Source organism: Malania oleifera, chromosome 6 (assembly GCF_029873635.1).
Source record: "Malania oleifera isolate guangnan ecotype guangnan chromosome 6, ASM2987363v1, whole genome shotgun sequence".
Taxonomy (NCBI): Eukaryota; Viridiplantae; Streptophyta; class Magnoliopsida; order Santalales; family Ximeniaceae; genus Malania; species Malania oleifera.
Genome location: NC_080422.1, coordinates 61,484,690 through 61,556,778, shown reverse-complemented (window position 1 = coordinate 61,556,778; position 72,089 = coordinate 61,484,690). Strand labels below are relative to the sequence as shown.

The 72,089-nt window shown below is 36.0% G+C and overlaps 1 protein-coding gene across 3 annotated transcripts; it reads right to left on the bottom strand.

Moving 5' to 3' along the window:
* Positions 1 to 23,352: 23,352 nt before the first annotated feature.
* LOC131157973 (uncharacterized) lies at positions 23,353 to 66,116 on the bottom strand. 3 transcript variants are annotated; one of them, XM_058112459.1, is made up of 5 exons: positions 65,877 to 66,107; positions 57,107 to 57,191; positions 24,338 to 24,451; positions 23,737 to 23,838; positions 23,353 to 23,648 (listed from the first exon to the last, which is right to left on the bottom strand). In XM_058112459.1, exons 1-5 carry the CDS (start codon positions 65,948 to 65,950, stop codon positions 23,607 to 23,609), a joined length of 417 nt encoding a protein of 138 aa, XP_057968442.1. In that variant the 5' UTR covers positions 65,951 to 66,107; the 3' UTR covers positions 23,353 to 23,606. The 3 variants fall into 3 exon arrangements, with proteins under 3 accessions (XP_057968442.1, XP_057968441.1, XP_057968439.1); XM_058112458.1 differs by having other exon boundaries at positions 23,353 to 23,838; positions 65,877 to 66,116; XM_058112456.1 differs by lacking the exons at positions 23,353 to 23,648; positions 23,737 to 23,838; positions 24,338 to 24,451; positions 57,107 to 57,191 and adding exons at positions 57,822 to 58,905; positions 59,220 to 59,403 and having other exon boundaries at positions 65,877 to 66,116.
* Between the last annotated feature and the right edge of the window lie 5,973 nt (positions 66,117 to 72,089).

The window sequence follows — 72,089 nt, the reverse complement described above, 5'->3', positions numbered from 1 at the left end:
TTGATTGGAATTACGTAAAATTTGAAGTTAAATTGCATTCCTTGAGGAGACAATCTGGCCTTTGGGTTAAGTATTACACAACTGAACTCCTACACTTGGGAAAGCTTCCGAGCTGCTCATTTTTCGAGTGAGTCACTATGCTCATTTTTTGGGCTATATCTTCATTAACATTTTGGTAATTTATGATGCCGGGATGGTTGTTCAATTCGATAGGTTCTTGCAGTTTTGATTTCATTGGAGTTAAAGATGTGAGTTCTGGTATTTTCAATATCAATTAAGATTCGAAATCGGTTCGGGATGGATTTGTTTCAAAGGGTTTGGATGTGTATGCACCAAGTGTTCGATCATTTGCGGCAAAGGGAACTGTAAGTGAGCGTGTAGTGTTATATATTTCGCAGACTATTTTCGTGTCGTCTATGTCATTTGTGGGGTCTATAAACTTAGATTATTCGATTGTATCACAGTTGATCTGTGAGTCCCATATTGAATTTTTTGGACATAGGGTTGTGAGTGCAGTGGCAGATTGAAGTTTGAGAATGAAATCTGCGAGATGTCTACCATTGACGACGGTGATTTTGTTATTGTTTGTTTTGATTATGGTGTGGATTGTTCAACTGATTGGGCTTCAGGTGCTTGACAAAATGTCACTAAGGAGCTCAGTTTTTCTATTTAGGGTTGAAATTTAGGATAGCAACTAAGGGGGGGGGGGGTGAATTGGTTTATTTAGATTAAACTTATTATTTTTCTTTTTATTCTTACTTCTTGTAGTTCAAGACTCTAAAAGTGAATTAATCATTTGCAATTTAAACCAAATCACACCACAAACTTAAAACAAAATACAATCCAATCATATATAAAACTCAACCAATCATTCAAGAATAATTTTTCCCTTTGATAGAAGTCCTGCAGTTGTTTTGCAAAGCTTGTTTTGAATGAATTTTTATTACTTTATCTCTTAACCAAGATTTCTGCAAATTAACCAACGTACTCCCTTTTGGGTTTTCGCAAATGGTTAATAAAAACATACTTTCTTAAATCAAGAGACTTCCTTGAATATGATGTATAAGCCTTGCAACATGCACTTGATATACACAGTATATAATGCGGAAAGTAAAGAGAGTAAGGAGAAGAAAAACACCGAGATTTACGAGGTTCGGCTTATTCCCATCTTACGTACTCGCCTTTGGTCAATTCTATCAAAGGATTCCACTAAGTATGCTCTTTACTGGGCAGAGCAAGCCTTTACAAAAATCCCTCTTTTATGTAGAGAAACCTCTCCAAGTGAACAATCCTCACTCCATACAATGATCCAAACAAGTCTTGAACCGTCAATAATACAAAGAGATTGCTATAATGATTTGTGTACAAAAAAAAAAAAAAAACTCTCGAAACAGAGTAGAGTTGTAAAAGTTAGAGCACAATCAATACTTCAATCAAATAAACAATAAAGAAACTATGAAGCTCAAGTGTTTAGAGATCACCAAGAGTTTGTTTTGAATAATCAAACTCAAAGTATGTATCTTGGCTTTGATATTTCAGTAGAGTTTCAGAACTTTTCTCCCAGATGGAGTGTGAGCAATAGAAAGCTTTGAGAGATTGAATGTTTTAATTTCAAGAGAGCTGAGTAATTGCTTGGATGATAAAATTCTTGAGTTTAAACGAGTATTTATAGGCATTCTTGGCTTAGTTTCCTTATTCCCCAAGTATCTTTGAGTGGTTTCCAAGTTTTTTCAAAGTTCATATTTTCAAAAACCAATTTTTGAAATTTTCCCGTTGGAGTTTAAAAAAATAAAACTCGTGGAGTCAGTCAACTGGACAGGCGATTGGGTAGTTCAAGAATCACAAGGTCAGTCAGCTGGATAGGTGACTGGCACCATTCTGTCTCCCAAAAATTATTTTAAGAAATTGTCAGTCGGCTGGCAAAACACAGTTCATTTTGAGTCAATCGGCTGACTGTCAGTTGACTGGGTAATTTTGCCTTGGTTACGTCAGTCGGTTGGGCAGACAAAAGTCGGTTGGGCAGACAAAAGACTACTTTTTCTTTTTGATTTTTCCATTTTAGCTTTACATTTATGATTTGATTTTTCATAAAATATTTCAAGGATTTAAAAATGAGTTTCTTAAGTTCATATTGGTTCCTTAAAGAGCTTCATATTTTCTAAATTGTCACTTGATACGAAGTACTTACATCAAGCTTTTCTTAAACATGATGCTTCAAGTCTTTGATAAGTCTCTTGACTTCAAATCCCTTTTTATCTTTAAGCTTTTAAGTACTGAGACTTCAAGTCTTCTTCTTTATTGCTTGAAAAGATTTGTTGAAGCTTTCTCTTCATAAGATAAAAATGCACAGCTTGTTCTCTTGATGATACTTTAATTCATAACTTCTTTCTCTTGTGTTGAGATATATATTTCTGAAACAAAATCACTCAACAAGCAAGTTATACCAGCGTCATTTGTTATCATCAAAATAAGATTGAAAAGCCTCATTTGGCCAACAGGGATTTTGCCGATTGTAGTTGCTACAATTGTGCAATTTCAGTGTGCGTTGCACTTTCAACTCAAATTTCCAATTGCAATTTCAAATTCACTGCTGAGAACACTGTTTAGTGCATGTGAATGTGTAAGAGTCATTATTGCCGACCCCATGGTGCATTTGGCCAACCCATTGGAATTTCAAAGCTTGACTTTGTTTATTTGACTGGCAGTGCAGTTGTCATGACCCCACTATGCATTTGGCGCATAGGTCATTGTTCAATCAATTAAATAACTTGAACATCCTATTAATTACTATTAGCTATTAAGGTGGAGCTCTTCAAGCGTTGAAACTATGGCATCTATTTTTTTTTTTAAGAAATATTATTGTATGAAGGAGAAAAAATCATACCTTGAGAATAGGCACATTGGCTACATAAATCTTGCGCATAGAAACATCAATTGTAGTCGGATTCGCATTAGATCTGGAATTTCCCAAGATTTCAAGCTGGGTCTCGGTTATTCGTTCGTCAATTTTCTTACTTGGCTTCTTCAACTCGAGCAAAGCACCATTGACGTGCTTGAACATAATAAACTCATACCCTTTACTTTTCCCAATGATCTTGACAAGGATCGCGACGACGTCTTCGAGGTCACCGTAGATGGAGAAGAGATTGTAAAGGTTCTTGATGGTAGTGTCCCATCTAAGGCCGTGAATGAAGAGTTTGCGCTAGGTAGGGTCCCGATCAGCGATGGATCGGACGGCGTCGAGTACGTCTAGGTGTTGAATGGTGGCATTTCAGACAATCTCAATCGAGCCAATGCATCGAAATTCAATTATTTGATGTATTCATGATCAAGGATTGAAAGAGGAAACCTCTCAAGAAGTTCCCACAGACAGCACCAACTGTTGCAGCTGAAAATTGAACATCTTCATGAATCGATTCTTGATCACGACCACCTGAAAAGAGACAAATAAAAGTGACTTAGAGGATTTGGGGTGTACTCCAGGGACCTTTCCGATGCCTAAGTAAGGGATGGGTTTGAGAGATTTTTATGCAACAGTAAAGTGTGTTAGGATAAGATACCTTAGCCTCTTCTCCAAATCCTTATTTATAGTGACAGAGGTTGACCCAAGGGTGTAATGCCATTTATTGGCGAGTTATGGTATGGGCGTGAATCGCACCGGTTCTTACCTCTTTGGTGCGAATTGCTCCACTTATTATAAGGCAGGTGTCAATTGCTCCGGTCGGGCAGTTGACTTGGGTGGTAATTGCCCTCATAACGCCACGCTCTGGTCTCTTTTAGGTAGGTGATATATTTGGGGTATATCAACTAGAAATGAGAGTTTTGGAAAAATAATTTTGGCTTTGTCTGTGATATCGACAACATAAGTTGTTTATGAAAACTAAGGTGTAGTCTCAAGAGGGGAGTGAATTGGGTTTAAAAATTTTCTTTTAATTCCTTTTAAGAATTATTAACCTCTTTTACTTCTTTTAATGAAGTCTTGACTTCTTGTTGATTTATTCAATACACAATAAATACTTAAGTCTTTATACAATTCACAACCACATAATTTTTAATCAATCAAGTAACCAATCAATCAACTAAACCAATCAATTATCCAATCAACCACAATATCCAAACCAAGATATAAGATTCAGCTTATTACAAGAATTCAGTTTTTGTTTGTTTGCTACCCTGTATATATGATTTCGCTTTCTCAAAATGAAGTGCAATATAGAATCCAACACTCTTTCCAAAAGCTTAGACTTTAAATAAACTTTCAATTAAAGAGTCTTTAGATATTTCACCAATCAACGTACTTTCTTACGGTTTCTGCAAAGTATGGATCAACCAACATACTCTCTTTCGGTTTTCGCAAGTCCAAAAACAATTTAAACGTTAGTTTATTCAATTTCCAAACTTCGTAGTATTTATAATTAAGAATTTAAAACATCCACACAGTTTATATGTACGCTGAAAATTAAAGAGAGTAAGGGAAAGAGAGTGACACCGAGTTTTTATGAGGTTCAGCTTATCCCTAGCCTACGTCCTTCCCTTTGGAAAACCACCAAAGGATTCCACTAAACTAGTTCCTTTCCTGGCAGAACAACACCATTACACACTCCTTCAATAGGCTAGAGCCCACCTCACCAAGTGATACCCCTCACTTGGTCACTCCTTCAATAGGCTAGAGCCCGCCTCTCCAAGCGATAACCCACGCTTGATCAATGATCCATACACCTTGAATTGTTCAAGAGCTACAAGAAAATACGAAACAAACGCTGCGTACAAGAACACTCTTAAACAAAACAGATTAGTACAAATTCAACACTATGTACTTCAAGAATTTAAATATCAATATGAAATAGAATTGAAGCTCAAGTAAAGAGATCACCAAGGGTTCTTTATTGATTAAGAAAACTCCGTATTAGAACTGTATGCTTGCGATTCAGCAACAATTCATAAGGTATCTCCTAGATGGAGTATAAGCAATAGAGAACTTTGAGAGAGATTAAGAGTTTGATTTCAAGAATGCTGTGTGATTGCCTTGGTTATAATTTCTTGAGTTTAAGAAATTATTTATAGACTTTTTAGGATTAGTTTTCTTATTCCTCAAGTTACTTGGAGTGTCCACCAAGTTTTTATAACGTTCATATTTGAAAAACTAACTTTTAGAATTTTCCTATTGAAATTTAAAAAATTCAAATCCCGTGGAATCGATTAGCTGGACAGGCGACTGGGTAGTTTATTTCTCAAAGTCAATTGGATGGACAGGCAACTGAGACCTTTCTGTTTGCCAAAAATTAAATTCTGTAAAATGTCAGTCAGCTTACTCAACCACGTTCAAAATAGTCAGTCCGCTGGACAAATCAGGTTTGTTAGTCGACTGACTCATTTTAGTTCAAACTGTTAGTCGGCTAAGTAGGTTTATTCATTCTTGTTGTTTTGTTAGTCAGCTGGCCAATCTTAGTGTGATTTGGTCAGTCAGCTGACCAATTTCATCTTCTGAAAAACTTTTATTTTTTATTTTTAAACCTTTTACTATTTGAAAGACTTAAATATAACTTTTCAAAAATATTTTCAAGGGTTTTTCAAAATTGGTATCTAAGTCTATGTTCAACCTTAAAAAATTTTCAAAAATATTTCAAAAGATATTCAAAATATGAAGCACTTACATAAAGACTTCTAAGACTTTGAACATTCTTGGCGCTTAAGTCTTTATGCTTGTCTTTTCTTTGAGCTTCTCTTGCTTTGCTTTCTTTTGCCTCTCTTTCTTTTCTTCAAGCTTTGATATACTTTTAAGCTTTCTCTCATATTCTTCAAGTTTTAAAATTCCATCTTGAAATCAATGCTTTAAGTTTCATATGATCATTATCCTTCTTTGAAGTGTAAGCTTGCAATGGATCCTTGACCTTGCATTTACATGTTTGATCCTTGTGAGTCCTGAAATATCATTTCTCAACCAAATATGTTAAGTTTCTCTTGTTTGTTAGCATCAAAATAGGATGTTAAGTCTTACAAGACCAACAGTTTATCTTTTAAGAATATTAATGAAAAGTTTAGGAAAAAGAAGAGGAACTTACGTATGATTTTTAATGACCTAGGAAAAACCTATGATAAAGTAACTAGGGAAGTTTTTTGGTGGGTTTTAGATTAAAAAAAAAATCTGCAATATATAGACTAAGGTAATTAAGGATATGTGTGATAAAGTAATGACTAGCATTAAGATTATAGGAGGGGAATCTAGAGAATTTTTGAACACAGAAATTTACATCAATTTGAGTTTTTATCTTTTTACTTTAGGGATTAATGAAGTCACCAAATATATCCAAAATGAAATCTCTTGGTGTATAATGTTTGTAGATGATACTATCTTAATTGATGAAAGTAAGAGTACTATGGAATCTAAGTTAGAATTTTGGAAAACCATTTTAGAGTACAAAGGTTTTAGGATAAAAAGGAATAAGATAGATTATATGATATGTAATTTCAGTAATGCAAGGGGACTATTAGAGAGAAGATTAAAATTGGTAATTAAGAAATTAATAGTACTAGTACATTTTGATATCATGGATCTATTATGCAAGCAAAAAGGAAAATTGAAGAGGGTGCAATATGTAGAGTTAAAATAACAAGTTTTATAGAGGAATATGTCAAGCGTGTTGTGTGATCGTAAAATATCATTTCACTTAAAGAAAAGTTCTATAAGATGGTTATGAGGTCAACCATGCTTTTTATGGATCTGAATGTCAGGCAACTTAAAAACATGTATAAAAAAGTAAAAGTTATTGAAATAAAAATGTTAAGGTGGATGTGTGACATAACACTAGAAGGTTTGGGCATTTGAAATGAGGACCTAATAACACGCATGTGGGGAGGAGTAAGTTATTGTTTCTAGTATTAAATGGGATAGGAGTAAACATAAAATAAACCGATTGAGGTAGTGATGAAGGATTTAATAGATTTTAATGTAGAGGAGGAAAATGCCCTTAATCGGGTGAATTGGCAAAAAAGGATTCATGTAACCAACCCACCTGATGGGACCAAAGACTCTTTGTGTTGCTGTTGATATAAATTCAAAATAAATTCAAGAAATTAATATTTAAATTCACGTAGGAATGACATAATTAATTATCTATGCATATCCCTTTCCAAGATATATTTTCCTTTCCCAAGTAAATTCACCAATAGTCATAAATTATATAATATTTGTTATGAAAAATATAAATGGTTGTCACCCCTTCATCTTCTTCCACCATAAATAATGTACTGTCCTTATTGCCCTATAAAAGGGCTCTCTCTCTCTCTCTCTCTCTCTCTCTCTCTCTCTCTCTCTCTCTCTCTCTCTCTCTCTCTCTCTCTCTCTCTTTGGTTACACACAAAAAATGCTTGAAGAGAGTAGACATATATTGATTTTTTGAGTCCGATTCCTGTTTTGATGCTGACAAAGCACTTGGATTTTATGTGTGTTTTTAAGTGCTTGAACAGGATTATATTTTGGCACGTACATAAGACAAAGGGAAGGTGGAAACCAAGACGAACCTTAAAGACCTTTTTGTCTGGCGTATTCCATGAAGACTGAAGAGCGAAAGACAAGAAGACATTTGATTTGATTGTAATTACATTTTGTTTTTATATTTTGGTCTGTAATAATGCATGACATGCATGATATGAATGATAAGCTCAGATGATCGTAGACAAGTCATAGGGGACTAACAAATTTTTAGGAAAATTATTTAGGGTCAAAAATAGGGCCAAAATTAAATTCACAAAGACTGACGTTGTATTTTTAGGCTTAATTAAGAAGTCTCGGTCGACTAACCATTTCAGTTCAAAATACCTCAGTCGACTGAACCTGCCACGTGGGGCAGTTCTTTATAACCTCGCCCAATTGAACAAAAAATGAGCATATCGTCCATGGTCGCCCGACCGTTCGGCAGGATCTTTTCAGTGTCCTTATCTGACCAACAAATGAACTAAAAATAGCCTCGGTCAACCAAACCTACGAAGGTTTGAAAATCACCCTTACCATGGTCGACTGGCCTTGTGCTCAGCCAACCGAGCCTTATATATTTTTGAAAATTTTAGAGGGCTCAGCCAACCGACCCTTTAAGTCAGTCAACCAAACCTCTGGGGTTGCTCAAAATTTTAAGCGCTAAATAGGGTTTTTTTTTTAATCAAACATTTCTAAAAATCCCCACCATGTCCCTAATGGTCATTTTTCTTGGAGACTCTATATATACCCACTAACGATAATCTCTTGCATGCTAAGTATTATTAAGAAGGATGAACATGTGATGAATGTGCTTGAATGAAATTCATCCTTGAGTGTAAATGCACTTATATATGTCTAAGACTATACCAGGGAGTTTAAGCCCCATCCTTGAAAAAGGATTGAAGCACCTGACCCATGGACTCATATTTTTCATTGTTTCTACTTTTTGAGTTTGAAACTTTTATGAATACCTTGAACAATCATATCCTGTCTCTACTAAACATCTTTAATATGGATTGTTCCGGGTACACATGAACACCATGCATGACTTAGTGTTTGATTTTTGACGCATGTGTGTTTAGGGACATTTTACTGGTGAGATAAATTGGCTTAACACACACCCGGTAAAATTTGTTTTTAAAATGAAAAATGGTACTCATACTGTTTGAACTCTTAATAATTTTTCATACTTTGTATTAGTATAAGTAACTAACAGTATCTAAGCACGTATTCAAATTGATAAGGGGAGCATATTTTCTTTAAATCTCTATCTTGTGTGCTCACCCAAATTTTTGGCCAAGATCTATATTAGTTCATTGTGGCATGTGCTTTACTGTAATGTTTTTATTGAATATCATAAATAAAAATATTTTTGATTTGCCACAGTGTCTTTGGTCTTACCATATGATCTAGGTTTAATTTGTCTAAATCATTGTGGATCTATATGGTTGGTTTTTCTGGTTATATTATGGATTGCACTTAAATAAAAAAAACCATAAAAACATTAGTTGCTTGATCTTTAAATTAAAATTTCTTTTTTAGCAAGCATCGCCCCCAGTGTTTATTGAAAACCATAAGGGGATTTATATTTTTATACATATATATATTTATATATATTTTTAAAAACAAGAAATGAACTTATATGGAATATATTTTATGTCTTTCTTGTATGCTTAAATGTCTTCGTGACTTGTGCTATTCTGCGTTGAAATTTTATGTCATGAAATTATATTACTTATATATTTTTTTTTGGGTGTTGTATGACTGGTTCATTGATCATACATGAAATGCATATGAACTAGTTAGATTGCTTTTATTCTCAAACCTACATTTGTCATCATATGCCATGTGTTTTGAACTCATCTTTCACGAGTCTTATGATATGTTTAAATTGTCATGGTTTGTGGATAATCCTAGTTTGATCTTGTTTGCCATGTGTCTTTTAAATCTTTTATTGATCACTTATATTGTTGTGTGCTTTATTGTCATATTTTTTCAAGAAAATGTAAGAATGATTTTCTATGCCCAAATCTTATGTCAAAAAAGGGAGAGTTTTAATAAGCAAAATAAAAAATTATTTTTAAAAAGGGGGAGTCCTCTTTGCTAAGACTATTTCTAAATTATCAAGATATTTTCTTCTTAACCCTTTTGCTAATGACAAAAGTGGGAGAATGTTTTTGAGCAAAATGATAATGATTGAAGGGGAAAAGTTTTAGGAGACAAATATATGAGCATACGCCTTAACACAAAATTAAATGCATAATTTTATTTGTTATGTCTTCTTTCATGAATATTCTTGAGCTATTATTGTTATTTTTATATTATACATATTCTTAGGGGGAGCCTTTTCAAGTTATACCCATTTTGCTTTGGTGCGTTTGTCATCATAAAAAAAGGGGAGATTGTTAGTTTTTTGAGTCCGATCCCTGGTTTTGATAATGACAAACCGCAAGTTACTTATGTGTGTGTCTAGTGTTTGAACAGGTTATAATTTAACACTCACATAAGAGGTCTGAGATGGAAGCCAGAGGGAGCTCAAAGAACACATCATTTGGCATATTCCATAAAGACGGGGAAGAAGAAGAAGACTTGTTTTTCTTTATATATGCATTATAATTTTTATATTTTGGACTATAATAACTGCATACATCTTGCATGATATGTCCTAATGCTTAGACAGAACCACAGATAGACCTTAGGGCTGATTTCGTTTGACCGATGCCAGGTTTTTAGACTTAATTGAAAAGCCTTGATCGTAGACTGACCATAGGTCCCCATGCATCACACTTACAATTATAGGGACAAATCTTATGAGGTCAATCTGAACTTAACTTGAATTTGAAAGGGGTTTAGGCGACTGAATTCTTAAGTTCAAATAAGGTTCGAGCTACTGAATGTGTAGAGAGTCAACATGTTGACTTGGTCCGGGCGATCGAACATAAATAAACTGATTGTCCATGGTTGACCGAGCGCTTAAAGTAACTTTTTCCACTACCTACGAACAATCGAACTCTCAGTTCAAAATACGCCCGGCACCTGAACCATGAAGTTCGGCAAACTGAACTTCTGATTAGGTGACTGAACCTCGATTTTTTGGAAAATTGCCTTAACTTCAGCCAACCGAACTTACCCTCGGGCACCCGAACTCAAAACTTACCTTTTTCTCTTTGTGAGTATTCAGGAGACCAGTCCTAAGGTCCGGGCGACCGAACCTCTCAGGTTGCCAATTTTTTATCAAGATAATTAAGGTTAAAACTCAATTAAAACATTTCCAAAATTTCCAATAGGTCCCTAACGGTCATAATTTTCAAAAAAATTATAAATACCCTTTCATTTGTCAAAATTAGTAACTTTGATTAGCCAATTTTTCTTTCTAATTTTATCCTAATCAAAGTTCCCCCAAAACATGTTTTTATTGCAAAAATATTTTCTGGGCTAAATCTTATACTTTCCCAACACTCTTTATTATTTTTGAAAATCATTTGAAAGAGTTTATTCATTTTGATTGGACTTTTATTTTATCAAAGTGCATTTACTCTCACTTAAACTCACATTTTTAGAAAATCATGTTGAGAGTAAATCTTTGAATTTCTCCTGTTTATTTGGTTGATAAATATTTTTGGAGAAAATTTTTTATAGAGTTTAAATCTTTAAGTGCTTATTATATACATATTTTGAAAGATTGAAAATATCACTTTAAGAAAAACACCCTACCTCTATTGAACATTATTTCATATCATATTAGAGAGTGCATGTTTTATTGAGCTTAATGTGTACATCTCTGCTTATATTTTCATAAGCATGTTTTATGTACAAAAACATTTTTAAATGTATCGGTTGGGTTCAGCCTAGAATTGATCACAGCCCCATAAGTGAGACCTGTTCGGTTCAATCCAAAAATTGAATTGGGGTTTTCCTCGCCCCATAAGGAGAGGATGTAAACGGCTTCTGCTCTACCCGTTTAAGTGAGTAAGGTTAGTGTAATCCTTGGGGGGTATGCCCAAGGCGGGAACATAGGCTGATTTGGCAAAACCTCGATAACAAATATCGTGTGTCACTCTCTCCTTATCTCATTTAATTTATGCACTTTAAATTCAGCATGTGTATGTCTGTTTATTCATAGTTCTAATTACTTGCATGCACACTTTTATTTAAATGAGATATGTTGCACGTGCATGTCTACATTGATTGTTTTATTAATTTACATACACACGTGAAAATGAGATATGATTGTGGTGAATTGGTGAAATGTTTAAATTAGTCGAAAAGTTTTTAAAACCCAATTCACCCCACCTCCTGGGAATACACCAATTCCAACACCCTTTATAAGCAAGATTAGTAACTAGATTAGCCCAAGAATCCTCTTTAATTTTTATGCTTAATTTTATTTTCTCTCTTATTTTCATTTGAAAAATCTTCCTTAAAAGAGAGCTTTGATTCATTTTCTTTTCACTCCTCATTAGCAAATTCATTGTTCTTGAGGATTGTTTAAGGAACTTTTCATTTGGGCATTGGTTTTTATTATTCAAAGTAAAATACTCTCACTCACATTTTATTTTGAAAATCAATTTCTGAGAGTATAGCTAGAGGTTCTCTCATATAGTTTTCTTGATAAATATTTGTAGGAGAAACTTCATATATGCTTGTGAATCTTTTGCACACTCTTTGCAAGATTCAAAAGCTCTTTTTTTTTTATTAGCAAAAATCTTTTTGAGCACAAGCCTTTGCTTCCCTTGAACTTTATTTGAAAAATTATTTTGGGAAAATTTCTTGGGATATTGAAAAGAGAACCTTGAGCATATTTTCATTTATAAATCTTTGCTTGAAAGGTTTCTCATTGTTATTCTTGAGATTTTTTTTTTTCTTCACACTTTCTATCTTGATTGAAAAAATTTATTGTGAAAAATACACATACTCATTAAGCTCAATTCATATCTGCGTGAGTGCATCTAGTGCTTATTGTTGTACACATCTGCTTAGTGAAGAAGTGCTTTATTTGTACATAAATTTATATATATATATATATATATATATATATATTGTATTCCTGATGTGTGATCGTCGAAAGAGGATCGCACTGACCAGTAACATGCACCAGATATACTTAGACCTGGTTAAGAAAGTCCCGAACTAGTTCGGACCCGATTAGGAGAATTAGGTGTACCATCCTATAAGATGTGGTTGTAAAGGTTGGAGTCAGTCTTGTAATTTGACCTGGGGTATTCCCTCGCCCAGTAATGAGAGGGTGTTGTAATCGATGACGCTCCACCTGTTAAGCGAGCACTTATTGGAATACTTGAGTTGTGGCTTAAGGTGGGGACGTAGGCAAGTTTGGCCAAACCTCGATGACATATTTTGTGTCTCCACTTTATTTTATGCACGTTAAATTCTGCACATGTATGTTATTATTTATTATCTTGATTGTTTTACATACATGCTTTGAATGATTGAGAAATACTGAGACTGCTATATCTGTTTTAAATATTTGCATAGTTGTATTGTGTTGGGTTTTTCATTTGCTTAGATAGACCCTAAGTTTGTGTGATACTGTTGTCATCTGATTTAACCTAAGAGAAAATTTTCAAATACCCAAATCACCCCTCCCTTCTTGGGAATACACCAATTCCAACAATTGGTATCAGTGTCTTAATGCAAAAAGTTTTAACCACTTGTGCTAAAGATCGCAATGGTTTTCATTGATGTATCCCCATTCGGAGAGAGACAGTCATTTACCAATCCTCATTTATTTTGTGGTGTCGATCACACCATCTGGAAAATTAGAATGAGCACATTTATAAAATCAATGGATTTGAGGGCTTGGAAAATGGTTGTTAATGGAATTTGTATGCAAACAAATGAAAATGATACTATTTCAGTGCATACGAATTCAATTGCCATGGACATGCTATATTTGCTTTAGGGGTGTAATGATTGCAGGCTTAAGAAGCGGTTAAAGCCTAACATGCAAAACCTTGGTATATATCCACTTCAAAATGGACAAGGCATCTATGTCTGATATATATTTCTTATTGCTTAACTCACACTTAAATATGAAAGTCTTAAGTTAAGCATACATTGTCAATCACACAAGCTTGTGGTTTAGGGAATTCATCTCACACTATATATCATTTAAACTTAAACTCATCCTTGAATTTAAAAGTCTTGAACAAGTAGCAATTATTACTCTAGACTTAAATAAAGAAAGCCTTGAAATTGTTTTTGAAAATATCATTCAGTTTGGCTGAAAATCAAATTCTAAAAAATCGATTAACTGAGTTAAATTGAAGTATTGAATTTTTATTGAAATTTCAGAATTCATATTCATATTTATATTCTTATCTAGGATTCCCTATTGGTATAGTACAGTCATTGCTTAGATTGTGATTTTGTGATTGTAGTTTTCTAAATTAAAAGGGTAATAACAAATTGAATTCCGCAAAAAAAATTTTAATAACCCAATTCACCCCTCTCTTGGGAGTACACTTTTAATCTCAAATTTGTAGGATTTGCGGCTATCACAACATTAACACGAAGCTAGACACTACAGTCGGATGCAGCTTTTGACTGTTTCTATATTTTTTATTATCTGAACAGAATGAATTTCTATATTTTAATTTGAATTTCTAACAATTTTTATTTTAATTTTGAATAATTTATGAATTTTTTAGTAATTCTGGTTTAATATTATGTATGCTAAAATGTAATTACAGGTTTTTATAGAAATTAATGAATGAAATAAAAAAATTATTTATTTTAAAGTATTAGTAACGGTTTTCAAACTGTCATTAATAGTATCCCTACACAGTAACAATGACGGTTTCCAAGCCGTCACTAATAGCACCACTAGTAAGCATTAGTGACGGTTTTCAAACCGTCGCTAATAGTACCACTTTTAGTGACGGACCGTCACTAATACTTGGGCTTTAGTGACGATTTTGAATCGAGAAAATGTAGAATTTATAATGGCAGTCTTACGCTTTTAGTGACGTAATAAAACCGTTACGGTTTTAGAATTCATCACTAATAAGTATTAGTCATCGTAGATTTGGCAACTAATTTGAAACCGTCACTAATAATGACTGAACCGTCACTAATAACCTCTTCTTCTTTCTTTTTTTTTCGTAGTGAAAATATAAAGGGTTTGAATGGTCTTTTAAAAATAAAGGAGGTTAAAAGGTTAATCTCTAATTACAAACTATAGTTGGTTGGCTTACTTGAAACAAAAATTAAGATGAATAAATATAATGAAGTCACTAAGGCCCTAAGTCAGAACTGGATTTTCATACACAATAATAAGTAAAGCAATCATATTGGAAGGGTATGGATTGGGTTCAATCTAAATTTCTTTCAATTAATAGAAGTGAGAAAGCATGAGCAGGTCATCGTGCTTCTTATATACTCTATATGGTTCTAAAATGAATTATGAAGCTATCTTATGATGCTATTTGTTGAGATTCATGATATACCTTGACTTTGTTTTGGGTGGTTTCAGCACAGTTAAGAATACTAGTGAAAGTAGTTATGAATTGTCAACTGAGATCCTTCATAGCATAAGATACTTTCAAAGATTTGTTGTATACAAATCTTGAAGATTTGTCTTCTGTTTTTTTTTTTTTTTTAGTACATAGGAACTCCAGTTACCAACGAGCCCTTCAGACCCCTTGGGTGTGGCACAAAACCTACGAATCAGCGTCCTCCGCCCCCAGGTTTCGCTGATCAGGGTAAAGTTTGGAATGCGGACACGACTTTCGTGCATTAGTTGGACGTTTGGCCAATCTGATCCCTGAGATACATTTCTATTACCATCCACGGTCCCTATACTTACTTGGTTAGATGAAAGGGAAGATGGATTTATATCAAGGGAACTAGACAGATTTTTATTCTTTGCCAGGGCTAATGAACTTTATCATACTACGAAGGTTGAATTCTTATCTTTAGGGTTTCTGACCATGCTCCTATAATTGTTAAGCTGATTCTAGTTTCAGAAACACCATACAAATTTCCATTTAAATTCTTAAACTATAGGATGAAACATGAAAATTTTATTTCGGGTCACGTTGAGTTGAGTTTAGTAGTACTTGTATAAGTTTTTAAAGTACAAGTTGTACGGATATTCAAAAATGATCATTAACTAAAATTTAGCAAGAAATTAAATTATTAAATAGTTAAAATCAACACTAGTTCAATAAAATAGGAGGTAATAATAATAATAATAATAATAATAATAATAATAATAATAATAATAATGACAACAACACCCCTGGATTCCTGAAATTTATCTCCCTTTAGAATTGTAGGGTCGGCTTCAAGGAGCACGGGATTAGTCACGTGGACCGTAAAACGAACACGAGAAAACCCCATGCATAATCTAAAAAAATAAAAAAATAATAACAACGGGGCAAATTAAAAGCTCATACTAGCCTGAATTATATAAGGAAGTATTTAATTAATATAACCACAAAAATATCAACTAAAACTATTACTATATTAAATTATAATTGCACCAAAGAAAAAGTTGAACGAACATAAATCCACCTTGTTGGAATTTTAATTCGGTAAGGCGCTAGGCAACGTATGAAAGTGACTATAGATCAAGTTGATTCCTTACCATATATATTTCTTCTTCAATAATGATGTTTCCCTTTCTCCTCAAAGATAAGGTCCCTTTCATTCTATATTCAAACTCAAGGAACAAATAATAAATAATGCTCTGTCCATTATTATTTGGTTAGCAATAACGCCTTTTCTCCATATTAAAATATATCTTGACATCGTGCTTCCCATATTAAAAAAGTCTTGAACACGGATTTATATTAGAATTAGATAAAATATAATATACGATTATCAAATTTATCAAAATATAAATTCAAGACCTAAAATTTATAGGCCTAAATTCGGTATAATTGTTGTTGATAAGGCATGTTACAAGAGTAGGTTTTCGGTTTACTAATTCATACTAATTGATTTCTCCACATGTATATACATATATAGGTAAATAAATTCTTAGCATTTCCAAGTTGGTGGTTACGGAGTCAAAGAAAAAATGGGAAGGTGTTGGGGGGTGGGACGCAGCGCCACGTGGCAAAATCCAGATGGATGGTGAGCTATGCTGATGTTCCATTCCGTACCCAACTTGGGAATTCTAAATGAACGGTATAAGAAAGTCCCCATTTCAAATTTGAAAAATACACACGCTGCCAAACAAACCTTCCAAACATTGAATCAGCATGAGTTCCCAATATCTTCTTCATCTTCATTTCTTACGTCGTTCAGCCAATCGCATCCGACGTGTTGTCACTTGATTGGACCACTTATATACATTGGATATATAATTACGCAACCACGATTTAACATTTATCCACTAGAAAGATAGATAGGGATGAGAGTAAACAATGGATGAAATTGACATGTCATGTCATGTGTCATGGACCAACTTCTTCCTGTTTCTTATTATAATAATTTTCACCTATTTCGTCTCTATCTTTACCTTTGCTTGAGATGACCCAACATTGTGTTGGGTTAAGAGATAGTGGTTAATTAGTAAGTATAAGAAAAAGTTTCACCTCATAAACTAGGTTTTAGGATTAAAAAAATCGTAAACCACTTAACAATGACATCAGAGCCTGATTCACCAATATTTTTCCTAATGTATCGTACCGAGAGAGATTCCGATAGTTGTACTGCGAAGAGAGATCCCGATATGTGAGGGGGAGATTGTTGGATTACCTCATATTGATAGTAGAAGGGACTAGTGATCCGTTATTAAGTATGAGGAAAAATCTCACCCTATTAGCTAACTTTTGAGGTTGAGAAGGTACTAGACCACCTAACACATTACTATATATAATTCTTATTATATATATATATATATATAACATTTAATTTAATTTTTAAATTAAATTAAAAACTGATTAATTTATAAAATTATTAATGTTGCAAACAAATTGAATAAAAATACAACAATAATATTCATATGCACAGTACACACTCACGGGCTCCAGCCATGGCCTCCAACTTGGGAGCAAGAAGATAAACCAATTATCCGGAGCCGAAATATATTATATACATAATATTTAGTGAGAGTGGTTTCTATAAGACAAGAGCTATAAATAATTTTAAGAGTTGTTTGTGGAATTGGTGAGGAGTATTGCGGAAGCCACCAACACACAGCTAATTAATTAGTGATTAATCTTCCCTTATGCATCTACCGCCCTTTCCACCACCAAACATTTTTGTCATCTTCTTCTTCTTTTTAATAAAAAAAAAAAAATTATGTAAAAATCTACCACTCGATCGTTTCATTTCCCCCTCCTCCTTCACCTGTTTTCTATTTATAATTTGGTGAATAAGATAGTCTTAAATATATTTTTAGTGCTAGTTTTTCTCCATATATCTATTTTTTCTCAATATTTGGCATCAACGTTTAGGACATTTGTCCAATAAAAATTTGTCTTTTCTTTCCAATAAAGAACCAGAAATTTGTAATTTTGATTTGCAATCGAGTTTAATTTGCCCATTGGCTAAACATACTCATGCTCCATTTCCAACTAGTTCTATTTCTTCCCATAAACCTTTTGAATTACTACATGTTGACATTTGCGGGGCTTATCGCACCCCTTCTATTATTGGTGCACGTTATTTTCTCACTATTGTTGACGATTTTACCCATAGTACTTGGGTTTATTTAATGCACCACAAATCTAACACCCGTTCTTTCTTGCAATCTTTCATTTATCTCATTGAAAACCAATTCTCTACCACCATCAAATCATACAAAGTGATAATGGGCCAGAGTTTCACATGCCCACATTTTATGCACCCAAAGGTATTTTCCACCAAACCAGTTGTGTCTCCACTCCTCAACAACGGAGTTGTTGAACGCAAACATCGTCATCTCCTTAATGTTGCCCGCTCCTTACTCTTTCAAGCACATATGCCTACACACGTCTGCGGGGATGCTATTTTTACTGCTACCTATCTCATTAATTGCACACTTTCTCCTATTTTGGGTGGTTTATCTCCTTATATTGCATGGTGTCAAACCCACATATACTCACTTGAAAGTATTTGGATGCTTGTGTTTTGCTTCCACTCACTCTCAGAACCCAACCAAATTCGACTCACGAGCCATCCAATGTGCCTTCCTTGGTTACCCATATGGTCAAAAGGGGTAACGACTCTATAATCTTAGCACACACAAAGTCTTTGTTTCCCGAGATGTCATTTTTCATGAAGATATTTTTCCTTTTGCCTCTTCTAAACCTGAACCTATAGAACCTATCCTACCTTGTCCTATATTTTCCTTTGACCATATTCTAGATGACCTGTCTCCCATTCCGTCACCGTCACCATCACCATCACCATCACCATCAACATCTCCTTCTCCAGTTCCGCAACAATCTAGTCATCCCACTAAGTCACCGGCATACTTGAAAGATTTTCATGTGGAACAGGTTCTACCATCTCAACTACCCACTCAATCATCTGACTCTGCGCTGGTCCGTTCATCAGGTACTCCTTGTCCTCTCATTGATTACCTTTCTTATTCCCGCTTAACTCCTATTCACCGTGCCTTCACCACAGCTATCTCTCTTGCCAAAGAACCACAATATTTCTCACAGACCATGACCGATCCAAACTAACGTACTGCTATGTGTGTTAAGATTGATGCTCTCGAGCTCAACAATACCTGGATCCTCACTCCTCTCCCTCCTGGTAAGAAGCCTATTGGATGTAAATGGGTCTATAAGATCAAATACAATCCAAATGAATCCATTGAACGATACAAGGCTTGCCTTGTTGCCAAGGGTTAGAGTCAACAAGAAGGCATTGACTAAACCGAGACAGTTGCTCCAGTCGCCAAGATGACCACCATTCGCACCATTCTAGCACTTGCTTCCGTGCATAATTGGCATCTTCATCAGCTTGATGTCAACAACGCTTTCCTCTATGGAGATTTGGAAGAAGAAGTATGCATGCAGCTTCTACCGGGATTCGGACGAAAGGGGGAGACTAGAGTATGCAAGCTCATTAAGTCTCTCTATGACCTTAAACAAGCCTCGAGGCAATGGTATGCCAAGCTCTCATCCACCCTTATTGATGCAGGATATTCACAGTCCAAGGCAGATTACTCACTTTTCGTCCGATCCCACAAGAACAACTTCACTGCCATTTTAGTATAAAATATACTGAAATATTTTTATTTTTATAGAAATTCCTAAAATTGACATGAAGACAAATACAAGCAAATTAAAAGGAGGAAAGTAATAAGATGAAATAAATTCTTTTTTTTAAACAAAAAATTAAAATTAAACAAGTACAAAATAAAACTAAAAAGGATAAAATAAAATGAGAAAAATATATTTTGGAGAGAGAGAGAGAGAGAGAGAGAATAAAGCATAGAGTGCATAGTGAGAATGCCTTGATATATTTGAGAATAAATTTAGGTTTTGATTAACATCATCTCTCATACATACGATCATATGTGTGTACATGTATGCTGCTTTTTATTTTCTATATGTAATATCAAAATATAAACCCTTTTTTTCTAATTCTTTAAACTTTTCGCTAGAATTTCTTTACCTAATCATTAATGTTGCCCTTTACCCATATTTAAAAATTTAAAATTAGAACTTTAGATTTAAATTTGTGAATTTAAATAAAATATGATTTAAAATTATAATAATTTTCGTCCAAATTCACAAAAAGTTAAATTTAAGATTTGAAATTCATACTTGTAAATACAATATTGATTAATTCTATTTGTGTTATACTAAATTGTTTGAAAAGAAATAGTGAACTATTTTATCTTTTTGCAGATTTCACTACTAACTATAAAAATTGATACACATATATAACTTTTGCTAAATTTTTATTTTTTATTTTTCTTTCTCTTTCAAATTGCATTTAAAGAATTGGTTTTAATATCTAAATAAAATAATATTTTCATCTACAATAAATTGAGATTTTGACAACGTGTTTTTCTATATAAATTTTTTTTTTTAACTGAATCTCTTTTATTTATGTCATGAAAAATTAAAGGAAGAAGAATATATACATATATATATATATATATATATATAAAGAAAAACTTGTTAAAAAATTGTATATCTTACAACAATTTACAACCCCTATTTATACTTGTAATTGGAAAAAATGGAATAAATACAAAATTAATCCTAAATTAATTTCCAGCTCCTTACTATAATAATAAGATTTACTGACTTTTCTCAAAAGGAAATATCACGTAATTAGGGCTCATGTTTGCTCCTTAATTTGTGGCTTCCTCAATACTCCCCCTCAAGTTGAGGTGGATATTTATAACACCCAACTTATTGAGTAGGTAGTTAAATTGTGCAACTCAAAGAGTTTTGATAAATAAATCAACAAGTTGCTGGCTTGTGTGCATATAGATTGTTTAAATGATCCCATTTTGGAGTTTTTCTCGAACCACATGACAGTCTATCTCGATATGCTTGGTTCGTTCATGAAACACTGGAATTGAGGCTATATGTATAGTAGCTTTGTTATCACAATACAGTCTGACTGGTTGAGAATATTTCACTGCAAGATCTAAGAGTAAAGATTTTAACCAAGTGACCTTACCACATGTAGAGGCCATAGATCTATACTATGCTTCAATTGAGAAGTGAGAGAATGTTGTTTGCTTCTTGGTCTTCCAGGAAATGAGTGATTTTCCGAACAAGATGCAATATCCGGTGACTGATCGTCTAGTGTCCCTGCAACGTGCTCAATCTGCATCACGGTATGCATGGAGTTGAATTTCACTAGAAGCCGACAAGAAAAGCCCTTGGCCTGGAGATTTCTTAATGTACCACAACTCTATGAGCTGCATCCAAGTGTGGTATACATGGCTTGCCGATAAACTGACTTAGTACATGTACTAAATAGGCTAAGTCTGGTCTTGTGACAACCAAATAAATCAGTCTTCCAACAAGTCGTATATATGATGAAGGCTCTGTAATGAGTTCACCTTCACTCTTGCTGAGTGCAAGGTTTTGTTCCATGGGAAAGTTGCTAGGCTTAGCTCCAAGGAAGCTAGCGTCTTCCAGTATCTCAAGGGCACACTTCCTTTGAGACAAAAATATTCCCTTGGCTGAACGATCCACTTCAATTCCCACGGTCACTTAGAAGTTTCTTGACTGCATTGCTCCAAACTGTTTCCTGCAACGATAATATCATCCACATATTTTTTTTTTTTTCTTTCCTTTTCATTTACTGAAATGTATTGTATTTAACTACTTGTAATTTTTACTATTTAAAAAAATAAAAATTAAATTTTCAAAAAATCATAAATATTAAATGTAAAAATAAAAAAATAAATAACCAATGTGTTTACTTTATTTTTTGTATTTGCTTTAATAGTTTTTTATTGAGTTAAAATAACAAAAACACATAAATTTCCTTCTCCAAATCATTTTACTAACTTTGACATGTAAAAGGATGAACTCATTTTTTAAATGTTTGAATTATTCAATCAACTATCTTTTACATTTCACTTGACAAAAAATACCTCTTAAACTCAATCAAATATCTGAAGTTACGAAGCTAATCCATAGTGCATTGAATATCAATTAATTATCTTAAAATTAAAAATCCCAAATTATTATATTAGATGTGCCTGTCACATTAAATTTTACTTTTTTTTTTTAACTTAAACAAAAAAATAAAATTAAAAATTCTCAAATCAATATTTTATGATGCTCTAAATTTTCCTAACTCAATTTTAAATAAATGATGTTGTTTACCCCTTTTTCTTTTTCTTTTTTTGCCTCAAAAGATATCACAAAGAAATTAATAGTCAGTCTTATTAGGTAAGTTCTTTTACATGTCAAGTTGAACTTCGGAATTTAAAAAAGCTTCTTATTTATCGCAAATGACTTTCGTGTAAATTATACAAACTTTGTATTTAACAGGATGGTTGCTAACATTTTTCAAATCCATTTTATTACATTCAAATTTTGTATTTAATATTAATATATTTCATTAGCATAAAAAATAATATTAACTATTACTTCAATTTTTTTTTCTTTAAAGTAATATATATTTTAAAAAATAAAGTAAAAAAAAATTCTTATTTACTTAAATTTGACTTTTAAATTGGTGGAAGTAATTTTTAAATTTATTTTGTAACATAAGTTACTTATATGAGTAGTCTTAAATATAAAAGATAATTTTTAATTGACATACATACATACATATATATATATATATATATATATATATATAGCCGATTTAATTAACAAATGTGGCAGATTTAATTCTAGTTCTTAACTTCTCCACAAATTCGAGAAGACACAGTTTATTGGGTTTTAACTTAAGTGGACAGTTTTCCTTTTCCTCTACTTGGAGGAGGCTATTAGAGATAAAATAGACCTTGTATGGTAGACTAATTCTGTGTGGAGTAAGCATTGGGTTAGGGGTTAATAGTGTGACCTCGAATAAACGGAGAAGAGAGTTGTCTTCACTTGCCCTCGCTAGAGATTTTTATATTGGATGTTGAATAACTCGAATGATGTCTTATGTGATTGTCTTGTGATTGAATATAACTAGTTCCACATGTCATTGAATATGAAGGTCGCTTGTCTTCATGAATTTATTATTATTGGAACTGATATTTCATGCCTATGATAACTTTCACAAACCTCTAGCGTGTTCATGACAACCAAATTGAATGTATTCTTGGCTGACTATCGAGGGTGAGCCTCAAGGAGTGTAGCGTGGCCCGTTAATTGGGTTGAAATTGGCGGTCCGTGACACATTGCATACCTAAGCAACTCTCATAAGCATGGCTAGTTATTTTGAATAGGCTTATTACTCCCCAAAAGGCTAAATGGGGCAAATTTTCAGATTCTATATGTAAAATTTATGATTCATGCATTGAAACAAGACCACCAGTTATCCTCCGAAAATTCTTGCTGTAATGAAATATACAAACTGATATCGATAGCCACAATACATTGCTCCTATATAGCAAAGAACTCACTTCAATTTGAAGAAACACCTATATAGCCGACCAATAAAAATAATAATCACAGAAAAACATTATGACTTACAATTTGAGGAGGATGCTTGGGCTCCTCAAATCTTTCAGTACACCTAGGAGACGCTATCACACGATAAAACTAAAGATGGAGCTCCAGTAACCAGCCAACTGTTGAAAATGTACAGCAGTTACCCATTGCAAAAATAATTCATAAATCTTCTCTCATATAACACGCCCATGCTACGAAGTAACTCACCTGAGCCAGAATACTTTTACCAGTATGGGCCTCAACAACTAAGCCAGCAGTGAGACCAATAATTGCCCATGCTCCATTAATCGCTTCAGCTTGACGTTGCCTCTGTAAACATGGCATTTTTTGGCACATAAAATTACACTAACGAGTAGCAATCCAAATCAAAAGAATAGAAAAGAAAAAAAATTATCTTAGCACCTAACAACAAAACACACACAGCCCCCCATCCACCAAATCCAACTACGGTATAAACTGTGTCACTCAAGGACTAGGTCTTCATTATTATGAACTTTGCAGAAAAGATACCCCACAAAAATAAAACCAGATATACAAGATCAAATGTTAAATTGTGATTCTAAAATTTTTCAGAGTTCACCTGGAAAATTTCATATTTACAAGCATCAATTCAGAGAGGCTTTACCCAAAAAAAATAAAAAATAAAAAATAAAAAAAAGTAATTTCACTACCAATGCCTTCTAGTATTGGAAAAATAAAAAAATTATTTTTCATTCTACATTCAATATTGCAATGGTATGTGGTTTGATCAATTAATTTAAAATATATATCATTAAACTTTAATGATGGAAAATGGAAGTTTGTTCACCTTGATTTTCTCCTTTGCTTTAATTTCTTGCAACTGTTTGGCAGCTAATCGCTTGGCTTCCAATGGATCAACCATGATCACCTCATTCTTTGAATTTACCTTCCCAGGAGACACCTATTCAATGGGAAAATGTATATACAACCAGAAAGAAACCATGAAAGCAATGAGAGGAAAGAATTTCGTAGGGAAAATGCTACTCGATATGTAACATATATGTAATAAAAAATAAAAAATAACCAGAAGAATAAGAAAAAAATAAAAAATCTGAACTTCCTCAACAAATTGCCAGTCAAACAAGATCCAGCAACTACCAAGTCTTTATTTATAAATGTGGGCACTGTCTAATGAGTTATGCTTCCAAATTCCAACAAACTCTTTTCAGCTTTGATAAAAAGAATTAAAGTCAGTCTGCCTTGGTAAAGAATGAGCATTCCCAGCCCAAACATAACAGAATGTAGGGAAAAAGATCTGTTAATCTTGTAAGAGCATTTCAAGCTGCTAATCTTGTAAAAGCATTTCAAGCAACAACAAGAAGACACCTAAAGTCCCAGTAGGTGGGGTCACTACATAAATTATTTTCCACCAATTCACATGATCGAAGGATTTTCATTGACTAGCTTAAGAGCTATTAATCCTTTCTCACTATCTCATTCCATGTTATTTTAGGTTTACCCCTAGCCTTTCTATTGTCAATAACAATAGTTAGCTCACTCCTCCTGTGAACTACTTGGCATCCGTTTCAAATGCTCAAACCATCTAATTTTTGCCCCTCCCTTATTTACTCTTTAAATGTTACACCACTCATTCACCTCAAAAATAGCATTTCAGCAACTATTACTTTCTGGATATGTTGTTTCCTAGTTTTCCAACATTCTAATCCATAGAGCATGGTTGGTCTTATAGCCGTCTTATAGAACTTTTCTTTTAATTTTAGGAATATTTTATGATCACACAATACACCCAAAGCACATCTTCATTTTATCCAATCTACTTTAAATCTATGTATTACATCCTCATCAATTTCTACTTCCGCTTGCATAATAGATCCAAGGTAATGGAATCTATTAGTGCTATCAATTTCTTGATTATCAAGTTTAATCTTATCTCCAATATTCCTTCTTATATGACTGAAATTACATTTCATATATTCTGTTTTATTTCTACTTATCCTAAAACCTTAGACTCTAAAGTTGTTCTTCCTACTTCTAAGTTAGATTTTACTCCTCTCCTACTTTAATCAATCAAAACAATATCATCTGCAAACAACATACACCACGGGATCTCATCATAGATATTCCAGATGAGTTCATCAATCTCTAAAGTGAAAAGATAAGGGCTCAAAGTAGAACCTTGATGTACACCTATTATGATTGGGAATTTTGTAGATTCGCCTCATGCATTTTTAATTCTAATCATTACTCCATCATAAATATCCTTAATGACATCTGTATATCTACTATATATTCCCTTCTTTTCTAAAATCCATTAAAGAACTTCTCCCACGTACTCTATTAGCTTTTCTCTAGGTCAATAAAAACCATATGCAAGTCCCTCTTCTTTTTTCTAAACTTTTCCACAAATAAATTATGTTGTGAATCTCCGAGACATAAAACCAAATTGTTTCTCTAAAACCTCATTTCTAATCATATTCTAGTTCAATTACTCTTTCCCAATGTTTCATTGCATAACTCATAAGTTTGATTCAGTGATAGTTATTACAATTTTGGATATCACCTTTGTTTTTGTATATAGGTATTAACGTGTTTTTTCCTCCAATCCTCTAGTATTTTCTTGTTTTTTATAATAATGTTGAATAAATTATTTAACCATATATATCTATATCCCTTGAGCATTTCAAAACTTCAATTGGGATGTCATCCAGTCCTATAACTTTCCCACTTTTCATCTTTTTTAAAGTAATCTTAACTTCAGTGGCTCTAATTTTGTGAATACATCTCATATTTTTAGTCTTTTCCTCATTTGTCACTTCTAAGCTTCTTTCAATTTGGTTTTTCATTAAACATCTTAATAAACTATCTTTGACACCTCTATTAACCAAGACATAATCATTTTCATCCTTTATATATTTCATATTACCTAAATCTTTGCATTTTCTTTCTCTAACTCTAGCAAGTTTATATACATCTCTTTTCCTTTCCTTTGTATCTAATCTAGCATATAAATTATCATAAGCTCTAGGTTTGGCTTCACTAAGGCCTTTTTTTTTGCATCCTTTCTTGTTTCTGTTGGTATTATTTTCATTTAACTAAAAATTATGTATAGAATGAATGAATTAATCTTATTGTGACAATATGTTGCCAAAATAACAAAAAATTATAAAATCAAGTTTTCAATTTTTTAGGGAAACAACTGAAAACTGACAGCAGAAACAAAAAACCATCATCGTACTCAAATGTGTTTTCATAATCTATTTCTTCACTATACAAAAACAGAAAACAAAAATCAGAAACCTAAAATACTTCTTTCCTAAAAAATAATATCCCAGAATCTCAAGTCAATTTGTCAATAAAAACACACAAGCAAGAGCTATTTTACTCTAATTTTCATGGACTCATATAATTAATGCATCATAAGCAATAAACAAATGAGCTAAAAGAAAAAATGAACTAAACAAATCCTAAACTAGTAATAAACAAATAAACGAGGCATATACTCAAATGAATACAATCAAGAGGAATGTTCCATTCATTAATCATAAATTAAATAAATAATGAAAAGTTCAATATCTAAATAACAAGAAAATTATTTAAATAATACAAAAAAAAAAATCATTTTAGACATGGAATTGCACTTAGGTCATGTAAATGCATAAAAAATTATTGTCATTCCTTTAAATTTTATGAAATTAGCCCACATTGAACTTGCATGTGCACAACTATGAACTAAATGTTAACTATTTCATATCTGCACCCTAGCTAGAGGTCAATCTCATATGCGTGAGCCCAGGGTTGGTCGTGGAGACAAGTGGCAAAGTTTCTCTACCTATCCCAATCTTGAGATATTTAGAGTCTAAACTTAAAGAGAGGGGGGGTGGGGGGGGGGGGGGTACTAAAGTGTCTTCCATGTGTCATTATGGCATGTGTCCATTTTTCCTCACTCATTTCTAGTTTGTCACCATGTGTCATCACCACAATCCTTAACGAATTTTCTCTTTTTTCATTGTGAAATTTGACGTGGCATTCTCCTCCTATAGGAGGACAACAACCTACACAAGCCTCTCCTTATAAATAACACCAATCATGCCTGAATAAGACTCTTTTGGCACTCTAACAATCAAACTCTCTCTCACTTAGATATCCTATAAACTACCACCTAATTTTGGAATCCCTACGATTTTTGAACTCTCCGCCTAACAACATCCTTTCAACTACCACACCCCCCTCACACTTGAGCTTCCTAAAGAATGTGTGGTCCCCACTTTGGGCCCTCTCTAGAATACCCATTACTTGTTTACACCATAGGCTCCCCCACCCTTTGAAGAATCCCTTCTACATTTCAAGAACCGTACCATGGAGAGTGTGATTGTGCAAAGTTATGGCTAAGAAAAGACGAGGCAATCACCTAGATGCTTCCAACATTCAACCTATGCAAGACACCAAAAATGTGGTGGATTCAGGTGAAAATCCTAATGAACACCAAGATTCTCAAGACTTCACAACTTACATGGTCCACATCATGCAAATGTACTAATCTTCTCAAAAGGTGTTCAATGTTCTTCAAACGAATTCTTAACACTTAACTAACTATGGCCACCATAATTCTTCTACAAGAAAACTAAACATACAAACAACTAATTACCTAAGCATGTTTGGATTTGGGAGCCAATAATCCATTGATCCTGTTCTTTGACATAGGCCTCCAAAATGGGTCAAAATGATCTCACAACATACACGCTTCTCATCCAACATCACCAATCTTGGATGTAGTTAGAGATGTTGGATAAGGAAATGTGGTCCAAATTATCATGTGAGTTGTGGGATGGTGTTGCTTGAAAAATAAAAAGGAAAGGCGGTACAATTAATTCCAAGAAGAAAAGAAGCAGCAATGGTTTTCTATATCACGCAAAGTCCTCTTCACCTCTCATCTTGCTATCACTCTTCATTATGTTGACATTAGTTCTTGATGGTGAGGGTTCGTTCAGTCCACATTGAAGAAAAATTCTTCAATCTAAGATTGGATAAAGTGGGGCAGGTTGTAGCTTGTTTGTTCTTGAGAAAAATATGCAACGCAATCAATGGATAAAACTTTTCTCAATTGCAGCAACATGGTTCTCACAAGGATTTTTGTGACTCGTTGGAAAGTTGGGCAAGGGTTTTCAAAGCTTTCGAGCAGGCTAAGTGAACTATTGGATGACAATTCATGCATCGAGGCAAGGTAAGTTCTTGGAACTAGGGCATGGATAAAAAGGCAAAAGGTATTCTATCTTTGGCCCTAAAGGATCTTAAGGCGATGGGTTTGGGGAAGAATTTAGCACTCTATGAGTTATTTTCTTCCTAAAACCGATGGTGAAGGTAGCAAAAAGATCACTAAGGATCGTTCTTGGAGTTAGGTAGCTTCAAGAAGTACTGATGATGTTGGTGTTCATTCAAAGGGTGTATTGGAGGTTGTGTGTGTTTGTTGTGGGGGGGAAGATGCAAAAGGAAGTCCTTTGACCTGCTTCACACGATCAATCAAACTTGGAAAGGATAAGGATTTCAATTGAGGAGTTTGATTTCTAAGGCAACTAGGGTTTCATGCATGAATGAAGGGATGATGAAGGTTGGGTAGGTTGGGCCTAGGTCTTTGATGATTATTTTAGACTTGGACCGGTTGTTATATAGCAATGAGACCTATTAAAATTGTTGATGGGCCCGTAAGTTAAAGAGGCCCATGACCATATTTATGATTCTATTTAAGGTTTGGTTAAGATAAGTCTCAGTCGGGCCAACTTAAAGGGTAGGCCAAAAATTTTATCCCTATTAGCATTAACATCTTGGTTGAGTGTAAAGTTTCCAATCAAAATGAAGCCCATAGTTTTTCTTTTAAAACCTGTGAGGTCACAGGACTTCATCTACCACTGGAGCAAAAGCAAGTTGAAACTGCCCTAGTGCTTCACTCGACTTCAAATCAAACCCATGGTGGTCAAGAGGAGATATGTAGTTGTTCTGTAAATAGAAGTAAGAAAGATGTGGAATTAGAAGAGTCGGTTTTTAAAAATTCAACTAGCACTTTAGAAGGAGATTTTTTTCTCCTATTAAAAATAAGAAGAAAGTGTTCAGGGTTTCAGGGACAAAATAGGGGGAGCTTCTTCTAAGAATCATAATTCTTGTGAGGGCTGAAATTCAGGATTTTATTGTTGGTTTGAAGGAAAATTCAGCAGATAAGGGAGTAAATTCAGATAACAATGAGTCAAAAATGTTTATGTTCGCTGAAAGGAAATCCAAATGGCTTTTGAAATGAAGAAACATCTTGAAGAAAACCAAGATTCTTCTATTGAAAAATATATATATATATATATATCTTCGAGAGATTCAAAAGGTGTTTAGCATAGTGGAGAAGCCAATCGGTGGGAGGACTTTTGAAGAGGCTAACTTATGTGTGACCACCTCCTCAAGAAGGTTTGGATGGAATTAGTATTTTTGAGGATGATGTTTCTAATGAAGAGCAAAAGGTAAGAGATGGAATCTTGCCACCCTAACTCAAGAAATTTCTAGGAAAGGCCTTCAAACTCAAAGTTTGTTGCATAACTTGGGCCTCAATTTGTCTGATCATGGAGGAAATGAAGTTAAACTTGATGGTTGTAAATCTAAGGTGACGAAGGGTTACAGGGAACTAGCTAATTTGAAGAGTTTGGTGAACTGTGATGAGAAGGGCTTAAGGGTTTTCTTTGGGTTCTTTTATTTATTTATTTATTTACTTTTGTTTTTCTATTTTTTTTTCAAATGATTAAGTATCCTCCATTTGATTGTATATGTTCTCTCTATTAATACATCTTCTTTCTTTTTTCCCAAAAATGCTAACTATGGTCACCATGAAGTCAACTCCTTCACATGCCCCTGCTCCTATCCAACTCCAAAATACTCTACCGACTCCTCCTGCTTCTCTCATCAACCCCTAACAGTTATATGTTCCCACACAAATTTTGGGGGCGCACCCTCTATCCTAGGGAGATCTCTCCACTTTGAATCAGAAATTAGAAGTGAATTAAATACCCAAGTACCACCTCCTAAAGCTGCTATCCTACCACATCCATGCATTCACCTCCCACCCACAAGTCCATGTTATGGGGATCTTTCTCTCGCACCCCATTAAACCTTACTCCCACACCTTTGACTTGTGCAACTACCAACTTAACACCCTATATTGCAAAGGAAGAATTGAGCAAGATTCTTGAACAAAAGCATAAGAGACCCATAACCTGAACGAACTCATTTTCAAGTTCCCTTATACTTCTTAATAGCTGGCAAGCCATACCCCAAGGACTATGTGAGTCCTAAATTTGAACTCTTCAATGTAAAGACTGCTGATGCAAGGGAATACTGATACAGTGTGTGGATACAACAGAAGTATACAGCTTGGATGATGATCTTAAACTCAAAAGAATTCTCCAAAACAGTAATGGAGAAGGCCAATATTTTGTACATCAACCACAGGCCTGAAGGTGGAATCATGGGGTGCAAATATGCGGTGTCTTTTTGTGAGAAACTTTCCTCAACTCAAGAAGATGTGACCGGTAAAGGATCACCAAGAGTCTGAATAAAACCTTGTGAATTACATAAAGCATTTTTGAGAATGCAACTTGGATTATCAAGATTATTTTGACGAAAGAGTTGGGTGGAAGTTTGTATTCAAGGAATGCTCATTGAATATAAACAAAAACTTCCTTCAAAAGCTTTTGCCACCTTCCTAGGAAGTGCAAAAGAGAATTAGCATTTCAGTCTTAGAAGTTAAAGGGAAGGTGGTCTTATTACTTCATATGATGGAGGGGCAACTATGGGGTTTAAGCCTAAAACTGATGAGTAGGATTCTCCATTTTCTTACCCAAAAAGAGGGTCCTTAACCTCCATGATGAATGGGTAAAGAATAGAAGCATCTTCTAACTGTTGAGTGTCAATCATTCAATATGGAACAAGCTGATCCTAAGCATTCCCACGACCATAGGACATTCAGGCATCCCAAGCAGGGTTATCTCCTTGCAAAACATATTCCAAAAGATAATGGCAATGTGAAAGAATCTTTTCTTAACACCAAGCCATTTCATATCTATGTCTAGTGGACTAGTATTTGGTTTCTATTTAAATCCATCATATCAAAATTCTAGAAAGCATGTCCTTATCATTTGCATTTTATGTAATAAGAGGATACTAAGCATGAATGAGAATATTTTATGGCCTTCTTTGATGTCAACCGTTGTCGTCTTCGTGCCATTTTCATCTCTCCATCAATGGGACATTAAACGTTAAGGGATCTTTGGGTCACTGCCATCAAACCTACCTTATGGCACATCAATCATTGTGATCTTTGCGCCACTTCCATCACTCCCATCTTTTGCAACATCAACCATTATAATCTTTGCACCACTTCTATTACCCCCCCTCCCCCACTTTGGGATATCAAATTCTATAATTTTTGAGCCACTTCTTCATTCTTCATTCTTCGAATGTCAACCATTCTAATCTCACCTTTAGGACGTCAATTGTTGTAATCTCTACACCATTTCCTTCATTCCTCTCTTTCAAGAAATCATCTTAATCTTTGTAAGAGTTATATAAATCCCCATCTTTGTGATTTCAATCATTATGGTCTTTGGCCACTTCCATCACTCTCCACTTTTGGAATGTCAACCGTAGCGGTCTTTATGCCACTTCCTTCAAGCCCCTTTTTAGGGATGTCAATTGTTCTGATTTTTGTGCACCCCTCCCATTTGGGGCATCTGCTGTTATTGCCTAGAAAATTTGCTAATTTAACCAGAATTTTGGTTGAAATTCTGAATTTCAAGTGGATTTGAAACGAAATGAAAGTTCAAATTATTTTTTGCAATTTGGCTGAAGGTTCAAGAATTCTAAAATTTCATATGAAAGTGGGTAAAATTTTGGGAATTTCAATTAAAAATTGAGAAGGAATCAAAATTTCAGGTTTTTCTATTTTGTTTCTAAATTATTCATCTCATCTATTTAAATATTTCCCAAAGTTCCATCCATAATTTCTATAATTTATTATCAGTTTTCATTGTGTTAAATTGGAATCAAATTCCTATCAAAAATTGAATTTTTCATAAATTGAGATCCATGAAATTTCTATTGAGATCAAAGTTTTAGTCCTTGCTTCCATCACTCCCCTCTCATGGGGTGTTTGCCCGTTGTTGCCTTTGCACCACTTCGATCTACTTTTGGGACATTTAGCATTGTCACTAGGCAACTTCTGTGATTTTTCACTTTTGGAACGTCCACTATTGTAATCTTTACACCACTCCCGCCACTCCCTATCTTTGGAATGTCAAACATTACGGTCTTCATTACACATCTATTACTTCCTAACCTCTGGGACAATCATGGCCATTGCACACATCACTCCTCACCTTTTAAATAATGGCTACAATGGTCCCCATGCCATATTTGTTACTCTCGCATTTATTCCACCCTTAAGGTGTCAACAATCATGGTATCTTTTGCTACCTTGAAACATCTCGCACTTTTGCCATCCTAGAGATTGATTTAGTCATAAAGCTTGGCTATCATTGGATGTCTTTTTCCACTCCACTTTCATCACATCCTTGGACGTCTTTCATTCTCATTCTGTCATTGACCTATAGTTCATATGCCATTACTTGTGTTACAAATGCGAAGCCTCCCTCGCACACAAGGGAAATCTACACAAAGAACCATATGAGCAACAAGCTTTCTTCTCCCATGTACCTCATGAATGCACTATCAACAATTAGTGTTTTGTGATCATTTGATATTTATTGCTTTTCCTTCAAATATATCCACACACACATGCAATATTTGATACTTCTATTGCTTTACTTTTTTCTTTCCTATTAGTATTCTTTTAACCATTATCTTATCATGTTTTAAAAAGAAAAAAAAAAATGGTTGTGCAGGTAAACCACCATGTACGAGGGTGTCTCCACACAATAGGGAGACCCCAAAGGCCCTCGCACAATTAGAAGGCCTCATGTGCTAGTGTCACGAGCCAAATGTTTCACACCTTGTGAAGGGTCATCCAACACTAGTTAAAGCACTCTTATTTAAATAGTCAACCAAAGATTACCGCGATTTACCACAATCACATATTCACAGCAGTTGAATGTAAAGTACGTGACAGCAACAGGCAATTCATAAAAGCAAATGGCAAGCAATCAGCAAACATTGAAGCAACATGATTCATTAATAAACACCTCCGTAAGCAACATGTGTTTAGGAAGGCAAGTAGGCTAAACATGTTTAACAATGCTAGTGAGTTGTAAAAGACTGATGAACACTCACCCTCCCCAAAAGAGCTTTATATGCTACTTTAGCTCTACACTAGGAAGTATCAACTTTTCCAAGGAGTCATACTCCGACTTTACATTAAAGCGTAAATACACTCAAAACATAAAACCTATACTAGTATTTACATGATGGCAACCCATCCCCTGCACAAGACAAGTGATCACAAGCAAGCATAATGTCCTGAACAAGCTTGAATCGTGACATTATTCCCCACTTATGTAGTTGACGTCCATGTAGACTTTTAACACTAGGTACACTTCAACCTTGTGCACAACTACTTGCATGTCTTATGTTGAAATCCAATTGATTTCTTCCTATCCAAGGCCTTTCCACTTCACTAAGAACTTGTGGCACTTCTTCTTGATGATGCGAACCATCTATAAGGATGTCTTCAATTTCCCTTCAATCAAGTTGCACTGTCTTCATTGGTGGTTTAGTTGACTAACTTCTATTCGGATCTTCAATATCAGCGTTGAACGGCTTAAGGCAGTTGACATGAAATATAAGATGCATTTCATCCAAGCTAGAGGATCAACCTTATAAAAGGCCTCCCAACTTTAGCCAAGATGGGGACTAATCCTTCATATTTGCGAATTAGTCTCCTAACCTGTAGGGACCTAATCTATTCATGATGGTGCTTAACAGCGCACCAAGTCATCAACATTCAAGTGCAATGGTCTTCTCCCTTGACCTACCCACTTTTTCATTCTCTTGGATGCTTTCTCTAGGTAGGCTCAAGCAATCTCTACATTATATCTCCATTATTTGGTGAAGATGTATGCTCTTGAACTTTTTCCTCTATACGACTCATCCACTATATGAGGTAGCAATTGTTGACCTGTAACGAGCTCAAAAGAACTCTTGTTGGTGGTTGAGCTCTTTCAGGCGTTCAAACAAAATTGAGTCACATCAAGTAATTGCACCCAATTCTTCCAATTGACAGTGACGAAATGGCGTAAGTACTCCTCTAGAAACCCGTTTAGTCTCTCCGTATGTTCATTTGTCTGTGAGTGATAACTTGAGGAAATGTCAAGCTATGAATCAAGGATTCTGAAAAATTTTCTACAAGTTGTTAGTGAATATTGCGTCTCAGCCACTAATAATATCTTGAGGAACACCCCAATACTTCACAATATGTTCAAAAATCAATTCGTTGTCTCCTCTTACAAACAATACTTTGGTGTGAGTATAAAAGCATTGTACTTTGAAAACCTATCTATGAGCACAAGTATAGACCCTGCATCTCCCACTTTAGATAGGCTACTGATGAAGTCTAGTGAGACACTCCCATTGCTTGGTTGGTGCTGGTAGGGCCCCAACATCCCTATAATCTTCTTATGCTCCACCTTGTCTTGTTGGCAAGTAAGACAAGCTCAAGCATACTTGGCCACATCAACATGCATTCGTGGCCAAAAAAACCTTTGCTTTAGCAATGCCAAAGTGCAATGTCATCCTACATGGCCTGCCGACACGGCGTCATGACACTCTCTCAACAGTGTTTTCCTTAGATCTCCAACTCAAGGCACAAAGAGCCAATTACCATATGTCATTAGCAATTTTTCTTCCAACTAGAACTAGCACACTTTGCCCTCTTCCATCAACTTTATAAGGTTTTGGGCAACTAAATCTTTGGCAAAATTATCTTTAATGTGCTCTCACATTGTCATGGTAACCTTACTATCAAGTGAGTCACCATCTATAAGGCTGCAAGCTTGGCCTTCTGATGTAGGGGCAGCATCAAGGTTCTGCAGCCATGGAGAAATTAGAAGAGGAGGAATGGGAAGGGAGGAGAGAGGAGATACCAAGGGGGAATCACGTTCACTTCAATTCACATTCATCAACAACTAACTACAACATGGCTTTCACACACTATTTATAAGAAAGCCTCTTCACATGAAATTACACATAACCCCTAAAACTACATTACATTACAAATATACCCCTACTTTACACAAATATTACAACAACACCCTCAAAATACACATAATACTGCATTAATTAAACTATTTACATCACAAACAGCTAATTAAACCCAACAATTATCAAACCAATTCTTCTTAGTAGTCTCCAACATGAATCTTCCCAAGGTCTTGCTTCTTGTCCTACATCAACTCTCCCCCAGTTAGAAAAAATTCGACCTCGCATTTTGAAGTGTTGGATGATCAGAATTAAGAAGCGAACTTGGATTCTTCAAAAGCCAGCAGTTGAATAAGACAAGAAACCATGCTCCACTGGCAGCACCATAGACTTGACTTGAGAATTAGCATCAATGAACTCATTAGGGATGACATAGTCTACAATAGGAGTGTTTGAAAGACATTGGATGTCTTCAAACACATTCATTGCCTTAGTTGTAGTGCCTTTAAGTTGAATAACTTCGACGTTATCAATAATCTCAGATTCTTTGTCTTAGTTAATTGGTAGAGCAGACTTCAAAACAATTTTCTTCCCATTACAATGGAAGACATATGTGTTCTCAAGCCCTTGAGTCACACCCAAATCATCCAACTAAGGAGTACATGGCCAATCTTCATAGGTATGATATCACACCAAACATTATCAAAGTAAGCACCCATTTGGATAGGAACCAAAGATCTTTCATAAACATGTAAGGTAGTGTTATCATTCCAAGATATTTCACGAGGCTTACGAGACAGGAAATTGTAGAAGACTCTGGGAGACTTTCTCACGCGCTTCGCTGGCGCATGAGGCGATTGAGGTTCCGGCAGCGAGATTCCAGCGACGAACCTTCAGGCGACTGCAAATCAGTGGGTGGGGAGCACAGTGGTGGTGGTGGTACACTAGTGATTCTTGAAGGCTGACGGCTGGATTATGTTTAGCCAGCGCGTGGGGGTCCTCCGGTGGTTGGACAGTGATGAAATTTTGAGGGGACGGGTTCCGGGGGGTTCTGTTTTTGGTGGTGTGGGTGGTGTTGCTGGTCGCTGGAAAGTGGTGTTCAAGATCTGAGGGGACAACTGAAATTTCTAAAAAGTTCAGAAACTGCAGAACTGTTTTTCAGTTTTTTTTTTTTTTCTTTTTTTGGCTGTAATTCAGAAATATATATATATATATACAGAGAGAGAGAGAGAGAGAGAGAGAGAGAGAGAATTAAAAAACTGCAGGAGAGAAAAGAAGAAGGGCGGTTGGAGGAATTGTAGGATAGAAACTGCCAAGAGACAGCTACAGAATTCAGAAATGAGAGAGAGTTGAGAGAGTTATAGGAGAGAAAAGAAGAAGATGGGAGGTTGCAGGAGTTGCTGGACAAAAACTGCCAGAAACTACCAAGAGACAGCCACATAATCCAGAAATGAGAAAGGGAGTTATGGGAGAGAATTAAAGGGAAGAGGAAGAAAAGAAGGAGAAGAGAAACAGAGAAGAAGCAAGAGAACAGAAGGCTGCTGGGCAGCAAAGGATTAGGGACGGAGCAGGAGATTTGAACAGAAAACCATAGAACAAGAAGAAAAGAAAGAAGCAGCAGCAGAGAGGGAGCAGAAGTGACAGGACAAAGGGGAGAAGGAAAGAAGAAGAAGAGGAGGAGAAGCAAGCAGCGACAAGGAGAGAGGGGGAAGTTACAGAACAGAGGAGAAGGAAAGAAGAAGTTGCAGCCGGGGGAGATAAAAGTTGCAAAACAATGGGGGAAAGGAAGAAGAGAAGAAGAGGGCGGAAGAAGAAGATTGAAAAGAAAAGATGGGGGAATTGAAATGGAAGAAAGAGATCATGGTTGGGCTCTGATACCAAATGATGCAGGGGCAGCATCAAGATTCTGCAGCCATGGAAAAATTAGAAGAGGAAGAGGAAGGGGAAGGGAGAAGAGAGGAAATACTAGGGGGGAACTCACGTTCACTTCAATTCACATTCATCAACAACTACAACATGGCTTTCACACACACTATTTATAAGAAGGCCTCTTCACACGAAATTACACATAAACCCCTAATACTACATTACGTTGCAAATATACCCCTACTTTACACAAATATTACAAACAAGCCCCTCAATAACATAATACTGTACTAATTAAACTAAATACATAATAAACTACTAATTAAACCCAACAATTATCAATCCAATTCCTCTTTGTATCTCCAACATGGATCTTCCCAAGGCCTTGCTTCTTGTCCTACATCACCTTCTTGCATAGAGCTTATGCAACTTGGTTTATCCATTGTGCTCAAATAAGAAACCAAATTCTGCCAAGAATTCTTGCCAAGGACCTTCGTGGGTGATAACTTTGGCTACGTAAAGTAGCTAACAACCGAGTAATGTTTTCACCACAAACTTTGACCCAAGAAGGTAATGCCGCCACATACGAAAACAATGCATCACTGCTAACATCTCTTTTTTTTTTCAGTTGTCTACCTACATTCAGCTTCACTAAGCTTATGGCTCTTGTATGCAATGAGATGTCCCTCCTATAACAAGACTCCCCCAAAGGCATAGTCTAATACATCAGTCTATACCTTGAAGAGTTTCATGATATCTAGAATAGCAAGTGCTGGGTCTCACATCATGGCTTCCTTCAAGTTGTCAAAGTCTCCCTGGCACTTCTCTATCCAATTCCACCAATGACCCTTCTTTAGCAGTTCTGTCAAAGGAGCAGTTCTCCTCGAATATCCCTCCACAAACTTTTTGTAATAATTCGAAAGTCCAAGAAAGGAGCGCAGCTCCTTCACAATCGTTGAGATCTTCCAGTCTTGAATAGATATCACCTTATCCATCCGAATATGACCTTGCTCAATCACATAACCAAGGAATTTGATGCACCTTTGAGTGAAAGAGCACTTCTCTCTCTCTTCACTTATCGGTTGTTCTCCTTTAGCTTGTCAAACACCTTCCTAGATGCTCTTCATGTTTCTCGAGAGTTGAACTGTAGACAAAAATATCATTCAGGTATACCACGACAAACTTGTCAAGGTGCTCATGAAATACTTGGTTCATCAAGGTGCAGAATGTTGCTGGTGCATTCGTCAACCTAAATGGTAGTAGCAAGCATTCATATGCGCCACACAAATCGTCTTCAATATATCCCCATATGCTATCCTCGCCTAATAGTAGCCTGACCACAAGTCAAGTTTGATGAAGTACTTTACATGACTTAACTGATCAAACAAATCAGCAATCATTGGAATAAGGCACTTGTTGCACATGGTCACCTTGTTAAGCGTGCAATAGTCCACACACATCTGCATGCTCCCATTACGTTTCCTCTGAAACAACACTAATGCTCCGTACAATGCCTTGGAAGGAAGTATATATAAGCTGCTTCCAACAATTCATCAAGTTGTTTCCTCAACTCTGCTAACTTTGGAGGCACCATCCAATATGGCCTTTAACAAACGAATTCACTCCCTAGTAATAATTCGATTTCATGCTCCACACCCCATTGTGGAGGCAAGTTGTGAGGTAACTTGTTTTGCATCACAACTCTACACTAATCCAATGCAGCTTGGATTGAAGTAGGCACCCACTCTTGGCCTACATCTTCATCTACCACCAACGTGACAAGATGTGTCTATTCACCCCTCAATTCTTTCTTCAACTGCATGGCTAAAAGGAACTTTTCATCATCTCCTTCTTTCACAACAGCTTGCACCATGCAAAAGTAGTCTCCCATTAGATAAAGGGAACTAACAAACGGCATTAGTACCGTCTTAGTCTCCCTCAGGAATTCCACTCCAAGAATCATTTGGAAATCATCCAATGACACTACTGCAAAATTCGCATGTCCTGCCCATTGTCTAAGTTTCAGTCACTCGCATGGCTACTCCTAGAGTAAAATAAGTTGTAGAGTTAACCACTTTCATGCATCTTGATCCTTCTCTAACGTAAGTTGAGTCTCTGCATTTCTGCTTATGAAATAAAGTTATGGGTAGCCTTGGTATCCACCATAGCATGGCACGAGTGCTCTTCCCATTGATCCATAAATACAGAAGCATTAGTCTTTTAACATAAGTATTTTTTGTCTATTTTATCTACCTCTCCAAAGTGTTCACTAACCACATTGCACTCGTCCTCAGGGTTTCCTCCTCATCCTCATCATCTTATAGTGCCCCCTCCACAATTGAAGCTTGTAAGGCATTGAGAGATGACTTGTGAGGGCTTCGACATAAGAAGCACGTCATCTTACCTTTACCATTGGGTGTGCTAAATAATCGAGACAAAGCTTCTTTTGAAGTTGATGCCTTGGTGTCAGCTCCCCCATTTTTAGGTTTACCCTTTTTGAAAGACTTTCCACTGATTCCACCCCCGCCACTTTAGGCATTGTGGAACTCTCTCCATCATAGTCAATCAAGCGTTCCGTAGCAGCTTGTGCAATGAGCAAATCTTGAACTTTTTGTCGATGAAGTTCTATCCTCGCCCATGCTTTCAACCCCTCAAGAAAATAGAATAACTTGTCTTTCTCTAACATGTCTCGCATATTCAACATAAAGCAAAAACATGTTTCACATATTCCCTGATCGAACCATTGTGCTTAAGATCTCTCAATTTACATCGAGCATTGTACTCAACATTCTCAAGACAAGTTTAAGCCTTCCGCTCTCTCTTTAATTCTACCCAACAAACAACCACACAATGCCAATTCTCAATTTCATCGTACTTTATACGCCACCACAGCTCAACATCATCAACCAAGTACATTGTTGCAATAGTTTCTTTCACTTGTTCTAAGTCGGCCCTTATTATGCAAGAGTACTGCTCCATGTCAAACAAGAAGTTCCCAATTTTTTAGCATCATAGGCACCCACAGACATTCTAGGTTCTGTCACCCTGGTTCCTTTATACTCCGTGGCATTGGAGTTTCCCATAGCAAGAACCATTAGGTTCATTTTGGAAATCAGATCCATCATCTGAGCCTACAAAGTTTCTACTGTATGGTGGAGGTGTTTGACATTTCCACCATAGAACTTTGTTGATGTTTTCGTGATCCCTCCAAAGAATCAACACGTTCAGCAAGCTAGACCATCTTCATGGCCACATTGTTGGTCTATTAGCCTACACCTCTAGCGCTTCAATTCTCTCAGTATTGATCGGCAAAATCTATTACCACTGCTTAACACAATCCTGTTATGAAGGCAACTGAATTCACGTAGCAAGTAACCAAACTCTGATACTTTCACGGGCCAAGGATCACACCTTGTGAAGAGTCGCACAACACTACCTAAAGCACTCATGTTTGACTAGTCAATCAAAGATTACTACAGTCACGCATTTACAGTAGTTGAACGTCAAGTAAGCGGAAACAGTAAGCAATTCATAAAAGCAACTGGCAAGCCAGCAGTAAACAATGAAGCAACATAAGTTCATAACAAACACCTCCGTAAGCAATGTGTGTTTAGGGAGGGAGGCAAGTACGCTAAACACGTTTAATAATCCTAGTGAATTTTACAAGAGTGATGAACACTCACCCTACCCTAAATAGCTTCTTATGCTATTTTAGCTCTGGCACTAGAAAACATCAACTTATCCGAGTCATACTCACACCTTACACTTAAACATAAACACACTCAAAGCATAAAACCGATACTAGTATTTACATGATGGTAACCCATCCTACGCACACAAGACAAGTAGTCATAGGCAAGTCTAATGCCCTAAACAAGCTTGGCTCATGACACCTAGAGAGCCCCCTTAGCGCGAGGTACACTAAGGAGTTCCCTAAGCATTGCATAGACCTTACTTAAGAATGTCCTACAATAAAGAGTCTCCACACATTATCCAGCCACCTCATGCTAAGGAGCCCTATCATGATACACAATTCTAGCACAACAGGGAGCCCTCTCTCCATCGAGTAGCCCTAGCCCACAAGAGAAGCCCTATTTATAAGGAGCTCTTGCACTTTATAACACATGCACATAGGAGTGTCCATACGCACTAGGAGACCTCCATGCACAGGGAACTCTTCTATGCAATGCAAGCCTCAATGCACAAAGGAGCCATGACCCATGACGCATACAAGAAAGACCCTAATCTTGGGAAACCCCCGAGTATGGATGATAAACTCCCCCTTTCAAAAATAAATGAAAACTAATAGTCATTACTTATGAAGATATGACTAGCATTCACACGCTTGCAACTCATAATAATAATCAATACCATATGTTTGAGTGTACATCCTTGAGTGTACCACTCGACAATCAATTGAACATTAAGTCATCCAAGAGAGCATATTTGAAGTTGCACACCCAACAACACCTAAACAACTCCTTACGAGGAGGAAGAAGATCCACCATATCATGTCTCATGGGTTGGAAAAGTATCCATTTCTGCATTCGTTGCATGGTTCCATCCAAGGTTACTTGATGCTTCAACATATGAGGAAAGAATGGAAATAGAGGAAATAGACAAAGCAACACATACAACTATACTTAGAAAAGTATATCCAATCGGATAATTTGTAGTGGATTAAGCAGATTATTAGGTGTATAAGTTACAATCCATATCTAACTCAATTAAGTTGCGGTTCGAATTGGATAATTCAAAGGAGTTGATGGATACTGCATTGCAGTTGGCAAATAATCTTTCATTCAAAATAATAATTTTTTTATTTGATTGATAACTTATTTCATAACATAATAATTGAAGTTGTGTTTGAATATATAATTTAGTAAATTGTAAATCATTTACTAAATAGAGAACATAACTATTCTTAAAACTACAATCATAAATTTAAAATCTGAGTAAATTTAAATAAAAAATATAACTATTATTTGAAAGTAAAACTCAAAATTAATAAAAACTCATAATTTAAAATGTAATTTTCCATATAAATTTAAAAATAAAAATCATAGCTATTTTAAAAACTAATTTTTAAACAAATCGATCAATACAACAAAATCAAGCCTTAAGTCCCACTAGGTAGGGTCAGCTATATGAATCATTTTCCGTTAATTTATGCGATCATGGCCCATTTCTTTTGACAGATTCAGGAATGCTAAATCCTTACTATCTCCTCCCAAGTTATTTAGGTCTACCCTACCCCTTCTACTGCCCCCCACAATAACTAACTCACTCTTCCTCACTAGTGCACTATGTGGCCTACGTTGCAAGTGTCCACACCATCCGAGTCGTCCCTCCCTTATCTTATCTTCTATAGAAGCTACACCTAACTTACCGTGAATATGTTCATCCCTTAATTTATCTTTCAATGTTACACCACTCATCCATCTAAGCATTCTCATCTCGGCAACTTTTACTTTTTGGATATTTTGTTTTTTCGTCGCCCAACATTCTGATCCATATAGCATAGCTATTCTTATAGTTATCCTACAAAACTTCCCTTTTAATTGTAAGGGTATTCTACGATCACAGAGCACACTTGAAGCACTTCTCCATTTTACCCAACCTGCTTTAACTCTACATTACATCATCTTCAATTTCTCCTTCAGCTTGTATAATAGATCCAAGGTATCGAAATCTACAAGTGCTATTTATTTCATCATCATCATCAAGTTTAACTTTCTCTCCAATATTCCTCTTATCATTACTAATGTTCCTTAATAAATTTAAACCTTGAAAGTCTCTATAATCAATTGCAGTGTTTTGATTCATCATACTATAGCATCCACCACAAATCAAGTAAAGTACGCTAAATTGGATAACCCTTGCCAATTAGGCAAATAATCAAATGGCTAAATTACAATCCGTATCCAAGTTTTTTAATAAGCAGATCAAATATGAGACAATTTAAGCGAATTAGATTCAAACTGAGTTAATGGACTTTTATCATTTTGCCAAGTCTACATGCGACTAGGAAGGTGAAGAATTGAAACACAACCAAAAGGTTAAACAACTAAGCGCTGTCAGGTACATGTGTTGACCTTATTGGTCACGCCCGGTTTTGATTATGACAAATACTCATTGTATCTAATGAGTGGTTGAGCTTTTGTGCAGGAATCAAGAATGATAAAATCAAGATGTGCACAAAGCTAGAAAGGCTTGAAGACAATTTCATAAACTCTTAATTATAATATTTTCCAGTGAAATTGTCTGTAATAGTAATTAGGGTTTTTCGGTTTGTAATAAGCTCACACACATCACATGAATGATTTACTTTGTAAGCTCAAACCGAACCATAGAAAGATCTTAGGGTGAACCTTCGGTCGACCGACACCAGACTTTTTCGGTGTTTTCAAAATTGGACCCCAAGTGACCTTAGGACACTCACCTTTGCACTTGTATGTAATAGGCACTTGAATAGGGTTTGAATGTTGCAAGAAGGGACCGAAATGCACACTTGGTGCACTTTCGGTCGACCGGCCAACTCAGTTCAATTTGGCCCGGTCGACCGAAACCGGTCCGGGTCAACTGTTTGACCCAGGCCCGGTCGACCGAGCCCTTTCAGTACATTTGACCCCGGTCGACCGAACCTCCTAGGGGTCAACAGTTTGACCTCCCGGTCGACCGACCATTTTTGTTCGTCAACAACTTGGTCGACCAAAGGGTCTCGGGAAAATTCCCAGCGGTCCGGTCGACCGAGCCATGTAGTTCAAAAAGTGTCCGGTCGACCGAACCTCGGAATATTGAAAAATCGCCCTGCCCGGTCGACCGACCCCTTAGTTCAAAATTCCCCCGGTCGACCGAGATACTTGGGTCCCGGTCGACCGAACCACTTTTGGTTGACCGGACCTCTCGGGTTGTTCCCATTTTTACCGTGGTTAATATTTTTCTAAACAGGGTTAAAATGCATTACACTCCATTAAACTTTTCTAATAATACCCTATAGGTCCCCAACGGTCATATTTTCTCCCTTGCCTATATATATGCCTTCATTTGCAAAGATTAAGGTGGGATTAGCCACTTTGATCAGGGAAAATTCTTTGAAAATCCAAAACCCTATAATACTCATTCTTAAGCCTCCTACACTCATACTTACCTTCTCATACAAATTAAACCCTTTGTAAGTTGATTGAGTGCTAGTCTAAGTAGGTTTGCTCTCCCATTCATATTTGATTGTTTTATTATCCTTGAGAGCTAAACCTTGAGTATTCTTAGGGGACTTTATTAATAAGTCTATTCTAAGAAAACTTTGATAGATCTTCTAAGATTTGCACCTCCATTGCAACATCTTAAGAAGATAGTATTTGTATTTTGGTTGCAAAACATTTTCAAATATCTACTGGGTTATTAATCTTGAATATATTTGATGAGATATTTGATAGTGTGATAAAATCTTTGTTGCAATACTCGTTAACTCATATATCTTTTGCTGAATACAAAGATTGAATATCCTTTTGCAAACCAAACTTATACGTTGCTAGAGCTTCATATACATATGTGTATTGAGAAAACTTGTTGATTGAAATATATGAAGTCTGGATGATATCTTTGTTTGAGCACTTAGATTGAATATCCTGTGATACAAAAATCAATTAGGTTTGCACTCTCACGCACTCATTACAACGATAGTAAATCTATTTGAGAGTTGACATCTTAGACCACACTGAGCTTACAAATTATTTCATATTTGTGGTGTATATTATTGCGCGAATTTGGGTACATATCTACTTTACTTGAAAGCATAATCACTGTACCATTTCAGTATAATACACTTTGGTTGTATTTCCAGGCACGGGCCTGAAGAGGGAGACTAGCCCTGGAATAGTCCCGGATTGGCTTAGACCCGATTAGGAAAGCTAGGTGCGTCGTCCTGTTAAGGCGTGTAGGTTGAGGTCAGCCCCGCTAATTGACCTGGTTAAGGTTGAGGTCAGCCCTGTGTTAATTTGACCTGGTTGTAAACGGTGACGCTCCACCCTTAAGTGAGCTCTTAGTGGAATCCTCTAGCTTGCGAGCTTGAGGCGGGGACGTAGGCACGGTTGGCCGAACCCCGATAACATATGGTGTGTTTATTTATATTTCCGCACTTTATATTAGCCGCACATGTATGTTATGGGTGAATGATGCGTATGACTTAAATTTCACATTATACTTATCTACGCATTTGGAAATTAAATAGGCAGACCCTAGGTTGTGTATATACTGCTGTTTATCCGGCTTAACCTAGGTGATAAATTTTAAAATTCCAATTCACCTCCCCTCTTGGGAATACACCAATTCTAACAATTGGTATCAGAGCCTCGATGCACTTGACTTAAACGTTTTTGTAAAAGATCGCAATGGCTCACATTGGTGTATCCCCATTCGTTGAGGGACAGGCACTTTCCAGCCCTCCAGTATTTTGTGGTATCAACTATACCATGTGGAAAGTTAAAATGACCATTTTCTTGAAATCTATTGACTGGAGGGTCTGGCTTGTAACTGCCAAAGGAAGATGTGCACAAATACATGAAAATGATTTTAATATGATTAGTTCTAATGCCATGAACATGTTGCATCTTGCTTTAGATTCTGATATCTTTGTTGAGTTTGTGGCATATCAAAGTGCACAGGAAATCTGGGATAAACTGGAAAAGAAATACGGAAAATCCCAGGAATTAGAAATGGTAACTTCTCTAGATGCTCCAAGTTTAAATGATCAAGAGGAGGTAATTCATGAGCTAGGCATCAAAGATGAGGTATATGACTCTTACTCTAGCCCTCCTGATGATTTATGTAATGAATGCTGTATTGGGTCATATACTGAATCATCTGTTGATAATGCTGTAAATGGTTCATGCGATGTTTACTATGAAAAATTCTGCGATGAATCATATGTTTATCTTTGTGACATATCAAATGCTGGACCATCTGTTGAATATCATGATAAGTTTGATAATGATGTTTGTGATGATTCATATATTGAATGTTGTAGTTTATTAAGGAATGAATCATCGGTTGTACTTCATGATAGCCCTATTGAGCATGCATGCAATGATTCGCATGAAAATGATTGTGATAACCCTTGTGGTGAATCATGTGCTGATTTGAATAGTAAAAGCATGCTATCATATGAAGAACTAGAAAAGACTTTGTTGAAAATCCATAAGTTTCTAGTTATAATCTCTAAGCATGAAATACGCCTAAAGAATGAGAACAAAAGAATAGCAAAACAATTAAAGGGGCTGAAAAATTTAAATGCGATTCTTGAAAAGAAAAAAGTTAAGAAAATATTGAATATTGCATGCTTGGATGAAGAAAGAAATGATTATTCGAAAATTGCTCTTGAGATTAAAAATGATACGAATAATCATAATCAACCCTTCGGATCTAAAGAGAAAACTTTTTTCAAAAAGGGTTCGGGTTGCTCACATAAAACCAATGATCCAGTCTCACTAAAGAAATATGAATTAAATAAGCACAATCCTTCACGTATATTCTATACTTGCTTATTTTGCAAATTTGTGTGGCATATGTGGTTTAATTGCCTGCTAAGAAGCGAGAAAGGACTAGAAAAGGAAATGAGGTGGATAATCAGTGAAGCAAACCTTGTAGGACTTAAAGAAAAGCAAACTCAAACTGAAAATGCATTCTTGCTATCCTTTCTTTATTCCTAGGATTAGGAGTTGAGATGATTGTAGTGTCAGGAAGTGAATGTTGTTTAAAACGAAACTCTTAGTACGCAGACTCACTAAACTATCTTGTTATACTAAGAACCTTTATCCACTTCCAAATGGACATGGCATGTACGCCCGGTATTTAGGTCTAATTGCTTAACCCATGCTATCACATCTGTAGGACACTATCCAATCACCACAGAGCTTAAGTTTAGAAAGGCCACACATTCCTTAGTGCCTGGTGCCTGAAATAGATTGATAAGTCAATTCTCGGTACGCACCTCACTTGAGCAATATTTCTTCACCAAGAACCCCTAAGAATCATGGTAATACTGTTACACATCAAATATGGACCTTAGGGAGAACTCTGGATCAAAAATCAGGAAAAACTGGGAAAATTTACTATGCTCGGTCGACCGAGCACTACAGTTATAAAATGCCTCGGTCGACCAGCCCATGTAGACTTTGACCCTTCACGGTCGACCGAACCCTCATGAACAAAATGTCTCGGTCGACCGGAAGTTTCGGTTTTCTCCTGGTCGACCGAAACATGGCACAATACACCCTTATGGTCGACCGGCCATCCCAGTTCATTTTCGCCTCGGTCGACCGAAAGGTGTCGGTACCTGGGGAATTTCAAGCGTCGGTCGACCATATCTACTCCTGGTCGACCGAGCTGCGATATAAATGTTGGATCTCTTCATTTTCAGCTCATTTGCGCGAGAAATCTTGAGAGATCCTTCCCCATTTCCTAACAAACCCAGTTTCCAAACCTCATAGTTGCACTACCATGGCACACATTGAAGCTCACGATCTTGCACATGCCGAGGATGAGTATTTTCTCTCTGACAGATGCAAGATGCGGTACATACGGGAGTTCCGTCCCAAGGAGGTTATACTTGGTAAGATACTCGACTTAGTCTTTATGGGTCAATACTTTCAAAATATATTAGACTTGTTCGAGTATCAGGGGTGGAGATCATTTATCTCCTACCAACCTGGGGGACATTACCCAACATTCGTTAGGATGTTTTATGCCAACCTTGGCAATGATGAGAATGGGTACTTCTCCCGTGTGTTGAGGACAGATGTGCGGTTTAACGCACAATATATCTCTGAAGTCCTTGACATTGGCCGTGGCGATTTTCAGTGCCCCGAGGTGGGTAACACCTGGATCCTTGATCAGGGATTTACTGTAGCCACATTCGCCAATTTGACCATGTCTGACCCTGGCACTGCTAGCCAGATCCATCCTCCCCAGTACAGACAGTTCAGCCTAGAGGCTAAGATCGTGCACCATTTGATCACATACAATATCCTGCCCAAGGCGGGATCTAGAGTGCACGTCTCCTTTTTGGATTGCTTTGTCATGTGGTGCCTCTTTGCTCGGAAGAAATTGGACCTGCCAAGTTTGATTATCCGATGGATGATGGCCAAGACGATTGGCCACCGAGTGATCATGCCATATGGAGGTATCCTGAACAAATTGTTCAGAAACATTGGAGTCACGAGGACGAATGTAGCTTCACTGAAGAGGAGACGACCGGCAGACACCTTCTCTGGAGTGACCCTTAGACTAATGGGGTATGAGCTCGTAGGGAACGTTTGGGCGTCCTCTAGACTAGCACATGTTGGGGCCCCACAGGAGCCACCACAGCCTCCACAGCCATCGATGACAGATCTCATGACTGCGATCTCTGGCTTGTCAGACATGTTTATACAGTTTAGAGGATCGGTTCAGTCTGACTTACAGGATCTTGCATCATCATCCACTGCACTTAGGCAGGAGCTCCAGCAGCACTCCATCTCCACTGATAGCCGTCTTACAGACTTGGAGCGGACTATGACAGCCGGCTTCAGTGAGCTGAGTGATCGCATTCAGGAGATGCAGGATGAGAGAGATCGGATGACGATGGATTTTGACTTTGATGCCGCCGATGGTGGTGATGGAGGAGAGGATGGAGGAGAAGATGGAGGAGATGATGGAGGGGAGATCTAGACTCCAGAGTTGTCCACAGATCAGATAGCGTGGCCTTGATTCTTTTTGTTGTCTTGTTATATCATCTGATCTGTATTAAATAAAACAGCTCTTTCGCTTTATCTTGTACTCTTATGATATTATTGACATACTATCTTGGTTATTTATGATATATACATATATGCGTCTGAAGTATCTTGACTTGCATGCTCTTGTGATTAATTGTGTATGGTATTGAAATGCAGTTGTTAAGAATTGCTTGCTGGTAGATGATAGGTTCTCGTGTGCCTTACGTTTATAATACTGGTTGTTTGAGAACGTTTTTGTGCAGGTAAAATCTGGGAAATGTTCTGTTTACAGCCGGCATGCTGCCGAATTTTCTGTGGATATTTGCCCAAATGATTGAAACATTACTTGTGTGTGCCAAATGTATATATACATGTGAAGTATTTGTTTCATAGTTTGCATACATTTAGGGGGAGCATCTAAAAACAAATATCCATCCTGTCTTGCTCACAAAATATACTGGGATTGGGTGTACTTTAAATCAAGTGTGGCTTGTGCTTAAATGGAATGTCTTAAATTGAAATACGTTCATGTTGCCACTGCTACTTGATTTGCCATATGATCATGCATGTAAATCCAAAAATTTTGGATCACCATGGTTATGATTTTTCTGGATATAAATGAGTATGCGCATAATTGACAAACCAGAAAAAGTTCTCTTCTTTTCAAGCAACTTCCCCCAACTCCTTTTGCACATATTTAAGGGGAATATATATATATATGCATATCTATATCTAGTTATAAAAGCAGAAACAGAACTCATATTGGATATATTATATGTCTTGCTAGTGTGCTTACTTGTCTACATGACTTGTTCTTTCCATGCATTAAAATTTTATGTCATATCCTAAGGGTGGTGCGTTATATAACTGGCTCATTGATAATATGTGAAAATGCATGTGAATTAGTTAGACTACATTTATGCTCAAACCTTCTTTTTAGTATCATATGCCGTGTGATCCTAACTCAAATCTTCCACGGGTTTTATGATATGTTTCATTGTTAAAGGGTTTTGTATATTTCTAGTTTAATCTTGTTTGCTATGTCATCTACATCTTAGAATCACCAGTTATATTGATTGTGCGCACACGTTATACCTTTATTGCACAACCCGTCCAATTCATGCTTAATATTTCACTTGCTAAAATTGGACCATGCTGAACTGTTTGAGTAGTTGTGGATAAACTGTTAGGAAATATAAACTCAAACAGGTTACATTTATACAGGTTTACTTTTGGAAAGTCCAATTTACGAACGGCACTCTGCCGAAATTTTTCTAACATCTTTCCAAAATTCATCATGTATAAGTACACTCATCACTTATTGCCTAGTTTTTTAAATTCAAATGACCCTTTTTGCTGTTGCCAAAAGGGGGAGATGAAAAAGGGCAAAAATAATGGGTTAATGGTTTTATTTAAATACATTAGATGCATATTGTGAGGGGGAGCCTTATTAGGCCTAACCCTATATTTTCGCTTGTCGTATTTGTCATCATCAAAAAAGGGGGAGATTGTTGACCTTATTGGTCACGCCCAGTTTTGATTATAACAAATACTCATTGTATCTAATGAGTGGTTGAACTTTTGTGCAGGAATCAAGAATGATAAAATCAAGATGTGCACAAAGCTAGAAAGGCTTGAAGACAATTTCATAAACTCTTAATTATAATATTTTCCAGTGAAATTGTCTGTAATAGTAATTAGGATTTTTCGGTTTGTAATAAGCTCACACACATCACATGAATGATTTACTTTGTAAGCTCAAACCGAACCATAGAAAGATCTTAGGGTGAACCTTCGGTCGACCGACACCAGACTTTTTCGGTGTTTTCAAAATTGGACCCCAAGTGACCTTAGGACACTCACCTTTGCACTTGTATGTAATAGGCACTTGAATAGGGTTTGAATGTTGCAAGAAGGGACCGAAATGCACACTTGGTGCACTTTCGGTCGACCGGCCAACTCAGTTCAATTTGGCCCGGTCGACCGAAACCGGTCCGGGTCAACTGTTTGACCCAGGCCCGGTCGACCGAGCCCTTTCAGTACATTTGACCCCGGTCGACCGAACCTCCTAGGGGTCAACAGTTTGACCTCCCGGTCGACCGACCATTTTTGTTCGTCAACAACTTGGTCGACCAAAGGGTCTCGGGAAAATTCCCAGCGGTCCGGTCGACCGAGCCATGTAGTTCAAAAAGTGTCCGGTCGACCGAACCTCGGAATATTGAAAAATCGCCCTGCCCGGTCGACCGACCCCTTAGTTCAAAATTCCCCCGGTCGACCGAGATACTTGGGTCCCGGTCGACCGAACCACTTTTGGTTGACCGGACCTCTCGGGTTGTTCCCATTTTTACCGTGGTTAATATTTTTCTAAACAGGGTTAAAATGCATTACACTCCATTAAACTTTTCTAATAATACCCTATAGGTCCCCAACGGTCATATTTTCTCCCTTGCCTATATATATGCCTTCATTTGCAAAGATTAAGGTGGGATTAGCCACTTTGATCAGGGAAAATTCTTTGAAAATCCAAAACCCTATAATACTCATTCTTAAGCCTCCTACACTCATACTTACCTTCTCATACAAATTAAACCCTTTGTAAGTTGATTGAGTGCTAGTCTAAGTAGGTTTGCTCTCCCATTCATATTTGATTGTTTTATTATCCTTGAGAGCTAAACCTTGAGTATTCTTAGGGGACTTTATTAATAAGTCTATTCTAAGAAAACTTTGATAGATCTTCTAAGATTTGCACCTCCATTGCAACATCTTAAGAAGATAGTATTTGTATTTTGGTTGCAAAACATTTTCAAATATCTACTGGGTTATTAATCTTGAATATATTTGATGAGATATTTGATAGTGTGATAAAATCTTTGTTGCAATACTCGTTAACTCATATATCTTTTGCTGAATACAAAGATTGAATATCCTTTTGCAAACCAAACTTATACGTTGCTAGAGCTTCATATACATATGTGTATTGAGAAAACTTGTTGATTGAAATATATGAAGTCTGGATGATATCTTTGTTTGAGCACTTAGATTGAATATCCTGTGATACAAAAATCAATTAGGTTTGCACTCTCACGCACTCATTACAACGATAGTAAATCTATTTGAGAGTTGACATCTTAGACCACACTGAGCTTACAAATTATTTCATATTTGTGGTGTATATTATTGCGCGAATTTGGGTACATATCTACTTTACTTGAAAGCATAATCACTGTACCATTTCAGTATAATACACTTTGGTTGTATTTCCAGGCACGGGCCTGAAGAGGGAGACTAGCCCTGGAATAGTCCCGGATTGGCTTAGACCCGATTAGGAAAGCTAGGTGCGTCGTCCTGTTAAGGCGTGTAGGTTGAGGTCAGCCCCGCTAATTGACCTGGTTAAGGTTGAGGTCAGCCCTGTGTTAATTTGACCTGGTTGTAAACGGTGACGCTCCACCCTTAAGTGAGCTCTTAGTGGAATCCTCTAGCTTGCGAGCTTGAGGCGGGGACGTAGGCACGGTTGGCCGAACCCCGATAACATATGGTGTGTTTATTTATATTTCCGCACTTTATATTAGCCGCACATGTATGTTATGGGTGAATGATGCGTATGACTTAAATTTCACATTATACTTATCTACGCATTTGGAAATTAAATAGGCAGACCCTAGGTTGTATATATACTGCTGTTTATCCGGCTTAACCTAGGTGATAAATTTTAAAATTCCAATTCACCCCCCCTCTTAGGAATACACCAATTCTAACAACATGTTCAAGTAGCTTTTCAATGAGCACTTGGCAAATCCAAGTCATGCTAGGATGGATCTTAGAACCATAAGTTGAAATAGTGAAGGGCAAAAGAGGCAGTTAAATGGTGATGGTGATGTCTGTGCGTACTTTCATCATTTATAAACCCTCAATTGTTTCTTGTGTCATTAATTGGGACTCGAATGAAAGTAGCCAAAGGGATAAGGGTACAACAAGAGGGTCAACACACAAAGGGAATGAGAAATCATTGAGAGATTCAAAATATATTCATCCAAGGTGTGGACCTAACACTAGAGAAATAAGTTGCCCCCCTTAAAAAAGGCAGCACATGCACTAACATCTTTCCTACAAGTGTGAAGATCATAACATCTATAACCTTTTTGAGTTCTTAAGTATCCACCAAAGACGTATTTTCCAGCACAATAAGAGAACTTGCCCTAACCAATATGTAGAACATGAACAAAACATGTGCACTAAATACCTAAGGCATAACAAATAATATGGATGTTTCTAGGTACACAATAAATAAGAGATTTGTCCACCTAGAACCCCAGATGGCATTCTATTAAGAAAAAAACAAGCTAGAAGAAGAGAATGAGTCTAAAGGATTTCAGAAGCATGCAAATGAAAGGGGAGAGATCATGCTATGACAAGTAAAGGTCTTTTCTATTCAGCTACTCCATTGCACTAAGGGGTATGAACGCATCATGTTTGATGAATAATTCTGTTGGCCAAGAAAAAGACTAAAGCTTATTTTCGAACAGATTCAAGTACATTATCAAATTGAAAATTTTGAATATCAATGCCAAATAGAGTTTTTATTTCCTGGTAGAGTTTACTAAATACATTAAGAAATTCAAACCTCTCTTTTAACAAATAGATTCAAGTCATATGCAAAAAATCATCCACAAAGGGGACATATATCAATAAGCAGTCAAATTCTTGATTCTTGGACCCAAATATTTGAATGAATAATATGGTTTTCTACAAGAGTCAACTCTAGAGGAAAAATCTGTCCAAACATGCTTTCATAATTGGCACGAAGAACACTTAAACATGAAATTGACTTGAAGATGGGGAAAATTTGTTCCAATATTTGAAGGGATGAATGACCCAAAAAAAGCATGCCATTGATTTAGAGAAACACCATGAACAGGAAATAAAGAAGCAATATGACAAGAACTTGATCTACCACCACAACCATCCTAATAGTACAGATCATTCTTCTCAAACTCTCCACCAATCATCTTCTTGTCTAGAGATCTTGAATAACATAATAAGAAGGAAAAAAAAAAGGGTACTGAATAGTTATAAGATATAGTATTGACTAATTATCGCCCTCTTCGATGATGAGGATGACGATGCATCTAGCAAGGCATTCGAATGCGAAGAGAAAAGGTTTCAATCATCTATGTTGTTGTTTCTAGGGTTTCTATATTTCACATATGCAATTTTGTGGTGTTTAGTGATGGGTGAGGTTAGCCATTTGATAGGGGATTTTCGGCATGTTACTCAAGAGAAGAGACTGGGCTAACAATCAATAGAGTCAGGGTTGAGGGGTTAGGGGTGAGAGGTGAGAGGTAAGGATAGTTGTATACGACAAGAGATTTTGGTATTCAATTGAAAGGGAGACGGGATTAGGAGAATTTCTAGCCAAGTGAACACAATATAATAGTTTGATCTTTGTTATCCGTTGCTGATTCTTTTGTTTTTTTTATTCTTTTCAAATTAATAAGAGAGTTGATTCAATAAATTCTAGACAAATGGGTTAAGGTGTACTATACATATGTTATACATAGGCTACAGGCCTAGCAAATTTTCAATGGGAAGATTTAATTTACTGTTCTAATTTTGTGGATATTCCTTTGCCTTGTTTGTTCATGCAGTTGCTCAACAAGATGACAGCATAAAGTGCAGAAATAAACTTGTTTACTTATCCAATTTTGTTGAAGAATCTTTTGATTGCCGGAAACTGGAAGAAATATATTGAGGAAACTCAAGCTTCTGTCATACATCAGTTAATGCTTTTCCACTTATCCATGTGGCTTTCTTGTATGGTTTTTGGTGGTTTCCCCCTGGCAAGAGGTTAGGAAATTGCAAAAGTGATGATTGACAATGAATTGAATTGTTTCTACATACACTCGTCACTTTGTAGCCTCATGAAAGTAATTTGAATAGGATTCGGCTACGCAGAGCATTTTTTCCCCAGAAATTTGAAGTTAATAGTCAGTTTAGGAAATTTAATTGACTCATTCCATATCAAAGAAAAATCTTTTTGCTGAAAAAAGTGAATGTGCAGAGTTAATTTCTATTCAAGTTGAATTTTGAATGTTCATATTTAACAAGTATAATATAAGCACTACCCCTGCCTTGCCCAACTGGAGAGTGAGTGAAAGGAGCTTTCAAATGGAAAAGAAATGGGAATTATTGTTGGAGTTCAGCCAATATTTCTATTGCTGTTTTATGGAGACTATTCTGCCATTTGTTTCCCTCGTCATAAGAAAGTGACAACCACTGCAACCCAGGCACACAGTTGGGATTTTTCTCTTGTTTACTTACATCATAAACTTGCAAAATACACAGTAGGCATTCCATTCCTGCTGTTGCTTTTTCATTTGAATATTTGCAGCCACATAACATTGTGGTGTGATGGCATGAACTTGTAAACTTCTTATTCGCCAATATAAATGTTGGCTTTTATGGAGTGTGAAATTGGGTATAAGTTTAGCAAATCTACATGGGATAAGGTTTAGCCAGTTCCTCCCATGGGCTAGGAGTTGCTAAGCAATAAAATACTAAAGTGGATCATATGTTTCTTGTTTGGTTAATATAGCTTAAACAAGTGATTCGTTCAGCTCCACTGCTGCATTACCCTTTTCATCTTTGTTTTTTACTGGCAGCTTTTGTATGTCCTTTATATTCCCTGCACCTTGGACCTCTTTGCATATATGTGCATGATGCCTGCCTTTTATATTTTAAATTCCAAACATGCTAACTCCCATATTTCTTTGGATTCTCATCAGCATCCTATCTTCTATGCCACTATGATTTGCTATTTTCCTTGCAAGGTCAGGTGCCTTTATAGGATCACCTCTTTCTCATTCCACATACTCTCACCATTGATAAGCTTATTTGCATATTGGTATTCATGCAGATAAGTGGCCTTAGTATAGCAATCAATCACATAACCATTGGGTTCTTTCTTTGACTCTGTTTGTAGTCATTGCATTTACACAAGGAATAATAGTGACATCAAAGCTTTTGCAAGTTCTATTGTATTTTAGTTCACAAAACCTACAAAACACGTGGTTGCAAATTTTGTTCAAGTATAATGAGCTAAGTGGAAATCTGAATTTTTTACTTATTACGTGTTTCTATGTTAAAATTATAAGCTATGTGGAAATCTGAATTTTTTACTTATTACGTGTTTCTATGTTAAGATTATAATTGAGCCGGAAGACTGGTCACTACAGAAGGAAGGTGTAAAGGTAATGCTTGGGCAGGAAATCGGCAAATTACTTTAGCCTCACATTTTAAAAAATTGTGTTATTCTTAACTAAATGCGCTGATCATCACTATTATTAGTAGGATATTCAAACAACTGTGTACAACAGTTTTATTTTATATGCTTAGTATACTTTTTACAATAATTTCATTATGCTTATAAGAAAATTTATGCAATTTTTGTCTTTGTTTCACAAAATTAGTTAGCTGCATGTGTGTGCTTCCACTAGTATTAATAACAAAAAAGCATGAGAGGTGAAAATACCCCCTCTAACACCACATAGTTACAAAAATATCCTTTTCTCTTCTAACATCAGCACTCTTATTCTCTTCCCAGCTTGACAATACCAAGAATCCACAAAATATTTTTCAACAGTTTATAATTCATGAACCATCATCAAGCAGTTGAACTTGATTAACAATCACCTAGATAATGAGATCATTACAGCCAAAAGGCGCTCAATGATTTAATCAAACATTGCATGCCCACTAAATCACATGCCTATAATAGAATATTACCTAGGATGGATGCATACATTAGGATTGGCCAAGATTCGAAATGCCTGGCCCTGGTTTCTCCTGGTAACAAGGCTTGAATCTTGATGTCTTCTCAATCCCCACCTAAGGAATTTTTTTAAAAAAAGAAAAACTTGACAAAATTAGCAAATAAGCTAAAAAGCAACTTAACTCATCTTTGTTCTCTACTACTTTGCACATGTACAAAATCATTACTGGATAGACCTTTGTTTAGGAAAAAATTCTTAGTCATGCACTCATGGGAACCCATTTCAATAATGAGGTCTGGCCGTCAGCTGCCCATTCTTATCACTCCCATTCAATGTTCATAAGTATCTTATTTTTCTTGGAGTTCCTACAGGTATAAATATATTATGCACATGCTTCTAATGAACAGCATTTACGTGAAGCAATAAGTTAATTGATAAATGACTGCATAGAAGTTTAAACAATCCTCAGAAAGATCAAATTTGGCTGACACTATGGTCACATCCACTGAGGATTGTACTTGAATGTGCTGTCATTCGCAAATTAAAGAAGAACAAAATTTTAAATCCTTAAAAAGTAACTCTTTTAGGTCAAACTACCAATATCAAACTGCAATATCATGCAAAACTATTTCAGAATTTATCTTGGTTCTAATAGCACAAGCCACAAGCATAAACACGTATCTAAGACAAAACATCAAAAGGATATTAACCATAACAAGGTGTTATAGCTGTCAAAGTATTGTGTGAATGGCCAAATGGTTTGTCCTTGAGTTTTGTATATTATATATAGACTTTACAAGAACGCTATACATGGAAAATAAATAAGTTCTAGCATGATTCTAGCCCTATACATGTAAACTAAAGCCCTATACATGTAAACTAAATATATGCTAGCTGTACAAAATAATGAATTGAGAAATAAGGAAATGATTGTGGGCTGAAGTAGGGAAACAAATCTTTTGCTTTGCTGTTTGCTGTTCCTTTGACAGCCCCCCTCAAATTGATGCAGGTTGATCAACAAGCATCAATTTGCTACTTAGGAAGCAATGCTGATGACAAGTGAGAGCCTTGGTGAAGATATCCGCAATTTGTAAGTCAGTGGAAATATGTGAAAGAGTGACAACATGAGCTTCAAAAGCTTCACGAATAGAGTGACAATCAACTTCAATATGCTTTGTGCGCTCATGATAGACAGGATTGGCCGTGATGTGGATAGCACTCGTATTATCGACATATAGAGGCATAGGATCGGTCTCTAGAAAAATTTAGCTCAGCAAGCAAACCTCGAAGCCAAATAATTTCATAACAAGCAAGAGACATTGCCCGATATTCATATTCGTCGACAACTTAGAAACTCTGTCTTGCTTCTTACTCTTCCAAGAGATCAATGCATCACCTAAAGAACACATACCAACCAGTGATGGGAAGAGAGGCAACAGGAACTTCCGTAGTAACCAAATCAGAATATTCGTTCCAAAGAGCCAGGTTCCCCAAATAATAGTCTTGGATGGAACGATTGTCATGTTGAAACATAGCAATCACATGTTCTAACTGAAAACGACGGGCACCGTTATCTTGATGATATACTATTTTTTAATAAGTCCACATGGATTGAGCGGTGCAATAAGGTCGCAAGTTGGGGACAATATGTGGCTCAACCGAGCCAAGAAGTCAAGACATAATCCGAGCATCAAGCACAACCCATGAAGGACAAGCCGCTGAATCCTTGGCACCAAGCACAGCCCATGAAGGACAAGCCACTGACTCCTTGGATTTATCAGGATTGGGTGCACAATCCATCCATCGATATGACCCCAAAGATATTTTCCCTTCAGGAAAAGTTCAAATTAAAAGGCTCACATAGAAAAATTGTTGCCCGTAAACTTGGCACACACAATTGCAGAGTCCATGCTAAATAAAGGAGAAAATCGAGAAGCCAAAAAAAAAAAAAAAAGATTGCGTCGAAAGAAAAAGACCACTAGAAAATCTAGAAGCCCAAAAAATAAATCAACGCAGATACAAAGAAAACCAAGAACAACCTGCCTGCAATAAAAATTAAATCTTGAACCAAAAAACCTATTGTGCCGAGAATCACAAGGACAAAGAAGCACCAGAAACAGCAACAGAGAGAACCAAGACCAACCTTTCTGCACTTAAAAATAAATCTTGAACCAAGAAACCTGCTGTGCCGAGAATCACAAGGACAGAAACCTGCTGTGCCAAGACAGAGAAGTGCCAGAAACAGGAACAGAAAGTTGTTGCCTGCACTAAAATAAATGGCAAACCAGAAAACCTGCTGTGCCGACAGCCACTCAGCCACAGAAATACTGAAAGAACAGAGAACAAAAAAATTCCAGAAGAGAAAAAAAAAAAAAAAACCACAATAGCCACAGAAACGAGAGACACCTCTGAAACCGAGAAGACAAAAATTCGAAGGGGTGAAAAAACATAGCAGTCGGCTGGCTCTGATACCATGTCAAAGTATTGTGTGAATGGCCGAATGGTTTGGCCTTGAGTTCTGTATATTATATATTGACTTTACAAGAATGCTATACATGGAAAGTAAATAAGTTCTAGCATGATTCTAGCCTTATACATGTAAACTATAATCTGTCAAGCCCTATACATGTAAACTAAAAATATGCAAACTGTACAAAATAATGAATTGAGAAATAAGGAAATAATTGTGGGCTGAAGTAAGAAAAGAAATCTTTTGCTTTGCTGTTTGCTGTTCCGTTGACAATAGCAACCAGAGAGCACTAAATGTAAGAAGTTACAAGCATAAACAATGCCACTACCCATAGTATCCCACCCATTCCTATGCACTATTTGCTTGGTTTTAATAACCATTTGCCATGAAGAGTCAACCTCCGAGGGGAATCTCCATAGCAATGTACAAAGTAAGATGTTTTAGACACCAAGTTCCCATGGCCCAAAGTGTTAATATATAGATATTATCTATATAAATTATTAATACATATAGATAATTGATTAATTCTATTAACCGACTTAACTAATCTGGTGTACCCAATCAATAAATAAAAATTGGTTTCTTACGATAATAAAAACATAACCAACTAAATTACTTATATTAACTGAATAAATTTACTCAATTCGGTCGGTTAATTCGATTTTGACCGAATTATGCTTAGCCCTACTAGCTACCCTACCATGCAGAAACAAATGATCACTAGTCTCGATCACTTCCAAACATGTCACAAATATTCAACTTATGGCCTTGTAAGGTCTCCTCATTTGCAACAAAGCATTAGTGTTAAGCCTATTAAGAGTCAAGGCCCATATAAAAGCCCTTATCTTACAATGAACCTTGGCCTTCCAAATAAAATGGTTTAGGGGATAATAAGAAGAAACAATCTTTTCAACAACTGCGCACGAAAAGATTTTGCGGAAAATGAACCAGAGGAATCCCCCATCTGAATCCCCAAGTCACCACCCATTCAAGGAACAAAAGAGTCCAAAATTTGCAACAACATGATCAGATCCTCAACCTTTGGCTCACTTAGATTTTGAAAGAAATGAAAATCCCAAGAAAAAGATCTCCCTTAAAAGAATAAAAAGCAATAATCGATGCACTGTGCGAGAAAGACAATCTTAAAAGACAAGGGTACATAGATACCAATGAAATATCACCCACCCAAACATCTTCCTAGAACCAAATATGATTCGTGTTCCCTACACGATAACAGGTAAAAGGGGAAAAACTGGGTTAGTATAAGAAAAACAATCCCACTGCCCCTAGTATCCCACCCATTCCTATGCACTATGTACTTGGTTTTAATAACCATGTGCCATAAAGTCAAACTCCAAGGAGAATCTCCATAGCCATGTACCAACTAAGAGATGTTTTTAGACACCAAGTTCCCAAGCCCCAAACCCTCCTCAAATTTAGGTCTTTTAACGTTCTCTCAACTAATTAGATGGTCCCTCTTCTCTTCCCCAACACCTCCTCTCATAATTCCCTCCAAAGCTAGAGCCACCCCTGCTATAACTATAAAAAGGGAATGAAAATAAATGGGAGTGTTGGAGAGAACAGATAAGAGTAATATGACCCCCTAAAGATAAAATAAGTACTCTTCCAACCTTCCAATCTACTACCCACTCCCCACCACCTATTACCCTCAAATCAATACACATAACCCCACTCTTTTTCTTTCTAGATTAGTAAAGAGAAAATTTTTTAGCAAGGCATCAAAGGGATGCCAACCCATGGTACAAAACATCAACCACCCTTTAGAGTGTCGCAAACACCAAGGGTTATATTATGATCATGAACAACTTGCCCACTGAGCCAGCAAGAGACAACAATAATCCACTAGTCTTTGCAAGTCTAAATCAAAGTAATTGTCTCTTAGAAGGCTCTCTTATTTCTTTCTTTCCGAGCACAGCAAAATATGGCAAGAGGGACGAGGTTCAAAGCCTTTCGCTTCTCCTTGGTGGCTCTAATGCCTTTCCAAGCCCAAATCTCCCCTCCAACTGATTTTTTCGTAACCCACTGCTGTCTAGTCAAAGATAGAACCAAATTCCACAAGCTCCTTGTCCAGGGGCAGTGGAGGAATGTGGCTGACTTCCGCATCAGCCATACAAAGAAAACATCTATTTATGACTATAAGCCTTCTTCTCTGTAGATAGTCAAGGGTTAAAATATTTCCACATATAGACTACCAAACAAAAAAGGTTACCTTTGAAGGGGCTACAATCCTCCAAATGTGAATCCAAAGGGAGTTGTTGCAATTTGTTCCCATCGATGATAGTTTCTTATAGAAATATTTAACAGTGAAAACACCATTTTTGTCCAAAGCCCATTTTTGTTCATTGGGTATGTTTTGGAACCGAAATTTATAGATAATTCTATGTTGACTCTATGAGTCCAATCCTGTTTTGATAATGACAAATCACCTGATATCTTACTTGTGCATTGAGATTGTGAACAGGATCATTACTTAGCATGCATGGAAGGTAAGGATGTCATGGAAGCCATGAGGGACTTCAAGCATGTACAACCTAGCACACTCCATGGAATTAGAAGAGCAAAAGGATAAAAAAGCTTCAAGTTTTCATTTGTAATGGGTATTTAGTATTGCTTGTATTTACATATCTCATATGATATAGTTAGAAGCTCAAAATGACATATAGACTAACCTTAGGATGCATGTTTTTCATAACATATTCATATGCATTAACCTAGGTTGGATCAGGCTGAACAACAGGCAACTCGTCGACGATTCCCCTGGTCCGTCGATGAATGACTGAAGGCCACTTGTCGCCGAATGCTTTGCTCTCGTCGACGATAAAATACCAAGAGCTCAAAAATCTCAGACAGTCCACCAGTCGACGAATCCCTTGGTTTCGTCGCCGAATAAGTGTTGAACACTCGTCGACGAATGTGTCCAACTCGTCGACAAATCCGTGGCGGAGAACAGCGCTTCAACACAGAAACGCACGAGAATTTCTTAATTAAACGATCCAACAGTTGAAATCTAATCAAAGGCCGAAAGTACTTCTATATACCAAACCCTAAACCCTAAAGAAACAACTCTTGAACACTCTTGCCTACATTCTATCAGATTAAAACTCTTTTGGGGCAGTCTCTACGTTGATTTTAAAGATCAAAGGGCATTCATTCATATTGTTGCAATCAAGATCGTGTTCTTGGAGATTTGGTAAACAAAGTATTGTGTTTTGATATTCAATCTTATTCTCAAAGCTTTTATTCTCTCACAAACTGATTGTTAAATATTATTTGAGAGCCAGATCTTGAGTTTTATATATATATAAAAGTATTTGCTAAAATTTTGAATCTTTGAAAATTATCACGTTTATTCTTTATTCAAAGATTTCATCTCAGCTTTCTTAGTATTAAATATATTTGACCTTTGGAGAAAACTTATCGTTTAAATATTTTTATAAAGATCATAAATTTGACTTAAATCTTTGAAGCATATTTATCATACATATTCTTTATACAAAGATCATATAGTTGTTATTGCAAAAGACTCTACTGATCATACTGCATACACTACATTGAGATTCAAGTTATGTCATTTGAGTATGTTTTAGGAATTTATTGTACTCATGAGCTTTTTGAGAAGCATTTGAGTTTGCAGAAAATTGTAATCATATTATTGCATTGACGATTCGAGTTGTGAACCGGAGTGAGGAGGAAGATACGCCTCTTGTAAGCAACAAATTGTAAAGGGAAGCTCCGTCCCAATTAAAGGAGCGGATTAGTGAAATCCTTGAGTGAGTTGCTCAAGGTGAGGACGTAGGCCGGGGTAGGCCAAACCTCGTAAAAATCTGTGTTTGCATCTCTCTTCCCTCATCTCTTTTTAATTTCCGCTTGCATTTAATTGTCAATCTTATATGTATATATGTTGGTAAATATTACGTGCACTTGAGAATTAATTGGGTATCACTGGGCTTATTAGGATATAAATTTTAATAAATTTTATTAGATAGCGTAATAAATTGAAATCTAAGTATTCCCTAACTTGTGATTATTTCGTTAAATATTAAATTAGGGATTAAGTGATAAATTAATCTTAATTAATTTTTGAATACTCAATTCACCCCCCTCTTGGGATTACACCTAAATTAACATTCTATAAAAGTCAAAGAGTGCATGAAGTTCCCAAACTATGACATTCCTCGTAAAAGTTCCAAAAAATTCCCTAATCGGTGATTTGGAGACTATGGTTAATATGGAAATTTTTCTCACAAGCCAAGCTATAGATGGAAAGAAAGACAACTCTAAGGTTATTGTCCTCACACCACACATCATGCCAGAAGTAAACATTGGCCCCATTTCCCAAAAATTTCTTAGCAAGGTTAAAACCTCTCAAAACTCACAACATTGTCCTTAAGAAACAAAAGTATCATCTGCAAATTGAAAGTGAGATAAGACAATCTCCTCCCTACCAACCTTAAGTCCTTAAATCACATCAACACCTTGAGCATGTCTCAACATACAGTTCAGCACATCAACAATCAGAGTAAAGAAAGAAGAAGATAGAGAATCCCCTTGTCTCAACTCCCACAAAGCCTATTGACCATTCACTATGACCAACATGGCAACATGTTCATCAAAGATAAACAACCTTTAATCAACCACTCCAAACCTCTCCCAAACCCTTTTTATCCATCATGTGATCCAAAAAAATTCAACTCACATGTCCACAAGCTTTTTCAAAACCTAATCTAAATAACACTTGGCCCCCTCTTCCCACCTCACATCCTCCACAACCTTATTAGCAATCAAAACAGCATCTAAAATATATGCCTATCTTTAATAAAAGCACATTGCTTAAGTGGAGGATGAACGATTTATATACATGGGTGAGTCCAAGACCAGATAGCTTAAGCGTTTGGGTCAAGTTGGTGCTCACCCATGTATATCAAGCCTATATGGAGACCTTCCGATTATAACAAGTAGTATCAAAGCCAATGGTTCATAACTCTAGGTAAAAAAAAAAAAAATTGTAAATTAAGGCCAAAAAGCAAAATTCTCCTAGCGTGCTAACACTTGGAGAACCAAGTGTATGATTGAGGTCAATAAGGATTACCATGTCAGCATAGATGGACCTGAATAGGGTCCAAACATGAGAGGCAAGATTGATTTGAAGGTACGCAGAATGCAAAGGCACGTAAGGCGCAATGGTAAAGCCCACTCATTGAACTAGCTCCCAAAGGGAGATGGTTCCTACTCAAAGGAGAGTTATAGAGAGTCACAAGTGCGGCGAGTATGTTGCAGATACACTTGCGAGAGTTTTTCCACATTGAAAATTAAGTGGAAGATGGGTGACTTATATACATGGATGGGCTTAACACCTAATAACTTCAAACTTTTTGCTCAAATTGATGCTTACCCATGTATATCAAGCTCACATGGAGATTTTCCAATTCTAACAAGTGGTATCAAAGTCGATAGTTCATAACTCTGGGTAAAATAAAAAAATCATAAATCAAGGTCTAAAAGCAAAATTCTCCTAATATGCTAACACTTGGAAGAGCAAGTGTGTGGCCGATGCCAATAAGAATCATCTCGACCGGATTAATGAATCCAAATAGAGTCAAAATATGGAAGGTAGGATTGGTTTGAAGGTACGCAAAATGCAATAAGAAGCACGTAACGTACAATGGTAAGGCCCACTAGAACAACTATTGGAGAATTGAACCGGTTCCCAAAGGAAGAGGTTCCCACTCAAGGTCGAGTTATGGAGAACCACAAGTGATGGAAAGTATGTTGAAAATACACTTGAGAGGGTTGCTCCACACTGGAAATTAACCATAGGATCGATGGCTTACATACCTCGATGAGCCCAAAGAGGAAATAGCTTAAAATTGGTGCTCACCCATAATATCAAGCCCACATGGGCACTTTCCGATTCTAACACCAACAAATGACAAACGGGAAAACGGGAGTCCCTATTTAGCTCCCGAGAAATTACAGGAGAACAGAACTAGAAGTCTTACATCATCTGTCCAACCTCAACTAGCAATCTCCAACATTTTACTCCTTCACCTCCTGTATCCACCAAACAGTTTAAAGAAATCCACTTTTCTAAACGAACCAAATTACAAATTTCCCATAAATTACTTTATCCACAACCAAACGCAACTACAAAACCACAAGAAACACAGAAATTTCCTATAGGATATAAACAAACCAGAAGAGGTATGAAACACGAAAGAGAACAGTGGAGAAAACTACCGAGGGGGATAATGTAGAGACTGATAATAAATGGAGAAGTCGATATGGAGGATAAAGGGTTAATACGCTTACCCGAAGAATGTTGCACAGCGGTGATCGGAAAAAGATAGGGTCGGGGAAGACAACAGGCGGAGGTTACACATCATGGAAAGAGACGAGGTCTAAACACAGACGCACACACACCCTCTATCTCTCCCTCTTTCTCTGGCTCGCTGCTCCCCGGAACGATGCCACTCATCTTTCTGTTTTGGTAATTCGGGGAATGCTTGGTGCTAAACACGCCACGAGGCCGGGCTGAACTTTCTAGCGAATTCCTAGAGGTCGGATTGAATTCGACCGAAATTTCCAGTCAACCAAACTGGTCGGTTCGGTTAAAGAAAACGATTCAAAGTCGAACCGTTAATTATATAATCTGATCCAATTTCAATCGACTTGATTTATTGGAAGTATTGACTTAGGAAGATTGCTTAGATTTTTTGAAGATTAAAGGTTTATAAAATTTAAATATTATCTTAAAAATGCATAGCAAACTAAATATATCTTAAATTTCTCTTTAAAAAATAAATAGTATCATCAAGTTTACTTATACTTAGGTCCCTTTATTATTATTTTTTACATTCAGATATACATTCAATCTGTAATAGAACTCATATATTTTAGTTTATACATAAATTAGTTTACCGACATATAATTCGAAAGCATCTTTTCGGATCGGTTTGAGTCAATTGAGTGAGTTGGATGGCTCTTTGAATAACCCTAAAAAATTTTTTTGCATATAAAGAAATTGTGTGTGCTTAATAAACTGGTTCACCCCAAATGTAGTCGAGTCAAAGTAAAATAAAATATAAAGTGTCAGCACTTACACAATTAAAAACTCACTTTCAATTTATGTTATAGTCATATTAGCAGTGGTCGCACACATGGCTTGCAATTAAGTATAACATATCAATATATAAAAATGAACAAATTTAATTAATTAAAAAATGTTTTATTATGGAATTATCTCATTGTAATTGTAAGAGCATTGTGTTCCCAAATAAAGCAATAGTAAATTATGAGTAAGTTATTGATTTGTAGAATGATGGATTTAGGTTTAACCTTCGTGAGTGCCAGCTTAATCACGAAGAACACGGTTTGAGCAAAACACAATCATGTTCTTCAATAATCGATTGATATTTCTAGCATGTAAGTCTTATCATAAAAAAGTTTTCAAAAGTAGAGGTTAGGTTGTTGATGTTTGCTTTTTCTTTGGATTTTTTATGTTGTTTTCCTTAAGAGGTTCCTTTTAAGAAGAAGCATGAGTGAGCTTTTATAGGTAGGAGCTAGGGTAAGGTGAAACACCTAAACACAAGTCCATGTTATGACATGATCTTATGGGTAGATTAACCATATTTAAGTAGGTAGTCTCATATTTTGTTATTGAGGGCAAACCTTTTTCTTTTCTTATTGAGATCAAACATGATATAATACTATTTGGGCCCACTAAAATACCTAGTCAAACTTATCTCTTTATATATTTGACTAATTAAATTTGAATTTAAGCATTGATCAATTCTTTTATTTGTACAAACGCCTTCATGGCTTATTTGTGTGCAAAGCCTATGGCGAGGATTGAAGTGCTTGTGCACTTTTGAAAATGTACATTTTTTTTCCAAGGGGTTAATTTGCAGACCAACAAACATGAACTAATGCCCAATGTAACATTGCCCACTATGATTTTTGTTTCTTTTTATTAAAAAAAAAAAAAAATTCGAACCCACAAAACATATACTCTTGTTTTCGGTCCAAAGCCAAAGAAGCGTCACATTTTTTATATAAGCTTCAATTTTCCATCCTTATAGTGTGCTAGAACAATGTTATTCCTAATTTGTTACAAAGGTACTTGTCAATAGCCATTTTATTCAAATGATCAAAACGAATATTAACAAGTCTTATTTACCTCCATCTGTCTATTATTTTATATTTAAACTTTTCTACTTCTTTTTCTACCAATTTTAACCACATCGAGTGATCTAGGATAATTTAAACTAGTAAGGAGATGTCCAACAATAATTTTTCACCTCATGCACGCAAAAATAGGTAAAAATTCTATTATTTTTAGTTTCTCGGCTCTCTTCTCTCTTCTTGCCAATTTTAACTACGTTAGGTGATCTAGGGCAATCCAAAATGGTAAGAAGATATCTGATAGTGATTTTGGCCTCATACATGCAAATCAAGGTAGGAACTTGGCTTTTCTGCAACTTTCTAACATTTTTTGTTTTTCCCATTTTTTGTGAATCTCACGTCTTTTTCTTCAATAAGTTAAAAAAATTTAAAAATAATATAAAATTATAACTAACAAAAATATAAAACCATTTTAATTAATATATTTTTAAAAACAGAATATATCAGTTGGCAGATGATCACATGCACTAGCACATGGAGAGCCATGCACACGTGCATGTGGACACACTCGTGGCACCCAAAATTGTGTCATTTGGCACGACCCCTTTGATCTTCTTCCTCAAAAATTTGGTCGCCCTCTAGTCGTTGAAGACTCCATAGAAGGCGATGCACCCCCCCCCCCTTTTTTTTCCTTTTTTTCTGCATTAAATCCCTCTCCTTTGTCACCTCACCACCCTAACCTCCCTCAACCCTCAAAATCCCCAAAATTTGCCCTAACCACCAACACTTATCTACCCCTATCTCTTCAACCATCCCCCTCTACTACCCCCTCTCTTTTTAAAGTTATTTCATTTTTTTTCCCAAGTCTATAAAAACTCAAGACTTTGATAGAAAAGTGCATCTATGTCGTCTTTCTCTCTTTCATGTTCTTCTTCTTCCCTTTCCCTCTCTTTATGTACTCTTTGCTTCTCTCTTCTTTCTCTGGTTTCCTTCTTTCTCCTCTATATGTCAGTGGTTGTGCGATATGTTGTGTGTGTAGAGGTGTATGGCCGTATATGTGTGTAGGGTGTGCACAAATCCATGCATGGATGCATGCATACGTGAGTGACTATGTGTGCATGTGAGTGAATGCATGCACGTATGTTACATATATGCAAGGATGTGAGCATGATGCATGTGAGTACATTGATTGAAGTTTCATGAAAGCATAATGGATACATATGAATATGCACATGTAGATGTAGGCATGAATATACATGATGACATTGCATGGATGCATTTGCATAGATATATGTTTGCATACATGGGATAATAGATGAACGCACGGATGATGCATGCATGTAGGCATGTACGTATATATATGAATGAAAGCATGAGATGCATGTATATATATATATATATATATATATATATATATATATTGTTGGCCTTACAAGACTTAACATCCTGTTTTGATACTAACAAATAAGAGAAACTTAACATATTTGGTTGAGTAATGATATTTCAGGACTCACAAGGATCAAGCATGTAAATGCAAGGTCAAGGATCCATTGCAAGCTTATACTTCAAAGAAGGATGATCATATGAAGCTTAAAGCATGGATGTCAAGATGATATTTTAAAACTTGAAGAATATAAGAAAAAACTTAAAAGTATATCAAAGCTTAAAGAAAAGCAAGAGAGGCAAAAGAAAGCAAAGCAAGAGAGCTCAAAGAAAAGACAAGCATAAAGACTCAAGCGCCAAGAATATTCAAAGTCCTAAAAGTCTTTATGTAAGTGCTTCATATTTTAAATATCTTTTGAAATATTTTTTAAACTCTTTTAGGGTTGAATATGGAATTAGAGACCAATTTTTTAAAACCCTAGAAACTGTTTTTAACATGTCACATTTAAGTCTTTCAAATAACAAAAGTTTAAAAATAAAAAATGGAAGTTTTTCAGAAAATGAAACTGGTCAACCGACTTACCAAAACACACTAAGATTGGCCAGCCGACTGACAAACACCAATAATGAATAAACCTGCTCAGCCGACTGACAGTTTGAATTGAGATCAGTCAGCCGACTAACAAGCCCAGCCGACTGACCATTTTGAATGTGGTTAAGTCAGTCGACTGACATTTTACAAAATTTAATTTTTCGCAAACAGAAAGGGTCTCAACCGCATGTTCAACCGACTGACTTTGAGAAATGAACTACCCAGACGCCTGTCCAACCAACTGACCCTACGGGATTTAAAATTTTGAACTTCAATGGGAAAATTTTAAAAATTAGTTTTTTTTAAATATGGACATTATAAAAACTTGGTGGACACTCCAAGTAACTTAGGGAATAAGGAAACTAATTCTAAAAAGTCTATAAATAATCCCTTAACCCCAAGAAATTAATAACCAAGGCAATCACACAACATTCTTGTATTCAAACTCTCAATCTCTCACTAAGCTCATTCTTGCTCACACTCTTGCTGGGAGAATTCATCTGAATTGTTGTTGATTCATCAACCTACGGTTCTAATACAGAGTTTTCTCAAGCACTAAAAAACCCTTGGTGATCTCTTTACTTAAGTTTCAATTTTATTTCATCTTGATATTTAAATTCTTGAAGTACATAGTGCTGAATTTGTTCTAATTTGCCCTGTTTTGAGAGTGTTCTTGTATGCAGCATTTACTTCATATTTTTTGTAGTTGTTGGACGATTCGAGGTGTTCGGATCGTTGACCAAGCATGGGGTGTCGCTTGGAGAGGTATAGCTCTAGCCTATTGAATGAGTGACATAGTGAAGGGTATCACTTGGAGAGGCGGGCCCTAGCCTATTGAAGGAGTGTGTAACGATGTTGTTTCGCTTGGAAAGGAACTAGTTTAGTGGAATCCTTTGGTGGTTTGCCAAAAGTGAGGATGTAGGCTGGGGATAAGCCGAACCTCATAAAAACCTGGTGTTACTCTCTTTCCCTTAATCTCTTTATTTTCAACAAACATATAAACTGCGTGGATGATTTAATTTCATAATCATACATATTACGTAATTTGGATTTTAAATAAGTTAAAGTTTAATTTAGTTTTGGGATTACAGAAACCGAAAAGGAGTACGTTGGTTGATCAATACTTTGCGGAAACCTCAAAGGGAGTACGATGATTGGTTAACACCTAAAGACAAATTAACTAAGAGTTCATTTAAATTTTGAGTTGTTGGGAATTTGAGTTGTGGTTTGTATTGAAGAATCAATTTCATTCTCTACAGGGCTTGCATATAATTTCATATACATAGAGTTGTTAATAAAAGCTGAAAGCTGAATATTAAAGTTTGTGGATTGAACACTTTGATTGTTGAATGGTTGGTTGATTGTTTAAAGTTTTATTTACTTGTGTTGTATTGTTTACTTTGTTGGTATACAGTTATGGATTGAATATTATTTTAAGTTTTTGTTGTGTATTATATAAATCAACAAAGAAGTCAAGAATTCATTGAAAGAATTAAAAGAGGTTAAGGATTCTTGAAAAGAATTAAAAGAAATTTTTTAAACCCAATTCATCCCCCCTCTTGGGACTACACCTTTGTCTTCAATTGGTATCAGAGCGGGCTTGTAGCAAATCCTAACTAGTAGCTACATAAAGATCTTAATGGCTCACATAGGCGTAACTCCCTTTGGAGAGGGTCAATCCTTAACTAGGCCTCCTATTTAAACTACACATTTTTGAAACAACACATGAGAATCTATCTACAAACCATGGATTGGAAAGTTTGGAAGGTTCCTACTAAAATTGTAGATGGCAAAGAAATACCCAAAGAAGAAAAAGAATGGGCCGATCAAGACCATAAGATGTTACAAATAAATTCTAGTGCTATGAATGTTTTGTATTTTGCCTTTGATATGAATGAATTCAATAGAGTCATGGCATGTAAATCAGCAAAAGAAATTTGGGTAAAGTAGAAGTTACCTATGAAGGTACTATTTCATTACGCGTTTAAATTGCGTAATTAGGTGGTTTAATCCATGCATTTAGGCTTATATTTTTAATTTAATACATAATTACTCTCAATATTTTAGCACGGTGTCCTATTTATAATATTTGCGTTTTATTGAGTAATTTATGAATTTTTGGTATTTTTTTTATCGTAGGGCAATTATTAGAAGTTAAAATTGACGCCACTTCGTAATCCATTCGTAATTTTCTCGTTCAAACTCCGATCTAGATAATTCAAAATTTTGTGGAAAGCCGAGAAAGTGTTCTATGCTTTTCGTGTTTTAATCTTTGAGAGATACAACCTCCAAAAGGGTCAAAATTGGCCTCGTTTTTTAAGCAGAAAAAAAAGAGAAGCAAAAATAAGAAATAGAAAAAAAAAGAAAAAAAATTAAACACTTACTTGATGTGACCTGGCCATGTAGCCGGGTCTAGATCCTCCATC

Excerpts from the sequence above, each read along its gene's own strand:
- LOC131157973 (XM_058112456.1), bottom strand. The coding sequence starts at position 65,950 with ATGATGTGTAACCTCCGCCTGTTGTCTTCCCCGACCCTATCTTTTTCC. Across the intron at positions 59,404-65,876 it reads CGCTGTGCAACATTCTTCGG|TATTTCTGTGGCTGAGTGGC; the intron begins GTAAGCGTATTA and ends CTGTTCTTTCAG. Across the intron at positions 58,906-59,219 it reads TTATTTTTAAGTGCAGAAAG|GGAAAATATCTTTGGGGTCA; the intron begins GTTGGTCTTGGT and ends CTTTTCCTGAAG.